The 71,692-nt window shown below is 42.4% G+C and overlaps 4 protein-coding genes across 10 annotated transcripts in view; 2 read left to right on the forward strand and 2 right to left on the reverse strand.

Annotated features, from left to right (window-relative positions):
* Positions 1–4,717, forward strand: part of LOC110534170 (FERM domain-containing protein 7) — a 15,329-nt gene extending 10,612 nt beyond the window's left edge. The window contains exon 13 of the mRNA XM_021618877.2: positions 1,853–4,717. Within this exon, the coding sequence (XP_021474552.2) occupies positions 1,853–2,947 (1,095 nt within the window). The 3' untranslated portion in view covers positions 2,948–4,717. The remainder of the gene's footprint in view (positions 1–1,852) is intronic.
* On the reverse strand, positions 3,637–26,662 carry LOC110534171 (serine/threonine-protein kinase 26). 3 transcript variants are annotated; one of them, XM_021618879.2, is made up of 11 exons: positions 26,131–26,642; positions 9,606–9,836; positions 7,101–7,157; positions 6,893–7,001; positions 6,598–6,755; positions 6,317–6,502; positions 6,035–6,183; positions 5,812–5,908; positions 5,611–5,673; positions 5,387–5,514; positions 3,637–5,224 (listed from the first exon to the last, which is right to left on the reverse strand). In XM_021618879.2, the coding sequence occupies exons 1-11, from the start codon at positions 26,179–26,181 to the stop codon at positions 5,209–5,211; spliced, it is 1,245 nt and encodes a 414-aa protein (XP_021474554.2). In that variant the 5' UTR covers positions 26,182–26,642; the 3' UTR covers positions 3,637–5,208. The 3 variants fall into 3 exon arrangements, with proteins under 3 accessions (XP_021474554.2, XP_021474556.2, XP_021474555.2); XM_021618881.2 differs by lacking the exon at positions 26,131–26,642 and adding an exon at positions 25,326–25,552; XM_021618880.2 differs by lacking the exon at positions 3,637–5,224 and having other exon boundaries at positions 5,383–5,514; positions 26,131–26,662.
* A 3,571-nt stretch (positions 26,663–30,233) lies between these two features.
* On the reverse strand, positions 30,234–56,758 carry LOC110534172 (mitogen-activated protein kinase kinase kinase kinase 2). 5 transcript variants are annotated; one of them, XR_002475088.2, is made up of 32 exons: positions 55,875–56,758; positions 46,268–46,325; positions 46,075–46,165; positions 45,930–45,994; positions 45,720–45,775; positions 45,499–45,546; positions 45,248–45,290; positions 44,518–44,590; positions 44,297–44,428; positions 44,039–44,101; positions 43,245–43,326; positions 41,771–41,881; positions 41,567–41,645; positions 39,670–39,728; positions 39,507–39,553; positions 39,370–39,414; positions 39,185–39,218; positions 38,819–39,092; positions 38,550–38,689; positions 38,411–38,452; positions 38,242–38,326; positions 38,069–38,148; positions 37,893–37,953; positions 37,670–37,793; positions 37,461–37,519; positions 37,262–37,365; positions 37,082–37,156; positions 32,648–32,716; positions 32,410–32,496; positions 32,258–32,328; positions 32,094–32,149; positions 30,234–31,983 (listed from the first exon to the last, which is right to left on the reverse strand). XR_002475088.2 is itself a non-coding variant. In XM_021618883.2 (32 exons), the coding sequence occupies exons 1-32, from the start codon at positions 55,965–55,967 to the stop codon at positions 31,896–31,898; spliced, it is 2,691 nt and encodes an 896-aa protein (XP_021474558.2). In that variant the 5' UTR covers positions 55,968–56,749; the 3' UTR covers positions 30,236–31,895. The 5 variants fall into 5 exon arrangements, 4 of the variants coding, with proteins under 4 accessions (XP_021474558.2, XP_021474557.2, XP_021474559.2 ...); XM_021618883.2 differs by having other exon boundaries at positions 30,236–31,983; positions 36,982–37,156; positions 37,461–37,516; positions 55,875–56,749; XM_021618882.2 differs by having other exon boundaries at positions 30,236–31,983; positions 36,982–37,156; positions 55,875–56,748.
* Positions 56,759–60,170: 3,412 nt separating this feature from the next.
* The window catches only part of rtn3 (reticulon 3), a 15,880-nt gene continuing 4,358 nt past the window's right edge, over positions 60,171–71,692 (forward strand). The window contains 4 exon segments of the mRNA NM_001160516.1: positions 60,171–60,371; positions 65,973–66,180; positions 66,357–66,495; positions 70,230–70,299. Coding sequence (NP_001153988.1) covers positions 60,293–60,371; positions 65,973–66,180; positions 66,357–66,495; positions 70,230–70,299 — 496 coding nt within the window. The 5' untranslated portion in view covers positions 60,171–60,292.

Below are 71,692 nucleotides of genomic sequence, written 5' to 3' on the forward strand. Positions count from 1 at the left end.
TCTCCCCTGACGTGGGCATGTTTTCAATACAGACTCCTTTTGTTGTACAGTATTCCGTATAAGGCATCCAGACCTTATGAAAGTTGCACAGTGTACCCTTAATCATGTAATAAATCAAATCTAGCGATACATAACTTGGCATTTCTTCCATCCATTGTGGGAGGATAACCAACCTTCCAATTAATGGCATTTCTTAGCCTCTATAAATTCTAGATTACACAGTTTCTTCTGATACCAGCCCCCAGTATCCACATTTATAAGGAAACCAAAACAGTGAGAATCTGTAGACATGCTGAGATTAAAGAATTTACTCTTTGCCAGAATTCAGTCAGCCTTCACAAGACTGCAAATATGTCCCCTTTTGTGTTTTATACCTCCAGCAGAATAATGACATGCATGATATTCAGATTCCCTGGATGGTCAAAAAACTGCAGTAATTTATGTCTGAGATTATACATGATTGGGCATTCTAACATCTGTATCCGTTCATCATCATCAATAGCGTCTCCCAGGTCTTCCTCACATTTTTCTTTGACATGTTTTGTGTCATCGGGAAAAGCCTCTATCAACCCTTGATACAGTTTGGATATCAACTTTAAAGGTCTGTCAGACGGCCTTAAAATAGTTTCAATCTTTGAAGCTTCTGGCTCGTCCAGTGTTTACTGCACTGAGAGAATAAAGTGTTGTATCTGCAAAGTTCACCTCTGCGCTATCACAGACTGGTCTTCCCTAGCTGCTTGACCCTGATGAAACCCCTGTCACCATCTGATCCTGCACAAATAATTACCTTGGTGTACATTTATACATTATATTATCCAAGAATAGAATCAACGGTTCAATAATTGAAATTACCATTATTCACAGATCCCAGACTGTAGCCGGAATACCCATCAACTCAAGATGGAACTATTCATCCATTCACTATACCTCCAAATTCACATAAGCTGCAGGGACACCTGTCACCATCTGATTCTGCTAAGACATGATGAGCATAGTGTTGTGTACTGACTGTGCACTATGACAATGTTGCCTGCAGAGCTGTTTATACCGTGTCAGTGTAAAAAGTAGGGAATTAGCTAGGACAACTGACAGATCAATAATGTTACATTGCTATAGTGACTAATAAAAACTCACATTGCTCTGAAACAACATCAGAATATTAGTCTTCAATCGGTTGGCTGCTGGTTTCATTGATTCAGGGGTAGTGTGATTGAGGCCAAAATAGTAGCTAAAGTTAGTTCACTTTTGGCTAGCTCTAGCTAATGGTACAACATCAAACTGACTTCTGTTGAAACGGGACAAAACAAAGGCTACAAAACATTTCCATACACACAACAGCTGTTAAATACTGCCACCTGACAGATAGCTAGAGGCTAGCTAAAGCTGAACTGACTGTGGTAGCTACTAGCTACTAGAAAGCTAACTAGCTGCTAGTAGTTCATTCACTTCAGTCGAGAGGGTATTAAACATTAGCTAACATAACATGTCAGTTACACCACTCGCTCAGCACTGTGAGCAAATAATTGTTTTCAAACAGCAGTTACCTTGCCAGCTAGATCAATCAACTAAGGAGTAGACAGTTTCTGCTCTGCTTTCTTATGGAACTCAGAGAAAAAGCTCAAAAGAAAGCAGCTGCCTCTGTTCATCTCGCTGTGCTGGAAAACAGCCTTCCCAACGCTATAAGGCTTCTGCATGGTCCTAAAGCACACTGGTGCCGTGTTTTGTATCACACTGTGATAAATACAATTTGGGGGGACAAAAAAAATATTTATGAATGTGGTGGGGGTCATGTACAATGGTGAAAGTTACACATCCGCTGTCAGTGATATCAGGGTGTGTGTGTGTGTTCCAGGTGTATGAGCAGACCTGTGGGTTCCCCCATGCCGACTGTGCCCCGGGTGGGAAGCGCAGTCAGTCTGCTGTGGAGGTGCTGTTCACCACTATGGATCTGGAGGGCCCCCCGTCCCACTCTGCACACACTTCTGCCTTCGGCCAGTCCCGCTCCTCTTCCTTCTCTGGGGCTGAGCCAGGGCCCACAGCGCTACAGGGGCTGCGGTGCCACAGTGAGAGGGCCACGCAGAGCTTCAACCGCAGCAGCAATGTGGCTGAGGGGCCTCAGAGGGGCCGACTGCTGGCCAATACACAGCAGCTGGTCCTGCTCTACCCCAGCCCTCACTCCCACCTTTACCCCTACCCCTGCCTGGAGCTGCACCCCATCCTGCCCCTCTCTGCTCAGGCCTACATGTCTGGCTGCTCCTCTTTCTCCTTGGACCACGCTCCAGCCCCACTGCCTCTGTCCCACTACGGCCCAAGGCCTGCTCCCCAGGCCGCCCTCCTGGACGAGTTCATCCGCTCCTCCAGTTTCTCCAACCCCTCCTCCTTGTCTCCCGGTCTGCGGCGCCAGCGCCATCGCTACAACGTGCCTCCAAGCATGGCTATCGCTCCGGGGCTGTATGCTGCCACTCTGGCTGGTTGTGGTGCTGGTCGGAGAGAATTTGGCAGAGAGGAGACGGCAGGCCACTTCAGTGATGACTCCAGCTACCAGGCAGGCCTGCCCAAGCGCTCCTGGAGCCAGTCTGATGTGAAGGTCCTCCGGCCCTCTGCCCCAGCAGCAGAGTTCCGCCCTCTAGGTCACTACCCTCACCTATCACGCCGACACTCGCCTGCACGCCCAACACACCTCCCTCTTAACCTGTCCCCCATGCCTGAACGGCCCGCCTCTGTGTGCGTGCTAGGTGCCGGGAGCAGGACAGGGAGTGGAGAGATCAGCCTCAGTGACTCAGACGTCATGTTCCCATACTACTGCCCAGGGCTAGGGAAACTGGTGCGCTCTGGCCCCCTGGCTCGGATGCGCATTTCATCTGGTAGTCTGCAGCTGGACGAGGGGGAGGAAGACTCCTTTAACTTAAGTGACCCTGAAGGCAGTGCAGCAACAAAGCGGTCATGAGCCAATCAGAGCGTTAGTATTTGTACTGGCGCTATCCCTAGCCACTCACAGCTTATTCTCTTTGGTGGGCCTGTGGTTACAATGGGAGGTCCTCCTGACCCGATAAATCTCTAAAAAGGGTTTTTGTGACCATTCCCACAGGCCCCGATGGTTCCGGTCACTGGTCATATTTGAAGATGAAGGCATGAGAGACGCACCAAACTGATGGACCTGACTTCATAAGCATGCCTCGAAGAAACCGTCAAACAATTCACATTTTTTGGGGAATAGACTTTACATGAACAAATGTAATTACTTGCACCACCTAAGATAAGTACTTGGATGAAAGACAAAACAGCCCCTCTTCAGAGTCTTACCATTTCAGTGCTGGATTTTGATGGACCTTATAGGCTACTGTACTGGTCTCACCTCACTGTCAACAGTCTAAGGAACTCCAACTGTTATTGGAATATTCCTAATGAAACAAGCCTTTTGAAAATGGTTTCAAAGACCGCAAGGACTGTGGAAAGAATAAGGACTTTCTATGCACTACTTAGCTGCACATAACAGGAAGTGGACCGGCTTCAGAAACAAAATGGGAATACTGTAGACTTGTCCACCATTCTGCCGTTGAAAGATACTGATGCAATTCAATGTATTTTCATGGAATACTGACTGACACATTCAATAAAAAAAAAAAAACAGAAATTCATAATTTAAATATTTATTTTCAAAACCAAACCAAAATGAATTTTGCAACGATTGAAGCAAAGACTATCCAATATATACATTTGACAGCTTCCTGTAAAGCTAAGTCAACAGTTTCTTTTATAAAGTTCAGATACAGAAATATAAAAAAAAATCTTGTTTTCCATCTGCATGTAATTGATGAGGAAATACAAAAATATGCAATGATCAAATGCATTATTGCCTTCACAAACTTATTATTACTATTTAATGCATTCGATGATACATGACCACAATTAAATAGAGAATATCACTACGATTTAAGTATTAGGCACCATTGGATGTTAAGTTGGCATACTTCCTCCCTTCCAAAAGGGGCTCTGTCACCACCACACCAAAGATGGCACCCTTTTGTATGTATGTGTCTGAGCTTGGCTGATAACATTCTCAAGAAAATCTTTATTTGGGATTTGTTCAAAAGGACACGACTCCCAGTAGAGTGCTCAAGGACTCAGACCAAAATGTTTCAAACATTACAATACCCACATTGCCATTTCACTTGAGCACTTGTCAAGTATTTTTGGTAGAGGGAGAGCATAGTGTCTTTAAGACAGAAAAGTCCCCCGTCTCCCTTGAGATCTAGTCTAAGTAGGGAAATAAACTAGCAAGCGTATTTAGAAAAAGCTGCATCCCCATCAAAGTGTGTGCAGTGCATATTTCCTTCAAAAGTAGATCTCCAAAGCCTCCAATAGGATTGCCCTTCTCGAGCTAAGATCCCCTAAGATAGATATGATTTGTATCTTTTGGAATGAGAGGGAGCGTGATACATCTTTTGCACAGCAAAGTCTTCCCATTTCCGATACGGTCTTTCCTAATGCCCAAAACAAGTGACCCCCTTTCCAATTGTCACCGAACAGAAGTTTCCGTTTACAGACATCCACTGGTCTGAGCCTTTCCCCCCACCCACGGACTGCTCTCAGCAGAGGTATTGAACTCCTGTGGTTTGACTAGATATGCAGTTCTCCAAACAGCAGGTTTCTAAATGCTACAAGTGACATGAAGATGGTAAGCTAGACATCAGAAACAAGTGCAGTACACTGAACATCTACAATATAGCTACTTAAACATTTTTAGTAGCAGTAAAAAAATGAACTCAAAATTGAAAACTAAACTATCCTTAATATCTGACTTAAGTAGACGTCTTATGCTCAGCAGAAGATTGATGTTACGTCCTTATAATAACATTTAAAAAAAAGACTTAAAATATTACAAAACTAAAATACTATTGACTAATATAACAGTAACACGCTTGAGCCTACTTTTAAAAGGGGTTAAATAAAATAGCATAAACATATTTCAACAAATATACAGACAAATAAAAAATAACATTTTTGGTTATAAGATCAGTGAGTGTGCACAGCAGGAGTCCTCCCTCTTTCCCTGCATCCAATGGTCCTGGTGGGGGCTGATCAGAGGAGAGGCATGGAGGATGGTGGGAAAAGGAATGGGGGATGATGGGAAAAGGCATAGAGCCTGATGATGCACTCTGGAGGCGTGGTCCTCATCAAGCGTCTAAACCTGCCCTCCACAAGCCACTAACTCACAGAAAATCTGATGGAAAAGTCCACAGAAAGAAAACACAGTTGAATGCCACCTGCTCCAAATTGTAACATGTAATCTCCAGAAGAACCATCCAGCCAATAGTCTAGTCTACGTCACTACCTATAGCCAGCCCCCCCCTCCCCTCCCCTCCCCTGCTGTCCCCTAACTCACCTCTGGAACTTGTCGATGATCCGGTTGACCATCTTGTCTGTGACTCCAGGGCAGATGTCCTCAGCCATGTGGAGGTTTTTCTCCAGCTCCTCTATCCCTCCCTTCATCTGTCCATCCCTGCGCTGCAGCTAGGAGCGGTGGAGAGACAGACAGGCAAAACAATATAGATGACTCATCTCATCTTTACAACTGTTAGAAAAGAGCGCTGGTGTAGCAGTCTCTACCTCAGTGAATACCGGGGCGATCAGTGTGGTCAAGCTGGCAGACTTCTTCAGGAGGCCTTGGTCCTGTCGTCAAATGGAAAGCAGAGGAGAACATTTTTGACTCATGATACTCTCCTGAATTGTTTGCATTAGCCCACTAATCACACAACTAACATTGTAATTACATTCACTTCCTTGTCCTCCCACCTCAGGCCAACTCACCGTTCCATTGGACACATTATTTGGATCTTTCTTCTTGCGAACAGTAGTAAAGGACCAGCCTGGCTGGGAGGAGTCATTCTCCTTGTTGCTGGACTCCCTGGGAGAGACACAACATATAGGATTATCCACAGGTTAAATGTTACTGTAGTTCAGACAGGGTCTCCGATCAAATCTTTACCAACTCTTAGTCAAGGGTACAATGTTAAGAGCCTTCACTACTCACGAGTCAGAGTCTTCAGAGCTGGAGTCTCCGTCACTGTGTCCCTCAGCTTTCCAGCGTTTCAACCGGTCTATCAGCTCAGTGAGGTAGGACGTCTTCTTGGCATTCTTCACTATGAACTTGTGCTTCAGAAGCTCCTTAGCTGTTGGCCTCTATAAAGGGGAATATTGGCCCACAATTAAAGGCAGGCTAACCATTGACAACTATATGGACTACCACTAAATAATGCAAGATTGTCTTTTATTTCTCATATCACTTGAATAAGTGCTCAGGCATTGTACTTACAAATGAAGGGTCTTTGTTGAGGCAGGAGTCTATAAACTCTTTGAAGGTCTTGGAGAAGTCTCCACTGAGGGTGGGTGGGGTGTTCTTTGGTATGAGGAAGAGGACCCGCATGGGGTGCATGTCTGAGTTGGGAGGTTCACCCTTGGCCAGCTCGATGGCAGTGATGCCCAGAGACCAAATATCAGCCTGGTGGAGGGCGAGTGTGTTAGAGAGGGGCCTGGAATTCAGTGAAATTAAGTTTGCCCTCCACTAAAGACAGAAGAGAACAGAAAGCTGGTAACCTTGGAGTCATAGGCAGACTGTTGGATGACCTCAGGGGCCATCCAGAATGGCGTGCCCACGAACGTCTCCCGTTTGATCTGGGTGTCTGTCAGCTGGCCCGCCACGCCAAAGTCTGCCAGCTTCACTTCGCCACACTCGGACAGGAGCACGTTGGCCGCTGCCAAACCACACACACAACCATGATAATGCCAACAGCAATGAGTGAAATCAATACATGGCACAAGAGCAAGACTACCGGATATATTAACCCTAATACTGCAGCTCGTCTCTACGGAAGATATTACACACACACACCTTTGATGTCCCTGTGAATCTTCCTCTCGGAGTGGAGGTAGTCCAGACCCTTCAAGATCTCCTTCAGCATGGTCGCAATCTGAAACTCGTCAAATGCCCCTGCTCGCAGCTAGACACAAGACATACAGTGAGCACACATACCACATACGCAAACCCATCAACAGACATTGGGGGGGGGGGGGACACACTGACATATTGTAACCCTTACCAGGTCCAGAGCTGAGCCACCACCAAGGTACTCCATAATGATCCATAGTTTACTGCCCTGTACAGAGAGAGGTAGAAAAGAGGGAACCATTAGACATGATTTTAGGCCGAGGCGCCGTAGGTAAACCCCCCCCAGTTCCACCCTTGTCCCACTCCCCCGGGAAAGATTTGTATCATGTTCTGCACCCGTTTCTTTACCTCTAGCCTACTTTACCTCCAGGCTACTGTTGTCACCCTCCCTTCACATTTCTCACCGGTTTAACCGGTGAAAACGTCCATGCAGCATTTGCATTGCGGACCATCTGATCTCAAATCGGTTTCATGGGAATATGCCATATTTTGCCTAGTGGCGTGCGCTGTTCAGAAAAATGCCACTATTCGCACAATCCTAAAATCTCATGGTACACGAGGCGGTGTTTTGTCTCTCAGTAACGAGAACCAAATATAATAGTATAACATGTCCAATACGATCTTTATACATGATCGTGCAGACATTTTTTTTATCTTTGATTTAACTTGATTAAAACGAGCGCCATTCACCAGAGTAGCCTGTTCTCTACGAGTAAAGCAGAGACTCTGTATAGAAGTAGAATACCGCACACGCGCAGGAAGCGTCGGGACCTTTCACTTCCCGGGAAAAGTGGTCCAGAAAAGGCAGATAGATCCCCAGCCACTCCGATGATTTTCATTTCAAAGTCATGCTGGAGCTACACATGGCCGTGAACGCGGGTTTTCCATGCAGAACGTCTCTTATGTGCAAATAGAAATAGCCTACTGTATGTGGCAACCTCACCGATCCCCTCAACCGAAAGTGCCGACATGCACGAGGCATGGGATTTGTCCACTCCGGCAAACATATATTGGGAGATCATCCAATAAAGACTCCCTAACTGACGCATATAAAAAATATATATTTTTTTTTACAAAAAAAAAAAAAAAAAAAATCACACGATGCTCCAGATTGAGGCACGAGGGAGAAGATGGGCTGCAGAACAAGAGCATACTCAGAATGAAAAGGTGGGCAAAGCTGGCATTCACCACGCCACACCGCTCTCAGCAAACATTTCAAGGCCCTGGCAAAAAAAACCAAGGGTGGGTCACGTCACCCTCTTCTAGAAATACAGGTCTTGTAACATAGCAGCACTCAAATTGGCCATTGAAGTTTTGGGGTTCACATTTTATTTTATTTATTTATTTAGTTATTTATTTCACCTTTATTTAACCACTTAGGCAAGTTGAGAACAAGTTCTCATTTACAATTGCGACCTGGCCAAGATAAAGCAAAGCAGTTCGACACAAACAACAACAACAGTTACACATGGAGTAAAACAAACATACAGTCAATAATACAGTATAAACAAGTCTATATACGATGTGAGCAAATGAGGTGAGAGAAGGGAGGTAAAGGCAAAAAAAGGCCATGGTGGCAAAGTAAATACAATATAGCAAGTAAAACACTGGAATGGTAGATTTGCAGTGGAAGAATGTGCAAGGTAGAGAGAAATAATGGGGTGCAAAGGAGCAAAATAAATAAATACAGTAGGGGGAGAGGTAGTTGTTTGGGCTAAATTATAGATGTCCTTCAGTAGTGGTTTCTTTGGAGCAATTTGACCGTGAAGGCCTGATTCACGTAGTCTCCTCTGAACAGTTGATGTTGAGGTGTGTTACTTTTTAAAATATTTATTTTAACTAGGAAAGTCAGTTAAGAACAAATTCTTATTTACTCTAATGAACTTATCCTCTGCAGCAGACAATAACGGACTGGCCATCTGGCGCACCGGGAGTTTCCCCGGTGGGCCGCTTGACAATTGGGGCCTGAGCAAAGCAAAATATAAATAACCCCAGCCCCCGCTTAAATAAAAATAACCAAGTGCTGTATGTCTGACTGGCCCAGGCGAGTGTGCTGCCAGCCCTCTGCCACTGTGGTTGGGTATTACATCTGTCAGCCTCTCTCCCCCAGCCCATTACTTTTGGTCCAGTCCATTCTAACTTTACCTGGGCCCCGCCCCTTTCCCATGTCTGTTAAGTGGTGACATTTGGATAAATAGTGGAGCAAGATGGACAAACAAAAAGAGAAATAACGTCAAGGCGGTGCTGAAAAGCAGAGAGAGAAGAGGTTGAAGTCCCATGAGGCTGATGCAGCCAAATGTTTTAAAATAAATTACAATTTGGCGCCGTTACCAGTCAATCTCAGCCTAATGAGCCCGTAGGCGCTGGCAGCAGAGAGGAGAGAGAGGGCTTTTGATCATTTTATTGGATTCCTCCTGTCTTACTCATTGGTAGGAAAAATTATTATCTAAATCGAATGTAAGATACTATATTTGTTGACGATTATATGAAAAAAAAAAAAGTGGCACCTTCATTTCTCAGATATCAAATTATATTTCAACCAAATCTTTCAGGAATATTCATTTGATGTTTCAAACTAACGATTTCAGAACAATCTGAGATGGTGGGTGTCAAATCCTCTTTCTGGTGCTTTTTGAGGTGTGTGCGTGTGTGTTACCTTGAGGTAGGAGCCGTAGTACTTGGTGACGTAGGGGCTGTCACACTGGCTGAGCACGGTGATCTCCTGCTGGATGTCCTCCATCTCATCCTCAGCCTCCTCCAGGTCTATGGTCTTGATGGCCACCACATTCTGGGTACGGTTGTCGATGCCCTTGAACACCTCGCCGAAGGAGCCCTTCCCAATACGCTCCAGCTTGGTGAACAGCTCCTCAGGGTCCGTCCGGCTGTTCTGAAGGTTCAGAGACAGAGACATAGCAGTTATGTGGCTAAAAAAATAAAATAAACATTCCTTACCCCAGGACACCTCAACAGGTGATAATCCAGGAAAATACATTTTTTTAAAAGAGGACTGTTTCAGCATAGACCTGATCATTTATTCACGGGACTTGCGTTTCAACGTAATCTCCTTCAGAGCCTTATGTTATGTGTTTATACTGCTGAATGAGTCGAAAACAGGAAGTTGCCATTTATTTAACTGACGTTGAACGGTGTGGCTACATAGTTTATTGATAGGCCGGGCTATAGAAAACTGACGATCAACTGTTTTATAAAAGAATAGCCTACCCAATGTGAAAAATCCACATGGCCTAATCTGCACTGTAACCTATCCCTAGATGACCACAAGCATGTTTCCAAATAAATGATAAACTGTCTCCTGTTAAGCTTATTATTGCCAAACCTTGTTCTAAAATGTGGGACATTTCAAATACAGCAAAGGTGAAAAGGGTGTGTGGCATTGAGATCACTTGGAAGCAGATGTGTTTTGACCGGAAAATGGGTTTCCACAGACAGATTTTTGCCCACGTGTATTTCTCAGTGTTTCCGATATTTTAATTTAGCAGCGGTGGTCCGCCGCTGCCAAGTCATGTCCTCCACTCCAAAAAAAACTAAATACGTAGAAAAGATAATGCCGTTATATATTTTTTGAAATAAAGATCAACTTTGAGAACTAACAACCACCTAAATAAAAACTAGACAGTCAGGGAGAATCTAAAATGTTAAAAAAAAAACGTCAATGGGGCCCCCATTGATATGGTTATAATGTTTGAGTCACTCAGATGGCATAAGAATACAGCATATATCGTGGATAAATGTGTAGAATTACAGGATATTTGCTTTAAAAACAGCAAACTGGTAGCCACCGCTGCTGAACAAAATACTAGGGGAAACACCAATGTATTAATCAGTACAGAGAATGGTGGAAGTCAGTGGCACCAGCCTTGATCTCTCCTTGCCCTGTCTGGCAGGTTGGCACAGAGGCAGGAATAGATTACTTTCTTGTCTACTTTCACACCTTTGGGTGTGTTGGGCTTCAGTGTGAAAGGACTGCCTAGAATGGCAGCAGCGTCAGTGTCTGGGCAGAGACTGGCTCATGGCGTCACAGAGGGCCAGAGCAGCTATAAGAGGCTGTATCCTGCACCAAGTCTCACGCATCTAGACCGTTCTGCCTCAGATAAAGCTGTGAGCACTAGGCTAATCTGGAGACTGCCCAGGCCAGGACCTTAATCAGTTTGTTACCGCCACATGGCAGAACATGTTTGGCTGGAAATAACTTCCGTCAACAGAATTTCTTGGGAGGAAGCTAGCTGTCTAAATCCAACAGGCCTATTCTGATTCAAAACTAAAAGCTGAAGAGAAAAGGCCCCTGCGCATATTGTGGAAAGAACATGCAGGCAGCATGCCCAACATTTAACATACACACGTCCTGTGCATAGGCCTGTTTCCAATGCACTGTTGACAACTAACCTAGCGCAGACTCGGGTGTTACCCACAGCAAACAAGAGTAAGGAATACTCCCTCTCAGGCCACACCCTCTTCAAGCTGACAGAACACTTCAAATGTGGCCAATGCTACTGGTCATTGTTGGCAGTATCATACCAGTCTCACAAAACAGTAAGGCTTGCCGGGCCTGATTTAGCATCAGACTTTGGACTGCAGGTAGGCCTAATGCCCATACCAGAAAACAGAGGAAATCACAAGGGAGTTGCTGATCTCCCTGGAGAGAGAGAGAGAGCGAGAGAGACAGGTGGATATCCTGCATTTAGGAATTCATTTGCCAGAGCAATGAAGCATGGTGAACAAACGTCATTACTAAAGCCCCAGGGAAATTACTAATATCAACCACCTCTCATCAATGCAGCCTTCCTGCTGTTGCACGAGGCAGCTTGAGTACTGGAGTGCTGCAAAGTAGCCTTAATGCCCATGTTTTGCAATGACCATACTAGAACTTGGCAGGGAGAGAATAATCTGCAGATGAGAGAATGTTCATATTTGTCACAATTGACTTTGCTTGCCTTATAATATGTTACATTTCAGACGTGTTAGATAACTGTGGCTAAACTGAAATAGAAAACACCTAAAGCCTAATCCCCCAATTTAATAAATTGGTACACAAACTATAACTGAAAAAGCATAGAATCTTTCAACGTCTCACTTTGGTAAAGTAATGTCATAGTTCCACCCACAAGTGTTCTCATGGAGCAATCTTCCCGCTAACGTTCAAATCATCAACGACAGAGATGAGACCTAACGCTGTAACGTTATTGCACTGAAATGTTCTCATCCATATCAGATTACAGGCTGTAAATGCAGAACAGCAGTTGTAGCTAGTAGCTTAGGCCTATTTCAAGTCCCAAATCTAGTGAACGGTGACCATATGGCAGCCCAAACAATATATCATTTGCCAAGGCAAAGGATACACAAAAGATGCTTTCAGTAGACCAGAGGCAAACACCTGTGCCTTTCTATATACAGTTGATGTCGGACGTTTACATAGTCGCTTTAAATGACTCCAACCTAGGTGTATCAACCACTCCACAAATTTCTTGTTAACAAACTATCGTTTTGGCAAGTCGGTAAGGACATCTACTTTATGCATGACACAAGTCATTTTTCCAACAATTTTTTACAGACAGATTATTTCCTTTATAATTCACTGTATCACAATTCCAGTGGGTCAGAAGTTTACATACGCTAAGTTGACTGTGCCTTTAAACAGCTTGGAAAATTCCCGAAAATGTTGTCAGGGCTTTAGAAGCTTCCTGATAGGCTAATTGACATCATTTGAGTCAATTGGAGGTGTACCTGTGGATGTATTTCAAGGCCTACCTTCAAACACAGTGCCTCTTTGCTTGACATCATGGGAAAATCAAAAGAAATCAGCCAAGATCACAGAAAAAAAATTGTAGACCTCCAAGTCTGGTTCATCCTTGGGAGCAATTTACAAAACGCCTGAAGGTACCACGTTCATCTGTACAAACAATAGTATGCAAGTATAAACACCATGGTACTTTGAGATAATGCTAAATGTCTCAAACATGAAGTGATACCGCTCAAGCCGTCATACCGCTCAGGAAGGAGACGCGTTCTGTCTCCTAGAGATGAACGTACTTTGGTGCGAAAAGTGCATATCAATCCCAGAACAACAGCAAAGGACCTTGTGAAGATGCTGGAGGAAACAGGTACAAAGTGTCTATATCCACAGTAAAACGAGTCCTATATCGACATAACCTAAAAGGCCGCTCAGCAAGGAAGAAGCCACTGCTCCAAAACCGCTATAAAAAAGCCAGACTACGGTTTGCAACTGCACATGGGACAATGATCGTCCACTGGTCTGATGAAACAAAAATAGAACTGTTTGGCCATTATGACCATCGATATGTTTGGAGGAAAAAGGGGGAGGCTTGCAAGCTGAGGAACACCATCCCAATCGTGAAGCACGGGGGTGGCAGCATCATGGTGTGGGGGTGCTTTGCTGCAGGAGGGACTGGTGCACTTCACAAAATAGATTTAAAAAAAAATCTTTGTAATAATGACAATTACAACAATACTGAATGAACACTTATTTTAACACATCAATAAAAATCAATTTAGCCTCAAATAAATAATGAAACATGTTCAATTTGGTTTAAATAATGCAAAAACAAAGTGTTGGAGAAGGAGAAGTGCAATATGTGCCATGTAAAAAAGCTAACGTTTAAGTTCCTTGCTCAGAACATGAGAACATATGAAAGCTGGTGGTTCCTTTTAACAGGAGTCTTCAATATTCCAAGGTAAGAGGTTTTAGGTTGTAGTTAATATAGTATTTATAGGACTATACCATTTGTATTTCATATACCTTTGACTATTGGATGTTCTTATAGGCACTATAGTATTGCCAGTGTAACAGTATAGCTTCCGTCTCTCTCCTCACCCCTACCTGGGCTCAAACCAGGAACACATCGACAACAGCCACACTCGAAGCAGCGTTACCCATCGCTCCACAAAAGCCGCAGTCCTTGCAGAGCAAGGGGAATAACTACTCCAAGTCTCAGAGCGAGTGACGTTTGAAACGCTATTAGCGCGCACCCCGCTAACCATTTCACATTGGTTACACCAGCCATTAGGCTGATAGGCTTGAAGTCATAAACAGCGCTGTGCTTGCGAAGAGCTGCTGGCAAAACGCACTAAAGTGCCGTTAGAATGAATGCTTACGATCCTGCTGCTGCTCTATCAAATCAGACTTAATTATAACATAATAACACACAGAAATACGAGCCTTTGGTCATTAATATGGTCGAATCCGGAAACTATCATTTTGAAAAACAAAACGTTTATTATTTCAGTAAAATACGGAACCGTTCGGTATTTTATCTAACGGGTGGCATCCCTAAGTCTAAATATTCTTGTTACATTGCACAACCTTCAATGTTACGTCATAATTACGTAAAATTCTGGCGAATTAGTTCGCAATGAGCCAGGCTGCCCAAACTGTTGCATGTACCCTGACTGCGTGCAATGAACGCAAGATAAATTACTATTTCACCTGGTCAATATTGCCTGCTAACCTTTCTTTTAGCTAAATATGCAGGTTTAAAAATATATACTTCTGTGTATTGATTTTAAGAAAGGCATTGGCGTTTATGGTTGGGGACAGTCGTCCAACGATTGTGCTTTTTTCACAAATACGCTTTTGTTAAATCATCCCCCAGCGTTGCATCGATTATATGCAACGCAGGACACTAGATAAACTAGTAATATCATCAACCATGTGTCGTTAACTAGTGATTATTATTGATTGTTTTTATAAGATAAGTTTAATGCTAGCTAGCAATTTACCTTGGTTTACTGCATTCGCGTAACAGGCAGTCTCCTCGTGGAGTGCAATGTAATGCAGGTGGTTAGAACATTGGACTAGTTAACCGTAAGGTTGCAAGATTGGATCCCCAAGCTGACAAGGTGAAAATCTGTCGTTCTGCCCCTGAACAAGGCAGTTAACCCACCGTTCCTAGGCCACCATTGAAAATAAGAATGTGTTCTTAACTGACTTGCCTAGTTAAATAAATGGTATACCTTTTTATATATATATATATATATATAGCCCAAAAATACCGATTTCCGATTGTTATGAAACCTTGAAATCGGCCCTAATTAAATCGGCCATTCCGATTAATCGGTCGACCTCTAATATATACACACACACATATATATATATATACACACACATACACTGCATTCAGAAAGTATTCAGACCTCGTCTTTTCCACATTTCGTTACATTACAGCCTTTTTCTAAAATGAATTACAATGATTTTTACCCCATCAATCTGCACACAATACCCCATAATGACAAAGCGAAAACAGGTTTAGACATTTTGGGAAATGTATTAAAAATAAAAACAGTAATACCTTGTTTGAAAAATAGTTTTTCTGGAAGCTGTGCCATTTCCCCCACGTGGGCCAGCCCCCTAGCAATTCAAGTACTAGCCAATGAGCTTCCGGCCCTCGCCATTTGAGTGACAGCTAGCAAGATACACACAGCAGAGCAAGAGCAATGACATGGTGCACATATCTGCACATATGTGACGTAGTATGCAACTTTCTGGGACCACTTTTGGCTCATGAGCGCTACTTTCAGAACTATTGGCTAAAAAGTATACAGAAAGTACAGATGCTCTTTAACAGGCTGAGCCAGAAGAGCTTCAATGCACTTTGGCATAGATTCTACAAGTGTCAAACTCTATTGCTGGAAGGCGACGCCATTCTTTCACGATAAATTCCATCATTTGGTGTTTAGTTGATGGTGGTGGAAAACGCCGTCTCAGGCACTGCTCTAGAATCTTCCATAATTGTTCAATTGGGTTAAGATCTGGGGACTGAGACGGCCGTGGCATATGGTTTACATCATTTTCATGCTCATCAAACCATTCAGTGTCCACTCGTGCCCTGTGGATGGGGGCTTTTTCATCCTATGTGGGCAAAGCCAAGGAGGGGCTTTTCTGCAACTTCGCTATTACTATTACACTGTTATTATCAGTAGTATTTCATTATTATTATTCAAGTTATTACCTCTAAATATTAGTCTAGTATACAAATTAAGAAATGTCAATTTGGAGAGGATGCAGGAAAAACGCAGATTCCGATTTTGACGCACTAAACCATTCCCACCCAGTCAGATGCGTCTTTCCCTCCACTTTCCCGATCGATTCGCATAACGTCACCAACGCTACTGGGGTCATTCTCTATGGAATTATGTTGTTCAGAGGACGCAGTAAAGAGAGAAAAATAATACATTTCTGGAAAAATAATGCGCTACTGAAAATATTATGATAGAGGCTATGAATCCTGTAGGATGAATCATGAAGAGAGCTGGGCCACGTTTCATTCAGTTGCACCACATGTAATAAGAGAGGAAACGCAAAACTGGCACCTGTCGTCATTCCCTGCACATATGCTGACCCTGCAACAAGACATAGGTTGTTGTTTTCTATCTGATTAAAAGAGATGAAGTCCAGACAGGCTTGGCCTATTTTAGGAAATGGACATACGGAAAAAGTGAACTCATACATGCACACCACCCACCTAAAAGGACCCATCAATCAAGCTGCCTGCAGCGCATCTAATTCAGCCATAAACAAATCACATTTGTCCTTTCCCAAAAACATTAAAAACCTTGCCTTCAAATCCTCCAAAATTAATGTTAAATCAATGTAGCCCATCATATAAATTGACGAGGATCAGTGGTGGAAAAAGTACTCAACTGTCATACTTCAGTAAAAGTATACAGTACATTCGGAAAGTATTTAGACCCCTTGACTTTTTCCACATTTTGTTACGGTGCAGCCTTACTCTAAAATTGATTCAATCGTGTTGTCCCTCAATCTACACACACACACACTGTAATAAATTTGCATAAAAAAATATCACATTTATATAAGTATTCAGTACTGTTACTCAGTACTTTGTTGAAGCACCTTTGGCAGCAATTACAGCCTCAAGTCCTCTTGGGTATGACACTACAAGCTTGGTACACCTGTATTTGGGGAGTTTCTACCGTTCTTCTCTGCAGATCGTCTCAAGCTCTGTCAGGTTGGATGGGGAGCGTCGCTGCACAGTTATTTTCAGGTCTCTCCAGAGATGTTCAATCGGGTTCAAGTCCGAGCTCTGGCTGGGCCACTCAAGAACATTCAGAGACTTGTCCCGAAGCCACTCCTGCGTTGTCTTGGCTGCGTGATAAGGGTCATTGTCCTGTTGGAAGATGAACCTTCGCCCAAGTCTGAGGTCCTGAGCGCTCTGGAACAGGTTTTCATCAAGGATCTCTCTGTACTTTGCTCCGTTCATCTTTCCCTCGATCCTACCTAATCTCCCAGTCCCTGCCGCTGAAAAACATCCTGACAGCATGATGCTGCCCCCACCATGCTTCACTGTAGGGATGGTGCCAGGTTTCCTCCAGACGTGACACTTGGCATTCAGGCCAAAGAGTTCAATCTTGGTCTCATCAGACCAGAGAATCTTGTTTCTCATTGTCTGAGAGTCCTTTAGGTGCCTTTTGGCTAACTCCAAGCGGGCTGTCATGTGCCTTTTACTGAGGAGTAGCTTCTGTCTGGCCACTCTACCATACAGGCCTGATTGGTGGAGTGGTGCAGAGATGGTGGTCCTTCTGGGAGAACCTTCCAGAAGGACCACCATCTCCACAGAGGAACTCTGAAGCTCTGTCAGAGTGACCATCGGATTATTGGTCACCTTCCTGACCAAGGCCCTTTTCCCCCGATTGCTTAGTTTGGCCATGCAGCCAGCTCTAGGAAGAAATTTGGTTCCAAACTTCTCCCATTTAAGAATTATGGAGGCCACTGTGTTGTTGGGGACCTTCAAATGCTGCAGAAATGTTTTGGTACCCTTCCCAAATCTGTTCCTCGACACAATCCTGTCTCGGAGCTCTACGGACAAGTCCTTCGACCTCATGGCTTGGTTTTTACATTGTCAACTGTGGGACCTTATATAAAACAGGTGTGTGCCTTTCTAAATCATGTCCAATCAATTAAATTTACCAAAGGTGGACTCCAATTTATATAAAAAATCTCAAGGATGATCAATGGAAACATGATGCACCTGAGCTCAATTTCAAGTCTCATAAGCAAAGTGTCTGAATACTTATACACACTTATATACACACACATTTACAAACATTTCTAAAAGCCTGTTTTCACTTTGTCATTATGGGGTATTGTGTGTAGATTGAGGGCATGTAAAAAATAAATAAAAAATCCTATATTTTTTAATAAGGCTGTAACATAACAAAATGTGGGAAAAGTCATGGGGTTTGAATACTTTCCCAATGCACTGTAGATACCTTAATAGAAAGTTACTCAAATAAAAGTATTTGGTACTAAATACACTTAAGTATCAAAAGTAAAAATAATTTCAAATTCCTTAAATTAAGCAAAGCAGACATTTTCTTATTCTGGAAGCTGTGTCATTTCCCCCACGTGGGCCAGCCCCCTAGCAATTCAAGTACAGGCACACTCAGACAATTTACAAATGATGCATTTGATGCATCCCGTTACGGGGTCTGAGACGCCGAAGCTTCCCACGCTTAGCTCTGACAAATTGAAAACCCCAGTCATTGGCGACTCCATTACCCGCAGTATTGGACTTAAAACGAATCATCCAGCGATCATACACTGTTTACCAGGGGGCAGGGATACCGACGTTAAGGCTAATCTGAAGATGGTGCTGGCTAAAGCTAAAACTGGTGAGTGTAGAGAGTATAGAGATATTGTTATCCACGTCAGCACCAACGATGTTAGGATGAAACAGTCAGAGGTCACCAAGCGCAACATAGCTTCAGCATGTAAATCAGCTAGAAAGATGTGTCGTCATCGAGTAATTGTCTCTGGCCCCCTCCCAGTTAGGGGGAGTGATGAGCTCTACAGCAGTCTCACAACTCAATCGCTGGTTGAAAACATAGATTTTGTAGATAATTGGTCCTCTTTCTGGGACTCACCCACAAACAGGACCAAGCCTGATCTGCTGAGGAGTGACGGACTCCATCCTAGCTGGAGGGGTGCTCTCATCTTATCTACGAACATAGACAGGGCTCTAACTCCCCTAGCTCCACAATGAAATAGAGTGCAGGCCAGGCAGCAAGCGGTTAGCCAGCCTGCCAGCTTAGTGGAGTCTGCCACTAGCACAGTCAGTGTAGTCAGCTCAGCTATCCCCGTTGAGACCGTGTCTGTGCCTCGACCTGGGTTGGGCAAAACTAAACATGGCTGTGTTCGCCTTAGCAATCTCACTAGGATAAAGACCTCCTCCATTCCTGTCATTATTGAAAGAGATCATGATACCTCACATCTCAAAATAGGGCTACTTAATGTTAGATCCCTAACTTCAAAGGCAATTATAGTCAATGAACTAATCACTGATCATAATCTTGATGTGATTGGCCTGACTGAAACATGGCTTAAGCCTGATGAATTTACTGTGTTAAATGAGGCCTCACCACCTGGTTACACTAGTGACCATATCCCCTGTGCATCCCACAAAGGCGGAGGTGCTGCTAACATTTACGATGGCAAATTTCAATTTACAAAAAAAAATAGATGATTTCGTCTTTTGAGCTTCTAGTCATGAAATCTATGCAGCCTACTCAATCACTTTTTATAACTACTGTTTACAGGCCTTCTGGGCCATATACAGCGTTCCTCATTGAGTTCCCTGAATTCCTATCGGACCTTGTAGTCATAGCAGATAATATTCCAATTTTTAGTGACTTTAATATTCACATGGAAAAGTCCACAGACCCACTCCAAAAGGCTTTCGGAGCCATCATCGACTCAGTGGGTTTTGTCCAACATGTCTCTGGACCTACTCACTGTCACACTCTGGGCCTAGATTTGTACCATGGAATAAATGTTGTGGATCTTAATGTTTTTCCTCATAATCCTGGACTATCGGACCACCATTTTATTACGCTTGCAATTGCAACAAATAATCTGCTCAGACCCCAACCAAGGAGCATCAAAAGTCATGCTATAAATTCACAGACAACACAAAGATTCCTTGATGCCCTTCCAGATTCCCTCTGTCTACCCAAGGACGTCAAGAGGACAAAAATCAGTTAACCACCTAACTGAGGAACTCAATTTAACCTTGCGCAATACCCTATATGCAGTTGCACCCCTAAAAACATTTCTCATAAGAAACTAGCTCCCTGGTACACAGAAAATACCCGAGCTCTGAAGCAAGCTTCCAGAAAATTTGAACGGAAATGGCGCCACACCAAACTGGGAGTCTTCCGACTGGCTTTGAAAGACAGTACCGTGCAGTATCGAAGAGCCCTTGATGCTGCTCGATCATCCTATTTTTCCAACTTAATTGAGTAAAATAAGAACAATCTGAAATGTATTTTTGATACTGTCGCAAAGCTAACTAAAAAGCAGCATCCCCCAAGTGAGGATGGCTTTCACTTTAGCAGTAATAAATTCATGAACTTCTTTGAGGAAAAGATCATGAATATTAGAAAGCAAATTACAGACTCCTCTTTAAAACTGCATATTCCTTCAAAGCTCAGTTGTCCTGAGTCTGCACAACTCTTGCCAGGACCTAGGATCAAGAGAGACAAGTGTTTTAGTACTATATCTCTTGACACAATGATGAAAATAATCATGGCCTCTAAACCTTCAAGCTGCATACTGGACCCTATTCCAACTAAACTACTGAAAGAGCCGCTTCTTGTGCTTGGCCCTCCTATGTTGAACATAATAAACGGCTCTCTATCCACCGGATGTGTACCAAACTCACTAAAAGTGGCAGTAATAAAGCCTCTCTTGAAAAAGCCAAACCTTGACACAGAAAATATTTTTTTTAACTATCGGCCTATATCGAATCTTCCATTCCTCTCAAAAATGTTAGAAAAGGCTGTTGCGCAGCAACTCACTGCCTTCCTGAAGATAAACAATGTTTTCGAAATGCTTCAGTCTGATTTTAGACCCCATCATAGCACTGAGACTGCACTTGAGAAGGTGCTAAATTACCTTTTAATGGCATCAGACCGAGGCTCTAGATTTGTCCTCGTGCTCCTAGACCTTAGTGCTGCTTTTGATACCATCGATCACCACATTCTTTTGGAGAGATTGGAAACACAAATTGGTCTACACGGACAAGTTCTGGCTTGGTTTAGATCTTATCTGTCAGAAAGATATGTTTGTCCTCTGATAAATCAACTGTAAATTTCGGTATTCCTCAATGTTCCGTTTTAGGAACCGTTTGTTTTCACTATATATATTTTACCTCTTAGGGATGTCATTCAAAAACATAATGTTCACTTTCACGGCTATGCGGATGACACACAGCTGTACATTTCAATGAAACATGGTGAAGCCCCAAAATTGCCCTCGCTAGAAGCCTGTGTTTCAGACATAAGGAAGTGGATGGCTGCAAACATTCTACTTTTAAATTCAAACAAAACAGAGATGCTTGTTCTAGGTCCCAAGAAGCAAAGAGATCTTCTGTTGAATCTGACAATTAATCTTAATGGTTGTACAGTCGTCTAAAATAAAACTGAAGGACCTCAGCATTACTCTGGACCCTGATCTCTCTTTTGACGAACATATCAAGACTGTTTCAAGGACAGCTTCTTTCCATCTACGTAACATTGAAAAATCTGAAACTTTCTGTCCTAAAATGATGCAGAATAATCCATGCTTTTTTTACTTCTAGGTTAGACTACTGCAATGCTCTACTTTCTGACTATCCGGATAAAGCACTAAATAAACTTCAGTTAGTGCTAAATACGGCTGCTAGAATCCTGACTAGAACCAAAAAATATGATGATATTACGCCAGTGCTAGCCTCCCTACACTGGCTTCCTGTCAAGGCAAGGGCTAACCTACAAAGCATTACATGGGCTTGCTCCTACCCATCTCTCTGATTTGGTCCTGCCGTACAGATCTACACGTACGCTACGGTCACAAGACGCAGGCCTCCTAATTGTCCCTAGAATTTCTAAGCAAACAGCTGGAGGCAGAGCTTTCTCCTATAGAGCTCCATTTTTATGGAATGGTCTGCCTACCCATGTGAGAGACGCAAACTCGGTCTCAACCTTTAAGTCTTTACTGAAGACTCATCTCTTCAGTGGGTCATATGATTGAGTGTAGTCTGGCCCAGGAGTGTGAAGGTGAACGGAAAGGCTCTGGAGCAACGAACCGCCCTTGCTGTCTCTGCCTGGCCGGTTCCCCTCTTTCCACTGGGATTCTCTGCATCTAACCCTATTACAGGGGCTGAGTCACTGGCTTACTGGTGCTCTTTCATGCCGTCCCTAGGAGGGGTGCGTCACTTGAGTGGGTTGAGTCACTGATGTGATCTTCCTGTCTGGGTTGGCACCCCCACTTGGGTTGTGCCGTGGAGGAGATCTTTGTGGGCTATACTCGGCCTTGTCTCAGGATGGTAAGTTGGTGGTTGAAGATATCCCTCTAGTGGTGTTGGGGCTGTGCTTTGGCAAAGTGGGTGGGGTTATATCCTTCCTGTTTGGCCCTGTCCGCGGGTATCATCGGATGGAGCCACAGTGTCTCAGCCTCCAGTATTTATGCTGCAGTAGTTTGTGTCAGGAAGCTAGGGTCAGTTTGTTATACACTGCTCAAAAAAATAAAGGGAACACTAAAATAACACATCCTAGATCTGAATGAATGAAATATTCTTATTAAATACTTTTTTCTTTACATAGTTGAATGTGCTGACAACAAAAACAAACAAAAATTATCAATGGAAATCAAATTTATCAACCCATGGAGGTCTGGATTTGGAGTCACACTCAAAATTAAAGTGGAAAACCACACTACAGGCTGATCCAACTTTGATGTAATGTCCTTAAAACAAGTAAAATTGAGGCTCAGTAGTGTGTGTGGCCTCCACATGCCTGTATGACCTCCCTACAACGCCTGGGCATGCTCCTGATGAGGTGGCGGATGGTCTCCTGAGGGATCTCCTCCCAGACCTGGACTAAAGCATCCGCCAACTCCTGCACAGTCTGGATGGAGCGAGACATGATGTCCCAGATGTGCTCAATTGGATTCAGGTCTGGGGAACAGGCGGGCCAGTTTATAGCATCAATGCCTTCCTCTTGCAGGAACTGCTGACACACTCCAGTCATAGCATTGTCTTGCATTAGGAGGAACCCAAGGCCAACCGAACCAGCATATGGTCTCACAAGGGGTCTGAGGATCTCATCTCGGTACTTAATGGCAGTCAGGCTACCTCTGGCGAGCACATGGAGGGCTGTGTGGCCCCCCCAAAGAAATGCCACCCCACACCATGACTGACCCACCGCCAAACCGGTCATGCTGGAGGATGTTGCAGGCAGCAGAACGTTCTCCACGGCGTCTCCAGACTCTGTCATGTCGGTCACATGTGCTCAGTGTGAACCTGCTTTCATCTGTGAAGAGCACAGGGCGCCAGTGGCGAATTTGCCAATCTTGGTGTTCTCTGGCAAATGCCAAACGTCCTGCACGGTGTTGGGCTGTAAGCACAACCCCCACTTGTGGACGTCGGGCCCTCATACCACCCTCATGGAGTCTGTTTCTGACCGTTTGAGCAGACACATGCACATTTGTGACCTGCTGGAGGTCATTTTGCAGGGCTCTGGCAGTGCTCCTCCTTGCACAAAGGCGGAGGTAGCGGTCCTGCTGCTGGGTTGTTGCCCTCCTACGGCCTCCTCCACGTCTCCTGATGTACTGGCCTGTCTCCTGGTAGCGCCTCCATGCTCTGGACACTACGCTGACAGACACAGCAAACCTTCTTGCCACAGCTCGCATTGATGTACCATCCTGGATGAGCTGCACTACCTGAGCCACTTGTGTGGGTTGTAGACTCCGTCTCATGCTACCACTAGAGTGAAAGCACCGCCAGCATTCAAAAGTGACCAAAACATCAGCCAGGAAGCATAGGAACTGAGAAGTGGTCTGGTCACCACCTGCAAAACCACTCCTTTATTGGGGGTGTCTTGCTAATTGCCTATAATTTCAACCTGTTGTCTATTCCATTTGCACAACAGCATGTGAAATGTATTGTCAATCAGTGTTGCTTCCTAAGTGGACAGTTTGATTTCACAGAAGTGTGATTGACTTGGAGTTACATTGTGTTGTTTAAGTGTTCCCTTTATTTTTTTGAGCAGTGTATATGGAGTACTTCTCCTGTCTTATCCAGTGTCCTGTGTGAATTTAAGTATGCTCTCTCTAATTCTCTCTCTCGGAGGACCTGAGCCCTAGGACCATGCCTCAGGACTACCTGGCATGATGACTACTTGCTGTCCCCAGTCCACCTGGCCGTGCTGCTACTCCAGTTTCAACTGTTCTGCCTGCGGCTATGGTATCCTGACCTGTTCACCGGACGTGCAACCTGTCCCAGACCTATTATTTGACCATGCTGGTCATTTATGAACATTTGAACATCTTGGCCATGTTCTGTTATAATCCCCACCCGGCACAGCCAGAAGAGGACTGGCCACCCCTCATAGGAAGAAACCTAGAGAGGAACCAGGCTGAGTTTTTCCTAGCCAACGTGCTTCAACACCTGCATTGCTTGCTGTTCTGGGTTTTAGGCTGGGTTTCGGTACAGCACTTTGAGATATCAGCTGATGTACGAAGGGCTATATAAATAAATTGGATTTGATTTGTGTTTAGTGAGTCCACCATATCAGCGGCAGTAAGGATGACCACGTGTTCTCTTGACAAGTGTAGGGATGACCACGTGTTCTCTTGATAAGTGTGAATTGGACCATTTTCCTGTCCTGCAAAGCATTCAAAATGTAACAAGTAATTTTGGGCGTCAAGGAGAATGCAGAGAGTAAAAAGTACATTATTTTCTTTAGGAATGTAGTGAACTAAAAGTTTGCAAAAATATAAATAGTAAAGCAAAGTAAAGACACCACAAAAAAACGACTTCACACCACTGACGAGGATAGAGACAATTGACAACTTTTAGAAAATAGAAACATGCACGCAACCTGCCCATAGCCTAATGACCAGCCTGTCCATAGCCTAATGATCATCCTGTCCATAGCCTAATGATCAGCCTGTCCATAGCCTAATGATCAGCCATTGATCAATTTTAGTGAAGCAATGCGGGTGATGAATACACTTTCCCCCAACACACGTGTAAATATTGCACTATAAATTGGCAATGAACTGGAGGGGAAGTTTGAATGGCGAGAGTGACATGTAGCCTAGCTCTGGTGTGATATGATAACATTGGCTAAATTGATACCTTGCTGCACTGATGCATTGCAAATATATATAAAAAAAATAAAATAAAAACAGGCAGAGAAATGAATGAATAATTCACACAATTAACCCAGACCTGCCATTGGCAGTTTTGGCATGTCAGTGGCAGTGTCATCAGTTTCTCTTTCGCATTGTTCAATTTTTTACATCTATCTAATTTGGTTTGTTTGGTTAAGTATTTCTCACGTGACCAAATGTGAACGAAGAGTCATCCGTCATTGAACTTCAAACACTTCATTGAAGAATCCCTGCTGTCGAACAATCACCGACGAACGGGAAGTTGACTTCGGCTACCAAAACTTCGACAAGCCTCAAGAAAAAAAAAAGTTGAACCCTGCCGAACACCAAAAAAACGAACACAAACGTCGTCATAATATATGCGCGAACTGTTTCGACTGGGACGCATAGGTCACGAAGTATTGCGCTACCGGTGCTGGCACATGCGCAGATCAAATACACCGCTGGAACGCTGATTAAAGGGCCGAGTTTAGTTACATGTCCTAATAATTCACGTGTTTTAATCGGCTGTATGCTTACTTTGATTTTGACATTACGCCGATTACGATAAGCAGAGTTAAGTGTGTACATGACTATTGCCATACGTTACTCGGCAATGTACTGCCATAATCAGTTTAACATCCAATTATGATTGTACGTACGTTGACAGACGCTAAACGTACGTTGACAGACGTGTCCTTCCTTCCCGCGAACTGCCGATATATACCCGAGTGCTCAAAAAGCTGGTTAGCTAATTGATTTATGTCATGCCCTCAAAACGGTCTAGCAACAATACACCAACTGGATACAAAACTAGCTAAGTTAGCAAAGTAACTTAACTACAGCGGCTTACGTTCGTTAACTACCTAGTTATGAAGTTACACACTAGCAACGCCCTGCAATCTTGCTAACTGACGTTACTCAACTAAATGCAAGAAAGCTATTTAACGTGAAATGGTTGTTGTTGAAAAAAAGTTGGGAGGCCTCCACTTACCTGCATCCCAGGCACTTGCACCGCAACCGGTGACTGGGCCATCTTCCGCATCCAAAGGAATAACAGAAAACCAACCGATTAACGTTTTAGATAACTAGCCTAGCGAACTAACGTCAGGCAACCCAGTATGCGGTTTATATTCGCTAGTTAACGGTAGCAACCTCTTTTCCTTTGAAAAACGTAGCTAACTGCTAAAGTCGTCGTAGCTAGCTGACATTACACACCCAGCCTTAACGCTAGGCTAGCTACTTCAAAACAACAGACGACTGACTATTCCATGACATCGATCTTGATGTTTTAACATTCATTTATAGTTGTAAAACAATGTATTTGATGTTACGACAGGCTATTCATCTGTGGATTTAGCTAGTAAAAAATACATCCAAAAGTGCAAGCAGTCGACGACTTGTTGTCAGAACTACGTTGATGTGGCTGGCTGGCTTTATGCCATGTTCATATGCTAGAGGGAACTCGGAAATTTCCAACTTGCTAACTGGTTATCGTTATACACGTGCTGCGTTCAATCAGTCAGCAGGTCGAACATTTGAGTTCCCGAGTAGATCCGACTAGTAGTTGAACGTAGCAAACGTTATTAGCGCTCAGCAGTTGGATGGAGCCGAAAACTGTACAGAGACATTCGCGTCACTGCTTTCTCTCCAATTGTGTGATTGCGGCCCTCAATTTGGGGCGTTCCTGTATGTGGGAATTACTACGTCTGCTGTGTTCCGGAGTCCTAGTTTAAAATTGGTAAAAAAGTAAAGGGCTCCTGCAGATGCAGGAATACCCACATGCAGGAACGCCCCAAATTGCTGGCCGCAATTGCACCCTTCTGCTTTTGCCAACTTGCTCCAAAATCGTGTAATTTCAATTCCGGTTAGTTCTTGATGTGGGCCTTCACCAGGAAACGCCCACTGGTGCCTGCCATTGGTCAGTAGTGATGGGCATTCCGCCTCTTTTCAGTGAGCCGGCTCGTTCGGCTCAGTTCACCAAAAAGAGCCAGCACGTTTAGCTTCCAAACGGCTCTTTAAAAAAAATATGTTTTGTATTTTTTCAAGTCAAACCGGTTTGCGATAGTCAAACTATGATTTGTGTTAAAACAATTCTAATTAAATTATTAAATGAAATCATACCCTACCGTAACCACAATGTATTTAATAATGCATTGGTTTATGAAAAAGAATGCTAGTAAACATTTGCATTTAAAGTATAACTTAATATATAAAAACAAAGTGCATATAAATCTAACAAATTAAAACGAATACAATCTGAACATAAAATATTGCACTATAATCAAAGAAAAATAAATCATGTGCAAAACTGCAGCATCCCACTTACAACATTAAACGGGTCCCTCTTTTCTCTCTCTTCTTTATTGCCATGTTATAACCAGCAGCACACAGCAATGCTGACCATATTTAGCTTTTATGAGAGATTTGCATTCAGAAATGCAAGCTGCCTCACTTGAGGGGCTGATGCGGTTTCTTCTCTCAGTAATTATTTGTCCCGTTTTCGGAAAGACCCTCTCCGAGGGAATGGATGTGGCCACTATGCAGAGTCTCCCTCTTTGAATGAGATAATTATATTCATATAAATCTTTTGATTATTCATATCTTATTCTTTTAAATATTTTTATAAATAGTTTCGACTCTTCTGATTTGCGAGCCGGCTCCCAACGTTCACCAACAAGACCGGCTCTTAGAGCTGACTCGTTCGCGACCGACCCATCGCCATTGGTCAGTTCCTGCACAGTCCCATGCAGTTGATATCAAGGAGACTTCTCGATTTACAATGTTTTAAAATCAAATCAAATCAAATTTATTTATATAGCCCTTCGTACATCAGCTGATATCTCAAAGTGCTGTACAGAAACCCAGCCTAAAACCCCAAACAGCAAGCAATGCAGGTGTAGAAGCACGGTGGCTAGGAAAAACTCCCTAGAAAGGCCAAAACCTAGGAAGAAACCTAGAGAGGAACCAGGCTATGTGGGGTGGCCAGTCCTCTTCTGGCTGTGCCGGGTGGAGATTATAACAAAACATGGTCAAGATGTTCAAATGTTCATAAATGACCAGCATGGTCGAATAATAATAAGGCAGAATAGTTGAAACTGGAGCAGCAGCACAGTCAGGTGGACTGGGGACAGCAAGGAGTCATCATGTCAGGTATTCCTGGGGCATGGTCCTAGGGCTCAGGTCCTCCGAGAGAGAGAAAGAAAGAGAGAATTAGAGAGAGCATATGTGGGATGGCCAGTCCTCTTCTGGCTGTGCCGGGTGGAGATTATAACAGAACATGGCCAAGATGTTCAAATGTTCATAAATGACCAGCATGGTCGAATAATAATAAGGCAGAACAGTTGAAACTGGAGCAGCAGCACAGCCAGGTGGACTGGGGACAGCAAGGAGTCATCATGTCAGGTAGTCCTGGGGCATGGTCCTAGGGCTCAGGTCCTCCGAGAGAGAGAAAGAGAGAAGGAGAGAATTAGAGAACGCACACTTAGATTCACACAGGACACCGAATAGGACAGGAGAAGTACTCCAGATATAACAAACTGACCCTAGCCCCCCGACACAAACTACTGCAGCATAAATACTGGAGGCTGAGACAGGAGGGGTCAGGAGACACTGACACTGAGACACTTAAAAGCACTCGTTTTAAAGCAATAGTTTAGATATCATACTTTGCATGAATGTCTGTGGATGGGGGTTATTGATACTTTCAGAAGGCACTGTATGAGTGTAATATAATTGCTTAACTTACAGTGCATTCGGAAAGTATTCAGACCCCTTCACTTTCTCCACATTCTGTTATGTTCCAGCTACAGGACGTTGGAGGAACCTTAATTGGGGAGGATGGGTTCGTGGTAATGGCTGGACTGGAAATAATGGAATGGCATCAAATACATCAAAGAAATGGTTTCCATGTGTTTGAAGCCATTCCATTTGCTCCGTTCCAGGAACTATTATGAGCCGTTCTCCCCTCAGCAGCATCCACTGGTTGCAGCATTATTCTAAAATGGATTAAATAATTAGTTTTCCTCAAAGAAAAAACAGGTTTCTAGATATTTTTTGCAAAAAAAAATTAGAAATACCTTATTTACAGAAGTATTCAGACCCTTCGCTATGAGACTCAAAATTGAACTCGGGTGCATCCGGTTCCCATTGATCATCCTTGAGATGTTTCTACAACTTGATTGGAGTCCACCTGGGGTAAATGTAATTGATTGGACATGATTTGTAAAGGCAAAAACCAAGCCATGATGTAGAAGGAAGTGTGCGTAGAGCTCCGAGACAGGATTGTGTTGAGGCACAGATCTGGGGAAGGGTACCAAAACATTTCTACAGCATTGAAGATCCAAGAACACAGTGGCCTTCATCATTTTAAAGTACTTTTTTTTTACCCTTTTCTCCCCAATTTCGTGATATCCAGTTGGTAGTTACAGTCTTGTCCCATGCACCTATTCTATGAGAACATTTCCTAATGGTACTCTGAAGTAGCCTTGGTAAAAGTGACTCTGCAAAATATCTTAAGAGTGTATTCAGTACATAGACACACTGTAGCTATATAGACAACTGACCAAAACAATATGGTAATGAATGATTTACAATTTGTGATTCAAGGCCTGACACGGTACTAAATATCTCTCGTCAGCGTTGTTGAAAAAAACCCACTGAAAAAACAATTATAACATATCAACCCGTGGTGAACAGGCAGACACATTCTTCTCTGCTTGTAATTAAGTATTTTTCACCACATAGAACTTATTGTCAGTTAGCCTACACACAGAGCTGCATGATGCCATTGTTTTCCACCTCAATCCATGGAAACTGGGTCCTGTACTTTACTCGTCTTCAGTACTGACACAGCAGCCCTATGGGAAAGTTTTGTTCAGGCTGGTACTGGGTTACTGCAGACTTAGACAGTCTTGGGCTACAGTTCAAAGTTTTTACCCAGTCACAACCAGTCTGAAGAAGAAGAATTCACACAAGTGTTGTGTCTGGACTATCATTAAATGTGAAGACTGTATCTTATCAAATAAATTCTCTGTGTAATTTAATTGCGCAATTAAACTAATCATGCAGCTTCAATTACCTAGGAAGTCAGGGCACCACAGGAATATGTTGTTTTATAGAGTTTTAATTCCCGAATATAACTCAGATATTTTCTTATCGAGTACAGTCTTGTATTCATGTATTTTATTACCTCATCAGTTCTCATTACTGAACGTCGCAAACCCTTGGATATCTACATGAACCCTAGCCTCCATAATGAATCAGCGATATACAAATTGGCTTAATTATTTATTTACTAACTAAAATCACAGAAACACATAAACAAACAATATAGTTATTGGTTACTAACACAACGCATTGAAAAGTCCCTAGTGGGCTAAACCATTATGTGAGGCTTGGTAGACAATGGAAAGGGGTGGGGACAGAAAGAGCGGGAAAGACAAAATGGATTCACTACCCAGTTGATAATTATATTAATTGAAATGCTAATCCTTTGCACATGAACGGCCGCTCATTGGAAAATAATTGCAATGCATACATTTACGCCCGTATGTTGTTGTCTTCTCTGTTGGAATCGTCGGTCAGTCTGCTGGAGAGTCAGTTCATCAGAGAGTCTCTGGTAAACGTCCACAGAAGTCAATGTCGTTCGCGGTTGTAGCTTTCTCAGCGGCTCTGGATAGTGTCTGTTGTAATGGATATGTCAGGCGTACAGGTGGCCGTTGCATAGAATAGATGCTTCCGCGGTTGTCGTTATTCTCGTACTCGATTCACGCAATTTCCAGCTGCAGACTAGTAATTCTACGTCTAGGATTTGCTCTTATTCTGTAGTGATCGATAGTCTCAAGAGTTTAACCATTTCCAGCCGTGTGGCAATCACTACACGCTGTCTGGTCTCCTGGGCCTATAGAGTTGTAGTTCTTAACCATTTCAACATGTAGCGTCAGCTCCATGTTTTTTAGTCTAATGTAAATTTAGTCAGGAGTGGGTTTTATACGTCTGAGAAAAGGGCGCTCCATGACGCCGACAATGTCTATGCTCATGTGGGCGTGGCCACTGATTTGGTTAACTATATGAAAACCCATATTTTCTCATTTAGAAGGTTAACATCACATTACATCTTTTCACAAATTGTTTCATGTTTAATCACAAACATTTCACAATATTTAGATGTAAACTCCATAATTAAGAAGTGTACACAACCAAAGACACAGTAGAGGGTTTCCTGTCCTTCATGAGATCACCAAATGGAACACACTCGTCATGACTGTCCCTTAAGTGTTCACAGACCACTCCCACATTCCCAAAAATATAAATATTGTTTAAATTATGTCCAAGGGTCTTGGAATGCAGCGTATTTTATGACCGCCATAAAAACAGCCGACTTCCCGCTCTATGAGAGGGGGCACGCTGTAGAGCGGACCCACTGTAACCTGATCCTAACTCTCACAGGAGAGTTATGACAAGTGTGGTTTAAAAAACTGACTGCAATACCAAGATCTTCACGTAGCCTAGGCCACTGGTATTGTTTTGAACCACTGATTTTCACAGGTCCATTTGGTGGTTGGATGCGAAGAAGCCGTGAGGAAAGCCCACTCCAATCAAAGCTCAGACAGTCCCAGCTGTGTCTCTTTGGCCAACCACTCGCCATTGTAGGCATCCTTGCTCCATCCTTATTGACTTTGTGCTTGTTCTTTTAGGAGTAGTAGGAGACTGCTGTGTACTTCCTCGAGACAGAATGTCCTCCATTCTCAGATTTCCTCAGTAGCTACTCTCATGCCCCGTCAGGATGTACAAGTTGCTTAAGGCAGATGGATTGTCCGTGAGAGTACTCTGCAAAATAATGTCCCTGAAGAATAAAAGCATATGTTAATGTACATTTTTTAAATTTTGCTTCAGTAATTTGACAAATGTTCTGCTATCGAATTGCTATCAAACTCCCATAGTTAAGAGACATGCCTTGAGGTTCCCAAGACTCTGAATATTCGACTTTCATCCGTGATCTCTTGTGTAACCTATGAAAAATGTAAAAACGTCACAATGTTATTTTTTTGTCAATATGAGAGTTGACAATACAGTCTGACAATACAGAAAAGCTGGACTGGTGTTTTGGTCTGCATTACCTCATCACTATTCAAGCTTCTACCTTTAAGCCCATGCTTCCAGAAGGCCAGAACACTATCCTGCAAACATACTGCAAATAACAATTTATTCGCCTCCAATCCAAAGACACAAAGCTAAATGATTAGAAGGCAGCACTCATCCATTCCCTTACCAAGAGTCTCAATGGAAAAGTCAAAGGTCAACTTTGAGGTCCTCCCTTTGCTTGGATTTCCATTCAGATTCACAATTTTCACAGTGTCTGCAAAGGTCAAATGGGAAAATGGTCACAATTCAATCTTGTTTTTTTTCTTCTTCATTCAAGGGTTCTTACCATTCTATAGAACACTGGCACATCCAACGTTCCTGATCAAATTATACTGAAAGCAGAGTATTGAAAGAAAGGAACTCACTCTCCAGAGTGATCAGTACTGTGTCTCTGTCCAGTTGAGTTACCTGCATCACCTTCAGAGATTGACTACCTGTGAAAACGTTACAAAAACATCACAGCTTGCACACTGCTCATCTGTCTAGATCAGTGGTCAACCTGTCGATCGCAATTCCTAGTCGATTACCAAATATTTTTGTAGAAAAGCCAACGATAAAGACTTTCGCTGTCGTTGTTAAGTGCACTTGGTTCAGAAGCCCTGTGCACCGGGAAGGCAAAGTGTTCCTATTTTGAGCCATCTACAACATCCGAGCTTTCAAGACAACTGGGATCCGACTGGGACATAATTTTTTTTAAACAGTCGTCCAACTCAGAATTCCAATTCTGACCTTAAGATCACTGACGTCACGATTTGACCTCTTTTTCTCCTCCAGATATCCCAATTGTCTTGAAAGCACCATGACCATGAGATGCAGGTCCCATCAAGTCCAGTAAAATAAAAAAAAGTTAATTTGCAAATTATTTCAATTTATGCTCTGCTGTGCCTCGCAAGTGCTACACAAACTGATCTATTTTGTTATCAAAGCTCAGGTTTTTCTAAAATATAATATGGTCTGAGAAGAATATTGGCAGGCCAGGTATATAGCCAATATGCTGTGATAATGTATTAGGCCTACTGCACAAACCTCATTCCTACCAGTGGCATTATCCTTTTTAGATACAACTATACTAATTATATTCACATCACCAAATAATTGATTAAAACACTGTTTTATGGGGCCTTTATGGCGCAGTGGTTAAGGGCAGCGCCAGCTGCGCCAGCTGCGCCACCAGAGACTCTGGGTTCGCGACCAGGCTCTGTCGTAACCGGCCGCGACCGGGGTCCGTTGGGCGACGCACAGTGTTTCCTCTGACACATTGGTGCGGCTGGCTTCCGGGTTGGATGCGCGCTGTGTTAAGAAGCAGTGCGGCTTGGTTGGGTATCGGAGGACGTACGGGAGTTGTAGCGATGAGACAAGATTGTAGCTACTAACAATTGGATACCACGAAATTGGGGAGAAAAAGGGCGTGTGTAAAAAAAACAAAAAAAACTTTTATAATGAAGGTCTACAGTAGCCTCGGCAGAAGTCTGTAGGGTAGCACCATGGTGTAGCCGGAGGACTGCTAGCTTCTGTCCTCCTCTGGGTACATTGACATCAATAGAAAACCTAGGAGGTTCATGGTTCTCACCTCCTTCTATAGACTTACAGTTATTATTACAAGTTCCAGAGGACGTCCCCCAACCCATCAGAGCTCTTGCAGCATGAACTGACATGTTGTCCACCTAATAAAAATATTAGATAATTAATCTAGTACTGAAAGCAGAAGCTACAGCTAGCTAGCACTGCAGTGCATACAATGTGGTGAGTAGTTGACTCAGAAGTACAATAGTTGAATAGTTTTGAAAAAAGTAATTTCTTCCAAAATTAAGAAGAAGCGAGAGTGTTGTATTTTTAAAAACATTCACTTTGCTATAGAATACAGCTAACTAGTTTAGCCTACTCAAACACCCAGCTCAAAACAGACAGGGATGCTATGTTAGCTAGAAGTCCACAAGCGAAGGAAAAAGGTAAGGGGAGAAGGCATAGATAGTAGCGAGAAGGAATTACATATACAACGAGCAAAGTGATCACGCTGTTTTCATGTGGCTGCTATGAAAGTGAACGGTGTTTGCGTGTGATCAGGAGTGTATTCTGTCCTTTAGCTGTTCTTGTCTATTAATATTCTATATTATGTCATGTTTGATGTTGTGTAGACTCCAGGAAGAGTAGCTACTGCTTCAAGATTGTTGGTCACGCGGACTAGGATATGTTCCGTGTAGCCTCTGAGAATAACATCGCCGAATACGGTGACTGAGTTTATCACGAAGTGTATAGGAGATGTTGTACCCACTGTGACTATTAAAACCCATGGCAAGGTGACTGGGAATATTGCCTAATATAAAACAGTGTAGTTTTCCCTCTAAAGCAATCATACAGGCAAAACGTCCATATTGAGATAAAGTGGAGTCGCAAGTCAACGGCTCAGACACGAGACGTATGTGGCAGGGTCTACAGACAATCACGGACTACAAAGGGAAAACCACACAGACGGCATCCCCAGCCGCGTCCTCAGACCAGCTGGCTGGTGTGTTTACGGACATATTCAATCTCTCCCTAACCCAGTCTGCTGTCCCCGCTTGCTTCAAGATTGCTTTCTTGGGTACAGGAACAAAGGTAACTGAACTAAATGACTATCGCCCTGTAGCACTCACTGCTGTCATCATGAAGTGCTTTGACAGGCTAGTCAAGGATCATATCACCTCCACCTTACCGGCCAGCCTAGACCAACTTCAATTTGCTTACCGCTCCAATAGATCCACAGACGATGCCATCGCACTGCACTCTCCCATCTGGACAAGAGGAATACCTATGTAAGAATTCTGTGAATTGACTAGAAGCTCAGCATTCAACACCATAGTACCCTCCAAGCTCATCATTAAGCTCGGGGCCCTGGGTCTGAACCTCACTCTGTACAACTGGGCCCTGGAATTTTTGACGGGCCGCCCCCAGGTGGTGATGGTAGGAAACAACACCTCCACTTCGCTGATCCTCAACACTGGGGCCCCACAAGGGTGCGTGCTCAGCTCCCGCCGGTACTCCCTGTTCACCCATGACTGCATGGCCATGCACACCTCCAACTCATTCATTAACTTTGCAGACGACACAACAGTAGTAGGCCTGATTACCAATAATGACGAGACAGCCTACAAGGAGGAGGTGAGGGCTCTGGGAATGTGGTGCCAGGGAAAAAAATAAACTTCAACGTTTAACAAAATAAAAGGAGCTGATCGTGGACTTCAGGAAACAGCAGAGGGAGCCGCCCCTATCCACATTGACGGTACTGCAGTGGAGCAAGTGGAAAGCTTCAAGTTCCTCTGCGTACACATCACTGACAATTTGAAATGGTCCACCCTCACAGACAGTGTGGCGAACGCGGCGCAACAGCGCTTCTTCAACCTCAGGAGAAATTTGGCTTGGCACCTAAAACCCTCAAACTTTTACAGATGTACAATTGAGAGCATCCTGTTGGGCTGTATCACCGCCTGGTATGGCTCTCCAGAGGGTGGTGCGGTCTGCCCAACACCGGGGGCAAGCTACCTGCCCCCAGGACACCTACAGCACCAGATGTCAGAGGAAGGCCAAAAAGATCATCAAGGACAACAACCACTTGAGCCACTGCCTGTTCACCCCACTATCATCCAGAAGGTGAGATCAGTATAGGTGCATCAATGCTGGGACCAAGAGACTGAAAAACAGCTTCTATCTCAAGGCCATCAGACTGTTAAATAGCCATCAAAAGGCTGCTTCCGCCAGGTTACGTAACCCTGCACCTTAGATGCTTCTGCCCTATATACATAGGCTTAAAATCACTGGCCACTTTATTAAATGGTACACTAGGTCACTTTAATGATGTTTCCATATTTTTGCTTTACTCACTGTATTCTATTCTACTGTATTTTAGTCTATGCCACTCCCACATTGCTCATCCTAATATTTCTATATACACCTTAATTCCATTCTTTTACTTTTAGGTTTTTGTGCATTGTAAGATATATTACTACACTGATGGAGCTAGAAACACAAGCATTTTGGTACACCCGCAATAACATCTGCTAAACATGTGTATGTGACCAACAGCTTATAGGGATCCTAATAAAAGACCAATACTATTCATTCCGCCGATTCTGTTGAAAGAGCGTTTCTTAAAATGGAAGCAAACGGAACGGTGACAAAAATACCTGAATTTGTCCAATAGAAATTCACATTTGCAACTGTTGCACTCATGATTACCTCCTAGATCAGCTACATACATGCAGGCAAGAGTGTGCAAGGCGGTATTGAATGTGTCACTGTCTGTCACCTTGATCACTCACAATTCTCCACGTTGTAAACTTTCATTCATAGGCTAGGCAGTGGCAACTGAATGATGGGTACAGGGGAAATTAGACTATCATGTAGTAGCCTAAACCTATCGATGTTACATTGAGCTGGGTGAATGGAAAATGAGCGACAGTCATCCAATATGCTGTAATAGAAACAGTGCCATGTTCATAAGAAAATTATCATCCCCCTCATCTTAAACGGCACCAACCATCACCGATTCCTACATATTTTTTTATTTTATTTTTGACATTAACCTAAAAAACAAAACATTTAAGTCATGTTTAAAACAAATTCTGAGCGGTAGATCTCGGCTTGCTTTTTGACTGTGAAAGTGATCTTGAAGGTTGGTGACTGCTGATCTAGATTAAACTAGATAAAATATTTATGGAGGTACCTGTCTGGGCTCTGGGTGTGTCATTCAAGTGGATGATGTCAAAGTGGACCTGCTCACAGGTCTTGACAGGGGCCTGTAACTTGCGCACACCCACACACACCTGTGGCAACTCCTCTTTCTCCAGGACAAGCAGTTCAAAGATGGGGAGGCTTTCTGGGAGACTCACAGCGATATGCTGAGAGGGATAGGAGAAAGCGGAACGGAAGAATGCTTTGTGATGCTTTTCTATTTAAAAAAACACAATGCTGACATTGTATAGAGATGCATTGGGAATACACACCTTGAGTTGCATGAACTTCTGCAGGGGCTCGTACCACAGCAGTAGGACAAGGCCAGTTGGTACAACAGCACACAAAAATGTGCTGTCAGTGTACGGGTTACGAACTGAGAATAGATAAGGCAGAAGAGAGAGATGTCACCTTAGTCATAAAGACGGTACAGTACATCTCCATTTTTGACTAAAATAACATGTTCCTTACCAACGCTGCAGCGTCGACAGCCTTTCGTGTCTGGTATCTTTCCAGACACAGAAAACCTTCTACAAAGAGAACACATTAACAATACCTTTTTTTAAATGTACAATTTCCAGGATGATTTCCCTTCCTCTCAGGCTAATATCAGTGAAAAGCAACATTGCTTGGGTATTTTCACTGCGGCCTCTCTCTGCCCAGGGGTGGGGTGTCCCTACCTTGAGTTGATCCTCTCGGTGAGGCGGTGGGTGTTGATGGACAGGTGGCCCTGCCTCTTCGGCAGGTGTCTGCGATGATCAAACAGGGTGGTCAGCCTCTGGGAGCACAGCTGCGATGATTTCCCTGTGGAGCACAAAGACAGTAAACACACGTCTAGATGGAACACACTGTATTAGGGTGTGTTGTCATTGTTGCTGGTGTGAGGGACACGGAGGGCCCTACCTGAGATAGACATTAGCACATTGTTCATGACATACAGCCAGCTGCACCTCTGGGGTAATAACTGAAAAATACAGAAAATATTTTTTTAAACAGACTGGTAGAAAAACACATATACGTGTGTGTGTATACACACACACACACACACTTTGTACAATTGGGTGTTAACATGATGGTACCTTCTCCATTGTGTCCTCATGGAGCTCGTTGAGGTTCAGGGTATAGATGCCCTCCTCTGTCCCCAGGATGAGGTGTTGATCTGAGGGAGGATAGTCAGATATTCTCCCCGAGCTATGACTAGTTTGACAGAAGCTCTATTGACTGATTGTTATCCTTTATAGCCTGTGCTTACCTTTAGTCTTTGGCAGGACCCATGTGACAGCACAGTGGATATTTAATGGACAGCCATTAAACACCTTGGAAAAACAGGCCCCCATCTAGAAAAGATTGTGTGGTTCAATGCATCATTTCAATGCGGTATTTTCTTATTGGTAGCTATATATCCAGACATCTTGACTTACGTGGACTTTGGGTGTGGGTGGAAGTCCATGGCAATCACCTCTCTGAAGAAAAACAAATTCCACAGAATTATCAGTCATCATTTTTGCACAAGAGATGCATTTAAGAGGTGTGTCAGTAACTTGTCTGATGGGGACTCACCGAGTCCTCAGTTTTCCTCCCGAGTGTGCTCCATTCTGGAGACAGTGGGGGCTGCTGGGCCTTGGCGGCCGTCTTTTCCGGCCTCTGTCCAGACCCTTCAGCGCAGTATAGTGTCTCAGGATGATGGATTTGAGCCTTTTCTAAAATTGGTAATGCAGATTGACATAATTAGTAGTTGATGTCACTACCTTTACACAATGACTCCATAGATTGTTTTAGTTAGTGTTTGTGTGTGTACAGGATGTGTTGCGTGTGAGTCGATGCTGCACCTTCAGAGGGAGAGGAGCAGTTGGTGGTGTCAGCAAAGATGGTAGAGTTGAAGAGAGAGGGGTCAGCCAAGGTGGGGTCTGTGAATGGAGGTGTGACAGTGGAAGGGGTGGAGTCACAATTGCCAGTGCATTCTATGGGGCAAGTAGTGTCAGTGGACGGGGGGATGGTATGCCTTGGGGCAGGACTGAGGACCCCACTCCTCTTCACTGTGCCACATTTATCCATATCATCATCATCATCATCATCATCACCACCATCACCTTCAGGAGAGTGCTGCAACAGATGAACACAGACGCTGGTGCGGTTCCAAAGAAACAGTGTGGAGTGCCTGAGAGGATAAGATACAGTCTGTAGTTCCCTCTCACCTCAGCAGAGGGCGCTCTCTTGACAGTTAACCTCCTGCAATGATATCAAACAGACCGCGTTATGGGAATTAAACATGTGTAGTGATTTGGGATGTGCAGAATTGTTTGGGAATTATATTTGTGTGTTATTGGTAATGTAGGTAAGTGCTATGAAGAGATGTATCAAGACGGTTTTATAGCCTCACCTTTCAAGCAATGCTTCCTCAACACACTCCAGTAGACTCCTGCACCTCAAATGTAGAGTAGATTAAGTTATTACTGCCTTCATTTGTAATTTATTACGGCCGATTTGTCATAGGAAGTCAAATAAACGATAGCTTACGAGGAGTTATTTTCATCTCCTGAAATGCTCCATTCGTCATATGATCCCTGTTGGGCAAAAATATATTAATATACTGTCAAGTCGACAAATAAATGTATTGTTTTTCTATGTTGAACATGACGTTCATATAACAGAGGTTAGACACAGATGATAGGCTACTCACCAGGTCAGGAGAGGGGTCAGTCTCCTTCCTCATGGGAGGGCCAAATTTTAGCAGATCAACTGGGGGGAGGGGGAAAGTGTCACAATCCCCACACATACAGTACCAGTCAAAAGTTTGGACACACCTACTCATTCAAGGGTTTCTCTTTATTTTTTAAAACTATTTTCTACATTGTAGAATAATAGTGAAGACATCAACACTATGTTAAACAAATCAAAATATATTTTATAGTTTGAGATTCTTCAAAGTAGCCCTCCTTGATGACCGTTTTGCACACTCTTAGAATTCTCTCAACCAGCTTCATGGGGTAGTCACCTGGAATTTATTTCAATTAACAGGTGTGCCTTGTTACAAGTTAATTTGCGGAATTTCTTTCCTTCTTAATGCGTTTAGCCAATCAGTTGTGTTGTGTCAAGGTAGGGGTGGTATACAGAAGATATACCCATTTGGTAAAAACCAAGTCCGCATTATGGCAAGAACAGCTCAAATAAGCAAAAAAAAATGACGGTCCATCATTACTTAGGTTAGTCAATGTGGAACATTTCAAGAACTTTGAAAGTTTCTTCAAGTGCAGTGGCAAAAACCATCAAGCGCAATGATGAAACTGGCTCTCATGAAGACCGCCGCAGGAAAGGAAGACCCAGAGTTACCTCTGCTGCAGAGGATAAGTTCACTTCAGTTACCAGCCTCAGATTGCAGCCCAAATAAATACTTCAGAGGTCAAGTAACAGACATATCAACATCAACTGTTCAGAGGAGACTGCATGAATCAGGCTTTCATGGTAAAACTGCTGCAAAGAAACCACTACTAAAGGACACCAATAAGAGACTTGCTTGGGCCAAGAAACACGAGCAATGGACATTAGGCCAGTGGAAATCTGTCCTTTGGTCTGAGGAGTCCAAATTTGAGATTTTTGGTTCCAACCAGTGTCTTTGTGAGACGCAGAGTGGGTGAACGGATGATCTCTGCATGTGTGGTTCCCACCATGAAGCATGGAGAAGGAGGTGTGATGGTACTTAATTAGAATTCAAGGCACACACACAACCAGCATGGCTACCACAGCATTCTGCAGCGATATGCCATCCCATCTGGTTTGGGCTTAGTGGGACTATCATTTGTTTTTCAACAGGACAATGACCCAACACACACCTCCAGGCTGTGTAAGGGCTATTTGACCAAGAAGGAAAGTGATGGAGTGCTGCATCAGATGACCTGGCCTCCACAATCACCCGAACTCAACCCAATTGAGATGGTTTGGGTTGAGTCGGACTACAGAGTGAAGGTAAAGCAGCCAACAAGTACTCGGCATAAGTGGGAACTCATTCAAGACTGTTGCAAAAGCATTTCAAGTGAAGCTGGTTGAGAGAATACCAAGAGTGCAAAGCGGTCATCAAGACAAAGGGTGGATACCTTGAATAATCAAAAATATATTTTGATTTGTTTAACACTTTTTTGGTTACTACATGATTCCATGTGTTATTTCATAGTGTTGAAATCTTCATTATTTTTCTACAACGTTGAAAATAGTAAAAATAAAGAAAACCCCTTGAATGAGTAGGTGTCTAAACTTTTTACTGGTACTGTACATATAATACAGAATAACACCTTTAAAATATTGAATTACTGTAGACGAAAATCCTCCTCAATATCATCATCTTTTGTTATGAAAATGATACGAGATAGCAGTAAACAAAAAACACACACTTGTTCTAAAACTACTCTCATTTTATTTGAGTGGATGCTCAGTCTTGGTGCCAGTGACTATCCCCTTGTGTCCTCCTGACCTTGGCTGCTTGCCCCTGCATGCGGTAATGCTACGTCGGCCATAACAATGGCTCATCAGTAATTCCAGAGTCCTTGAGAAGCTGTGGATGCTAGGATCTGGGAGTTACTCACACTGCTCCTCAGACTGAGTCCTCTGGACCGACAGGGGTTTCCCTAAAGACTGGATCTTATCAGGGAATGCACTGCATGTCTGCAAACCCACACATACACAGTAGTAGACAGGTCATTAGTGACATATTTATCTTTGTAGTACTAATCCACATAGTACAGTGTTGTGCCCAAGCATACATTTAAGGACAGGAGAGGAGAGCTCACCTCAAGATCACACTCGTCCATAGTGTGTGAGGTTTGCAGAACAGGGTTGCTGGCCATGTCCAGCAGTTCAATGGCCAGGGTCCTGGTCAGCTGCTGACTCACAAAGGGGTGCTGAGAAGAAAGCAGGTCATGTGGGGTCATGTCGGTCACCTAAAGGACTGTTTAGATACTACGTATAGTTTCTGCACTAGGGACATACAGTACCTTTGGAAAGTAAATCAGACACCTTTACTTTTCCCACATTCTGTTACAGCCTTATTCTAAAATGTATTTTAATTTGGCTATCTACACACAATACCCCATAATGACAAAGCAAAATGTTTTGCAAATGTACTAAAAATGCAAAATTTACATCAGTATTCAGACCCTTCGCTATGAGACATTAAATTGAGCTCAGATGCATCCGGTTTCCATTGATCATCCTTGAGATGTTTCTACAACTTGATTCCTAGACTCTTCCTAGAGCTGGCCGCCCGGCCAAACTGAACAATCGGGGGAGAAGGGTCTTGGTCAGGGAGGTGACTAAAAACCCGATGGTCACTCTGACAGAGCTCCTCTGCGGAGATGGGAGAACCTTCCATAAGGACAACCATCTCTGCAGCACTCCACCAATCAGGCCTTTATGGTAGTGACCAGACAGAAGCCACTCCTCAGTCAAAGGCACATGACAGCCCACTTGGAGTTTGCCAAAAGGCAACTAAAGACTCAAGATTCTCTGGTCTGATGAAAGCAAGATTGAACTCTTTGGCCTGAATGCCAAGCATGGTGGTGGCAGCATCATGATGAGGGGATATTTTTCAGCGGCAGGGTCTGGGAGACTAGTCAGGATCGAGGCAAAGATGAACGGAGCAAAGTACAGAGAGATCCTTGATGAAAACCTGCTCCCGAGCGTTCAGGACCTCAGACTGGCTTGATGGTTCACCTTCGAACAGGACAACGACCCTAAGCACACAGCCAAGACAACGCAGAAGTGGCTTCAGGACAAGTCTTGAGTGGACCAGCCAGAGCCGGACTTGAACACGTTCTAACATCTCTGGAGAGACCTGAAAATAGCTGTGCAGCGACGCTCCCCATCCAACCTGACAGAGGTTGAGAGGATCTGCAGAGAAGAATGGAAGAAACTCCCCAAATACAGGTGTACCAAGCTTGTAGCGTCATACCTAAAAAGACAACAAAGTACTGACTAAAAGGTCTGAATACTTATGTAAAATGTGACATTTCCATTTTATATTTTTTTCATAAATGATGTTGTTTTAACTGTTTTTGCATCGTCATCTTGGGGTATTTTGTGTAGATTGATGAGGGGAAAAAAACAATTTAAACAATTTTAGATTACGGCTGTAACCAAACAAAAATGTGGAAAAGGTCTAGGAGTCTGAATACTTTCCGAAGGCACTGTAAATTCAACAGGTTTTCATTAACTTTGATGCCATCTTCTTGTTCTCGTCAAAAGGATGGAACTCTGAGGTAGTACCTGTAACAACTTCTCTGCAGTGGGCCTTTTGCGAGGGTTCTTGGTGAGGGAGACTTTCACAAAGCTGTGGAAGTCAACAGACCTAAAACAGGAGAGAGACCACTGGTTATTACCACAGGGGCTAATTGGCTCCGAGACACTCAGTGACATTTATATTATTATTTGTTTATTTATCATCATTGTATTGGTCCTTCCCTTCAGAGGACAACATATGCTTTGTTTTAGTATTTTGTTACATATACATTTTCCTACATTTGACATACATGGTACCCTTATACACGTCAGAAATACATTTTTATACACATTAAAATGGTACTCGGACATATCCAGTATACATGATAGTGTTTTCGTTCCTAACTATTACAGATCTTGAGCTTTTAAATCGTACCCCTCAGCTATTCGTTTTTACATTTTTTATCAATCAGTAGATTTGAGTTTAACTATAATATTTGTTGTAATATTTGTTCTGGCTTTCAGGAGGATGATATTTAAATTGTAACCAGCTTTCTATGGCTCGTTTAAAAAAAAAAAAAAGGCGATACTTTGAACAAGGTTTCATTTTCAATTAACCGACAAAGAGAGCTTGTAATCTGGATACAGGCAAAAAGGGCATTTTTGAACAAAGGATGAGCCAGCTAAACTACTGGAGAAGCAGTTTGGGTTTAACTTTTGCAGACAGACGGTTTAATGCTTTAATGTGTTACCATTTTAGCCTCTCATACTCATATTCATTACATAAATACATTATTAGTTATGTTGCTCACATGACTTTTTAATTGTAAACTAACTTCTACCATTTGGACTTGTCCTTCAGTTTGGGAGGCTGGAAGCTGCCCTTTGACATCACCATCAAGGCCCTGGGGGGGGGGGGGAAGGGAAATCGAAATCTCATAACAATAACTTGATGTGCAACATGTTGCAGTGATCCTTATCCAAATGTGATCTGTTAATATGACTGGATACAAGAACTAGATTTAACTTACAACATTGTTATTACAGAATCTGTATAATTATAATAATGAGAGGTGGCATCCCAGCAACTGTGCCCTCACCTCATTGGGTGCAGGTCAAACATTGGAGGCTGAAGCTCTGCCAGCTCGATAGCGGTGATGCCCACTGCCCAGATGTCACATAGCTGGTTGTACCCGCCTTTCTTCTCCACTGCTGCCACCTCGGGTGCCATCCTAGAAGAGCAACGCTGCCCGTGGATAACTGTGGTAAACCATGATAATGGGCCTTGTTTTGGTGCCATGGATGGACATAGATCACTCACCAGTAAGGTGTGCCTATGAAGGACTTCCTCTTGGCAACAGAGGCATTGATCTCAGCTGCAACGCCAAAATCCGCTGGAAGGAAACGATGGCGTGAGAGGTGGAGACAGCTATTTGAGTAAATCAAATTTAAAAATATATAAATCAGGGACTGGGTGTGTCCAAGGGCAGTGGTACTTGTTAAGTAGTTTTTGGGGGTATTGGTACTTTACTAGTTCTATTTTTGACAACTTTTACTTCACTACATTCCTAAAGAAAATGCACTTTCTACTCCATACATTTTCCCTGACACCCAAAAGTACTAGTTACATTTTGAAAATGGTCTAATTCAAACACTTATCAAGAGAACATCCCTGGCATCTCTATTGCCTCTGATCTGACAGACTCACTAAACACAATTGCTTCATTTGTAAATTATGTCTGAGTGTAAAAGAGTGTGCCTGCCCATGGCTATCCGTAAATAAATAAACAAGAAAATGGGGCCGTCTTGTTTGCTTAATATTAGGAGTTTTAGCAATTACATTTACTTTTGATAATTAAGTATATTTAAAACCAAATACTTTTACTCAAGTAGTATTTTTCTGGATGATTTTTACTTGAGTCATTTTCTATTAAGGTATCTTTACTTTTACTCAAGTATGACACTTGTTACTTTTTCCACAACTGTCCACGGGAGAGGCAGAGAGGATATGCGAAAGTGAGTGACAGCGTGAGGGTGGATGAGTCACTGACCCAGTTTGACGTCTCCTCGCTCTGTTAGAAGAACGTTGGCTCCCTGTAAAGAACCCACATTGACACAATGAGCGCACCGTTTCACACTCTCCCACCAGGACAGTCCCAAGCTCCGAATACACAGAGAGACATACACTTACAAAATTACATTTCTGTAAGTAGTTCCAAAGCGCCAGACCAAATGATTCAATTCAGATGAGTGGTAGAGCAAATTGTTCACATGTTTTTATATCCAACAGGATATACATTACTTTTATGTCTCTGTGCATTTTTCCAGTCTCATGTAAGTGACGCAGTCCCTGCAAGCACAGAAAATCCAATGACAGTGGCATCTCAGCGCAACGGTCAAGCGTGATGTTTATGAATTTACCATGTAAATAACATTACATCCAAATGGAAAGTTTCACAAGAGAAAAAAAAATTGTTAAACGCTTTATCCAATGAATAACGCTGCATATCATTTCATTCTTACCTGGAGTGTTTCCCTGCACACATATGCAATCTGCCTCTCGTTCAGGGGGCCAGTAGCTATGGAAACATAACAATTAAGTGAGTAATTCAAAAAGAGAATATATGAGGGACACAGTAACTAGTTGAATCTTTACTTGAAACACTGGGACGATGCCATTCATATACATTATCTATCAGGGTGGGTGTTAGGGGGAACGTTCTCCAACTGTACCATGATAAATGTCCTGCAGGGAACCTCCTCCGCAGTACTCCATGCAGATCCACAGCTTGTTATTTCTACCAAAGGAAAAAGCGCACCGTTAAAGCAATAGCTCAGAGTTTCATATCAAGTTTTAACGTTTGATTGCAGACCAAACCTGAAGTAGCTGCCGAAATAGGCCACAATGTTCTTGTGAGTGCATTCTCTAATCATGGTGATCTCCTGTTGGATAGATGAGATATCGTCACCTGAAAAGAGACGAGCAGACTGATTTATATTCAGGAATACTGTGACACAATGTGAGGTAAAGATGTTTTTTTTATAATCATACTTTGGGATAAATAGCCTACCAGGATCTAGTTTTACAACTTTGATTGCAGATACCACAGACGTCTTGATGTCTCGGGCCTGTAGAGAAGAGAGAGTACAAAAATGTTTGATGTTTTCCTGATAATTTGACATTGTGATTTCATTTTTTTTGCTGTGAATGTTATGGTTACTGGCATGACCGTTAAAGTCGTGAGTGCCACAGACTCAGTTATACATTGGGAAAACGAATAATAGCCGACCACACATCAAGTTGAAAGTAGTTCTAGGTATATTAGATTTAAAACCAGGGTTTTATTCACTTTGAACCAAACGGAAGAAAACTGAACAAAACTGCGAGGGAACTAGCCGAATTTGTCAGATCGAAACTCTCGTTTTCGTTGCATAACACAACTGTTTGGGATAATGATTACACCTCAGCCGATTAAGTATCCTATTTGAGGGCCTTGTGCTCACACTTTGTTTTCCACTGATAAAACATGGGTGATAAGGGGAAGTACACCCTTAACTGTATGTCTACAGATCATACAGACACAATGATTATGTTACCAAGCAAAGCAGTGAAAGGACATGTGGGAACTATGAGGCCCTTGTCAGCTACCCTTGAAAAAAAAGACATCTGATATGGAGCGGTACTTACTTCCTGTTTTGTTTCTGTAGTAAAAAATACTTCCTGTGATGAAAGTAATGTATATTATGCAGCAGAACTTTTACATCCTCGACTAAATGAGACTATTATTGCTAATCTCAGCTCAAGATCACTCTCAAAACATGACTTAGCAACTAATCCATCTATTATTTTATGATGATTTCTTTTTTTTTTTTTTTACAGAAATCTTTCCCATACTTTACAAGGGTTTCTTGGGTATGCTACAGTGAAAATGATAGACTATATTTGCTGGCCATGCCAAATATCCGAATTTAGGTCAGGGTTCTGGCCTGGGTGTATACAGAGAGTTTCTCACGGTTTTGACACAACTTCCTTTCTGAACACATTTTTGGTTTCCTGTTACTAACTGCTACAACCAAGGCGCCATCTCACATAACCACAAACTCAATGAGTATTTTTTTCTGTTCTATACTGCATTAACTTTATTTGGTGTGCTGGATCTTTTTTTTTTTTTTTTTTAAACACATGACCATATACAGTGCATTTGGAAAATATTCAGACCCTCCTTACACATAATATCCCTATAATAAAAGAAAAACAGATTTCTGGAATATATATATATATATGCACAACTCTTTAGAGTATCTGGAGAATCCGCCTTTCTGGGTTTGATTACAGGCTCAAAATGACCCGCCATACACCAGTCTCAACGTCAACAGTGAAGAGGCGATTTAACAGATTAAGGCGGGCAAAAGAACAGACACTGGACAGAGGAACTCTGCCTAGCATTCTGGAGTCTCTTCACTGTTGACGTTGAGACTGGTGTTTTGCAGGTACTATTTAATGAAGCTGCCAGTTGAGGACCAGTCTCAAGTCTGTTTCTCAAACTAGACATTATAATGTACTTGTCCTCTTGTTCAGTTGTGCACCGGGGCCTCCCACTCCTCTTTATATTCTGGTTAGAGCCAGTTTCTGTGAAGGGAGTAGTACACAGCGTTGAACGAGAGCTTCAGTTTCTTGCCAATTTCTTGCATGGAATAGCCTTCATTTCTCAGAAGAAGAATAGACTGATGAGTTTCAGAAGAAAGTTTTGTTTCTGGACATTTTGAGCCTGTAATCAAACCCACAAATGCTGATGCTCCAGATACTCAATTAGTCTAAAGGCCAGTTTTATTGCTTCTTTAAATCATAAGTTTTCAGCTGTGCTAACATAATTGCAAAAGGGTTTTATAATGATCAACGTACCATTGGAAAAAAGGAGTGATGGTTGCTGATAATGGGCCTCCGTACGCCTATGTAGATATTCCATTAAAAAAAATGGCAGTTTCCAGCTACAATAGTCATTTACAACATTAACAATGTCTACACTGTACTTCTGATCCAATTGATGTTATTTTAAAATGGACCAAAAAAATAAATACAGCTTTTCTTTCAAAAACATTTAAGTGACCCCAAACTTTTGAACGGTAGTGTATGTACACACGTCAAAAGTTGACACACCTACTCATTCAAGGGATTATGTTTATTTTTTACATTGTGAATAGTGTGTGAAGTGAATAGTGAAGACATCAAAACTATGAAATAACAAATATGGAATCATGAAGTAACCAAAAATATATATTTTAGATTCTAGATTATTTTAGATTAAAGTAGCCACCCTTTGCCTTGATGACAGCTTTGCACACGCTTGGCATTCAACCAGCTTCATGAGTTACCTGGAATGCATTTCAATTAACAGGTGTGCCTTGTTAAAAGGTAATTTGAGTCAGTTGTGACAAGGTAGGGGTGGTATACAGAAGATAGGGCTATTTGGTAAAAGACTAACTCCATATTATGGCAAGAACAGCTCAAATAAGCAAAGAGAAACAACAGTCCATCATGACTTGAAGACATGAAGGTCAGTCAATCTGGAAAATTTCAAGAACTTTGAAATGTTCTTCCTGTGGCAGTCATCAGGACCGCCACAGGAAAGGAAGAACCAGAATTACCTCTGCTGCAGAGGATAAGTTCATTCGAGTTGACTGCACCGCAGATTGCAGCCCAAATAAATGCGTCACAGAGTTCAAGTAACAGAGACACATCAACTGTTCAGAAGAGACTACGTGAATCAGGCCTTCGTGGTTGAATTGCTGCAAAGAAACCACTACTAAAAGGACACCAATAAGAAGAACAGACTTGCTTGGGCCAAGCAACACGAGCAATGGACATTAAACCAGTGGAAATCTGTCCTTTGGTCTGATGAGTCCAAATTTGAGATTTTTGGTTCCAACCACAGTGTCTTTATGAGACGCAGAGTAGTTGAACGGATGATCTTAGCATGTGTGATTCCCACCGTGAAGCATGGAGGAGAAGGTGTTATAGTGTGGGGGTGCTTTACTGGTGACACTGTTGGTGAATTATTTCGAATTCAAGGCATACTTAACCAGCATGGCTACCACAGCATTCTGCAGCGACACGCCATCCCATCTGGTTTGCACTTAGTGGGACTATCTATTTGTTTTTCAACACACCTCCAGGCTGCGTAAGGGCTATTTGACCAAGAAGGAGAATGATGGAGTGCTGCATCAGATGGGATGGCCTCCACAATCACCCAACCTCAACCCAATTGAGATGGTTTGGGATTAATTGGACCGCAGAGTGAAGGAAAAGCAGCCAACAATTGCTCAGAATATGTGGGAACTCCTTTAAGACGGTTGGATAAGCATTCCAGGTGAAGCCGGTTGAGAGAATGCCAAGAGTGTGCAAAGCTGTCATCGAGGCAAAGGGTGGCTACTTTGAATAATTGCTTGATTAGTTTAACAGTTTTTGGTTACTACATGATTCCGTATGTGTTATTTCATAGTTCTGATGTCTTCCCTATTATTTTACAATGTAGAAAACAGTAAAAAAATAAAGAAAAACCCTTGAAGGAGTAGGTGTGTCCAAACTTTTGACTGGTACTGTATACAGTTGAAGTCGGAAGTTTACATACACTTAGGTTGGAGTCATTAAAACTTGTTTTTCAACCACTCCACAAATTTCTTGTTAACAAACTATAGTTTTGGCAAGTCAGTTAGGACATCTACTTTGTGCATGACACATACACACGAAGTCAGAAGTTTACATAAAACTTTGCCAAATACATTTAAAAAAATACCACCACCCTACTCCACTATTTATATCCATGTAGTCCTACCTCAGGCCAAAATCCTGAAACGATGGGACACCACCATTTAACACACCCTGTAACTCTTCTGACATCAAGTCTCACACACCCAAATACCTCACTGCAGCTGCCACCACAACCTCAATTGTCTGCGTCTTACGTTCCATCCCTGTAGTAGCTGATAACTATTACTATAAACTAGAGGTCGGCCGATTATGATTTTTCAACGCCGATACCGATTATTGGAGGACCAAAAAAAGCCGATACCGATTTTTAAAACTGTATTTGTAATAATGACAATTACAACAATACTGAATGAACACTTATTTTAACTTAATATAATACATCAATAAAATCAATTTAGCCTCAAATAAATAATGAAACATGTTCAATTTGGTTTAAATAATGCAAAAACAAAGTGTTGGAGAAGAAAGTAAAAGTGCAATATGTGCCAAGTAAGATAGCTAACGTTTAAGTTCCTTGCTCAGAACATGAGAACATATGAAAGCTGTTGGTTCCTTTTAACATGAGTCTTCAATATTCCCAGGTAAGAGGTTTTAGGTTGTAGTTATTATAGAACTATTTCTCTCTATACCATTTCTATTTCATTAACCTTTGACTATTGGATGTTCTTATAGGCACTTTAGTATTGCCAGTATAGCTTCAATCCCTCTCCTCACCCCTACCTGGGCTCGAACCAGGAACACATCGACAACAGCCACCCTCAAAGCAGCGTTACCCATGCAGAGCAAGGGGAACAACCACTCCAAGTCTCAGAGGGATTGACGTTTGAAACGCTATTAGCGCGCACCTCGCTAATTAGCTAGCCATTTCACATCGGTTACACCAGCCTAATCTAGGGAGTTGATAGGCTTGAAGTCATAAACAGCTGCTGGCAAACGCACGAAAGTGCTGTTTGAATGAATGCTTACGAGCCTGCTGCTGCCTACCGCCGCTCAGTCAGACTGCTCTATCAAATCATAGACTCAGTTATAACATGATAACACACAGAAATACGAGCCTTAGGGTCATTAATATGGCCGAATCCGGAAACTACCATCTCGAAAACAAGACATTTATTCTTTCAGTGAAATAAGGAACCGTTCCGTATTTTATGTAACGGGTGGCATCCATATGTCTAAATATTCCGGTTACATTGCACAACCTTCAATGTTATGTCATAATTGCGTAAAATTCTGGCAAATTAGGCGGCCCAAACTGTTGCATATACACTGACTCTGCGTGCAATGAACGCAAGAGAAGTGACAATTTCACCTGGTTAATATTGCCTGCTAACCTGGATTTCCTTTAGCTAAATATGCAGGTTTAAAAATATATACCTCTGTGTATTGATTTTAAGAAAGGCATTGGTGTTTATGGTTAGGTACACATTGGAGCAACGACACACACCGCATCGATTATATGCAACGCAGGACACGCTAGATAAACTAGTAATATCATCAACCATGTGTAGTTAAATAGTAATTATGATTGATTGATTGTTTTTTATTAGATAAGTTTAATGCTAGCTAGCAACTTACCTTGGCTTACTGCATTCACGTAACAGGCAGTCTCCTCGTGGAGTGCAATGTAATCAGGTGGTTAGAGCGTTGGACTAGTTAACTAAGGTTGCAAGATTGAATCATCCGAGCTGACAAGGTAAAAATCTGTCGTTCTGCCCCTGAATAAGGCAGTTAACCCACCGTTCCTAGGCCGTCATTGAAAATAAGAACGTGTTCTTAACCGACTTGCATAGTTAAATAAAAATTAAATAAAGTGTCAAAATTAACAAAAAAATGTTAAACAAATTTTTTAATTTGTTTTAAAATGTATTTCCAAAAATACCGATTTTAGATTGTTATGAAAACTTGAAAGCGGCCCTAATTAAATCGGCCATTCCGATTAAACGGTCAACCTCTACTTTAAATGCAAAAAATCCAATCTTACTGAAACATATCACTTGTTGATTTATCCCTCTGTACTGGTAAAGATCTACTACTCACACCACTCCTCTTAAGATCCCTCCCCATTGACCCATCTTCCTCTACTTGCTTCACTGCCTCAGCATGACAACTTCTGCACTACTCTAACCCTGGAAACCTCAACCTGCCTCTCTTGCACAGGACATTTCTGATCCCCAGCCCCAGTGGCACCCTTACAATTAACACATACCACTATTTTCCCCAATACTACACATTCCTTTGTCTCATGCCCTTCTGCACACTTCTCACAACTAGGAACCTTCCTCCGACCCACTGCTGCCACATTCCCATAAGCTTGACACCTGAAACAGCGTAATATGTATTCAGCACAAAACCTCATACAGGATTACATACATAACCTCACTTTGTTGGGCAAAATCTTAACACCAAAACTCAAAAGAACAGACAACTTCTGTTTCACCACTCAAGCCACCTTGTCTGCGTCGCACCAAACAAGCGTCACAAACACCGGGAATCTTCCTCTTCAGTTGGTTAACTTTTACATTTATGGCTACCCCAGTAATCCCTCCTTTCAGTGGCACCCTTTTCTTCCAGTGGGTCAGAAGTTTACATGCACTCAATTAGTATTTGGTAGCATTGCCTTTAAATTGTTTAACTTGGGTCAAATGTTTTGGGTAGCCTTCCACAAGCTTCCCTCAATAAGTTGGGTGAATTTTGGCCCATTCCTCCTGACAGAGCTGGTGTAACTGAGTCAGGTTTGTAGGCCTCCTTGCTCGCACACGGCGTTTCAGTTCTGCCCACACATTCTCTATAGGATTGAGGTCAGGGCTTTGTGATGGCCACTCCAATACCTTGACTTTGTTGTCCTTAAGCCATTATACCACAACTTTGGAAGTATGCTTGGGGTCAATGTCCATTTGGAAGACCCATTTGCGACCAAGCTGTAACTTCCTGACTGATGTCTTCAGATGTTGCTTCAATATATCCACATAATTTCCTCCTCATGATGCCACCTATTTTGTGAAGTGCACAAGTCCCTCTTGCAGCAAAGCAACCCCACAACATAATGCTGCCACCCCCGTGCTTCATGGTTGGGATGGTGTTCTTCCGCTTGCAGGCCTCCCCCTTTTTCCTCCAAACATAACGATGGTCATTATGGCCAAACAGTTCTATTTTTTTGTTTTTCAGACCAGAGGACATTACTCCAAAAAGTACAATCTTTGTCCCTATGTGCAGTTGCAAACCGTAGTCTGGCTTTATGGTGGTTTTGGAGCAGTGGCTTCTTCCTTGCTGAGCGGCCTTTCAGCTTATGTCGATTTAGGACTCTGACTGTGGATATAAATACTTTTGTACCTGTTTCCGCCAGCATCTTCACAAGGTCCTTTACTGTTGTTCTGGGATTGATTTGCACCTTTCGCACCAAAGTACATTCATCTCTAGGAGACGGAACGCATCTCCTTCCTGAGCGGTATGACGGCTACGTGGTCCCATGGAGTTTATACTTGCGTACTATTGTTTGTACAGATGAACGTGGTACCTTCAGGCGTTTGGAAATTGCTCCCAAGGATGAACCAGACTTCCAGAGGTTTACAATTTTTTTTCCTGAGGTCTTGGCTGATTTCTTTTGATTTTCCCATGATGTCAAGCAAAGAGGCACAGAGTTTGAAGGTAGGCCTTGAAATACATCCACAGGTAGACTTCCAATTGACTCAAATGATGTCAATTAGCCTATCGGAATCTTCTAAAGCCATGACATCATTTTCTGGAATTTTCCAAGCTATTTGAAGGCACAGTTAACTTAGTGTATGTAAACTTCTGACCCACTGGGAATGTGATGAAAGAAAGGTTGAAATATGTAGTTCTCTCTACTTTTATTCTCACATTTCACATTCTTAAAATAAAGTGGTGATCCTAACTGACCTAAGACAAGGACATTTTACTAGGATTAAACGTCAGGAAATGTGAAAAACAGTTGGCTACGGTGTATGTAATCTTCCGACTTCAACTGTATATGAAATATCACATTACATAAGGATGCAGACCCTTTACTCAGTACTTTGTTGAAGCATCTTTGGCAGCGAGTACAGCCTCAAATCGTCTTTGGTATGACGCTACAAGCTTGGCACACGTGTATTTGGGAAATTTCGCCCATTCTTCCTTGCAGATCCTCTCAATCTCTGTCAGGTTGGATGGGGAGCGTCGCTTTACAGCTATTTTCAGGTCTCTCCAGATATGTTAGATCAGGTTCAAGTCCGGGTGCTGGCTGGGCCGCTCAAGGAAATTCAGAGACTTGTCCCGAAGTCACTCCTGCGCTGTCTTGACTGTGTGCTTAGGGTCGTTGTCCTGTTGGAAGGGGAACCTTCTCCCCAGTCTGAAGTCCTGAGCGCACTGGAGCAGGTTGTCATCAAGTATCGCTCTATACTTTGCTCGTTCATCTTTCCCTCGACCCCAGTCCCTGCTGCTGAAAAACATCCCCTCAGCATGATGCTGCCACCACCATGCTTCACCGTTGGGATGGTGCCAGGTTTCCTCCAGACATGATGCCTGACATTCAAGCCAAAGAGTTCAATCTTGGTTTTATCTTACCAGAGCATCTTGTTTCTCATGGTCAGAGTCCTTTAGGTGCCTTTTGGCAAACTCCAAGTGGACTGTCATGTGCCTTTTACTGAGGAGTGGCTTCCGTCTTGCCACTCTACCATAAAGGCCTGATTGGTGGAGTGCTGCAGAGATGGTTGTCTTTCTGGAAGGTTCTCCCATCTCCAGAGGAACGCTGGAGCTCTGTCAGAGTGACCATCAGGTTCTTGGTCACCTCCCTGACCAAGGCCCTTCTCCCCCTGAATGCTCAGTTTGCCAGCTCTAGAAAGAGTCTTGGTGATTCCAAAAACTTCTTCCATTTAAGAATGGAGGCCACTGTGTTCTTGGGGACTTTCAACGCTACAGAAGTCTTTTTGTACCCTTCCCCAGATCTGTGCCTCGACACAATCCTGTCTCGGTGCTCTATGGACAATTCCTTTGACATCATGGCTTGGTTTTTGCCCTGACATGCTCTGTCAACTGTGGGACCTTACATAGACATGTGTGTGCCTTTCCAAATCATGTCCAATCAATTGAATTTACCACAAGTGGACTGCAATCCAGTTGTAGAAACATCTCAAGGGTTATCAATGGAAACAGGATGCACCTGAGATCTATTTAGAGTCTCGTAGCAAAGGGTTTGAATAATTATGTTAAGGTATTTGCTAAAATTTCTAAAAGCCTATTTTGCTTTGTCATTATGGGGTTTGTGTGTAGATTGAGGATTTTTTTTTAAATACATACATTTTAGAATAAGGCTGTAATGTAACAAAATGTGGAAAACGTCAAGGGGTCTGAATGAATACTTTCCAAATGCACTGTATACTTAGAGTAAAAGCGTAATCAGCATTTCCCTGAGCCTTGTTAGTCTCGTAAACCCGACCCTAGGCATAATACAGTAGGAGGCAACAAGTCTGCCTAGTCATAGGGAGACTAGAGCCATTCTGATGTTTAGCCCTGTGTTCATGACAACCAAAACATCTAATACAGTTATGGAGAGAGACCATGCAGCATGCCTCCATGCACACATTGACGATACTAAGGATGGTGTAATATCACTTTTCCAGCAACATTATATCAGGGCGAAAAAAACATTTAATCACAAAACAATTTCTAGCATTTTTTTGTTGTTGTTGTATTAAGAAAACCATCATATTCTGTTTTTAACGTTGACGGAGTCAACATACAACTAATGCTATAAATGACCAGCTATTCCAACAGGTATGTGTCGGCTCAGGTAATACAGTCATATGCAAAACAATCACAATTCGGGGGGATTGATGCATATCCAATAGCCTACGAAGGAGACTAAGTGTCACTAAAGTACGAAATAATAGAGCGTGGCAAATTTAAAATACCTTAAATACATCTCCGTATGTACCACTGCCGATTCGGTGAATCAACTCGTAGTCCTCCAACGGGTTCGAGTAGGAGACACCAATTGCCTCCATCGCAGCAACGTCAGCCTCGACTCGCGCTGTCTAGCGACTAATGTTGATTCCTGTCCAGATGCCTGCACTTCCTCAGCAACAAACCATCAGAGGCAAAAGCCGAAATAAAAATGGCAGCTATAACCTACAGCCTTGTTATGCTCAGTGAACGGCAGCCTACCAGTGCCATGGCATTTATGTAAATAATAAGGCATTGTTCTTGCTCCTGAATGAAGAAAATAATCCGCATTTGGGGTTTTTCAGTGAAACAAAGCCCTGTCAAATAGTAGTAATTGTCCACCGGTTCTTGTTTTGTTTAAAGTTTTTTTTCTTTCAATTTCATAAAAAACATCTCGCACGCACGGACGCTTGCAGGCACATGTCCAACGGGGTAGTAAACCCTCGCACGCACATGCCCAACGGGGTAGTAAACCCTGGGAAGAACCCTTGAGGTTCTTGTGGTGATTGATACGTTAATTGATTGATTTGTTGATTGACTGGGTGATTATTAAGGTTATTAAATAGATGTAGCAAACCTACGTCCATGGAAAATATATATTATGATTTATAAACGAGAATCCACTGTGTATAATATGTGGTATAAAGCAATGATAATAGCTTAATTTGAAAACTATGACCTTATGGCTGGCAGGCAGCCTGGCGGTTAAACCGTTGGACCAGTAACTGAACGGTTGCTGGTTCAAATCGCCGAGCCGACAGGGTGAAAAAATCGGTCGATGTGCCATCTGTCGATGATAACCTTAATTGCTCTGGATAAGAGCGTCTGCTTAATGACTAAAATGTAAATTGAGAGACTTGAAGATACGCGATGAAGATACGCCCCTCCTTGTGCTCTGAAATACATCATCGTTCTCCTAGCAGCAGGACATTATTGCAGCAAGTTCTAGGATTTTATTTTTCAAAATCAGAGTCGGTTTCCAAAGAAATGCTAAACGGGGAATATCGGGGGGAAAATGCACTCTAGGGCAATACAACTGTTTTTCACAGCATTGCAACCACCTTTGATAATTTTATGTATTTATTTGTAATATTGTATTATTTATTCCAGCATTTCTTTTGAAAGTTTACATAAATGCTTGTACGTTGAAAGTCATGGTGTAAGCTATATTTAAAGAAATACACATTTAATAAAATACAACTATATGTTATTTATTGGTTTACTCAATCTGCAAAATTTGAAATGGTCGCTTGTGCTGAGCAACAGGTTTAATACAGAGTGCTGGTTACTCCTTAATCCACCCACTCATTCACTGCAATGCAATACATTGTATATGGTATACTTATTGGGTTGTAGAGAAAAAAAAACACTAATACCTGTCCTATATAAACTGGGGTGGGAAATACTCTGTAGGCTCTCTACTAACCACATATGTGTAGTTTTGGAGGGGGACCATGTCATGCATATCCTGCAACACTCCATAGCCCCCAATACAATAATACACTGCAACTTTTGTTTGCCAATATGTATCCATGCACAGTCTATTACAGTGTATTGCATTTGGGAGCTATGGAGGGGGTGGATAATGAAGTGCTGCTGGATATGTACGACTGAGTAATTCCCATACCACTTTAGCTGAGACAGGTAGAAAAGTTCTCTCTTTACAAGCCAATATGTATCCATGTACAGTCTTTTCCAGTGCATTGCATTGGGGTATAGGGGAGGCGGAGTGAAAAGCTAGCATGCGGCCGTGCAACATAGTCCTCCTCCAAAACGAACCCTATTTGGTTAGTAAAGATGCTACTGAGTATTTCCCACTCCACTTTAGCTGAGACAGGTAGAAAAGCAGGGGAGCAATTTCCAATGGTGACATGAACCCCGCCACACATTCTGAAATTGCATTTTTGTCCCCCACCAGTTTTATAATTGCACTGTGATACACAAAGTCTGTCCTCGGGTTGCAACACTCACTACCGAGTTCCAAACTGCCTCCGGAAGCAACGTCAACACAAGAGCTGTTCGTCGAGAGCCTCATGAAATGGGTTTCCATGGCCCGAGCAGCCATACACAAGGCTAAGATCACCATGCGCAATGCTTATGCTTCGGCCGGAGTGGTGTAAAGCTTGCTGCCATTGGACTCTGGAGCAGTGGAAACGTGTTCTCTGGAGCGATGAATCACGCTTCACCATCTGGCAGTCCGACGGAGGAATCTGGGTTTGGCGGATGCTAGAAGAACGCTACCTACCTGAATGCATAGTGCCAACTGTAAAGTTTGGTGGAGGAGGAATAATGATCTGGGGCTGTTTTTCATTGTTAGTTCCAGTGAAGGGGAATCTTAACACTACAGCATACATTCTAGACGATTCTGTGCTTCCAACTTTGTGGCAAAAGTTTGGGGAAGGCCCTTTCCTGTTAATTCATGACAATGCCCCCGTGCACAAAGCGAGGACGATACAGAAATGGTTTGTCGAGATCGGTGTGAGAGAACTTGACTGGCCTGTACAGAGCCCTGACTTCAACCCCATCGAACACCTTTGGGATGAATTGGAACTCCCACTGCAAGCCAGGCCTAATCGACCAACATCTGTGCCCAACCTCACTAATGCTTTTGCGGCTGAATGGAAGTCCCTGCAGCAATGTTCCAACATCTAGTGGAGAGCCTTCCCATAAGATTGGAGACTGTTATAGCAGCAAAGGGGACCAACTCCATATTAATGCCCCAGATTTTGGAATGAGATGTTCGATGAGCAGGTGTCCGCATACCTTTGGTCAAGTAGTGTATGTTAGAATGCCTAGTCATGTTCATATAATGTCAGACGTAAATTACTGCAGTTTAAGACCATCACTGGAACATACTATATACCAGTTAAACCGAATATCATGCACTCAGAAATGTAATTCCTCTGCTGAAGATGTAAAACACAAATGTTATGGTCTTGTGAATGCTGGCTGAATTCTGGCATAGATTATGTCCTTTTATCTCAGCATGTCTACAGATTCTCCCTGTTTTTGTTTGCTTTGAAATGTTGATAATGGAGACAGAAGAAACTGTGTAATCTAGCATTTATTGTGGCTAAGAAATGCATTGCCATTAATTGGAAGGTTTATCCTCCCACAATGTCACAATGGATGGCAGAAATGTCAAGTTATGTATCACTAGATTTGATTTAGTACAAGATTAAGGGTATACTATGCAACTTTCATAAGGTCTGGATTCCTCATATAGAATACTGTACGACAAAAGGAGTCTGTATTGAAAACATGTCCACGTCAGGGGAGATACCTATTGCTAGCTGCTGGGCTGCTCAATCCTGGCCCTGGGGGTCTGCCATACTCTTCGTTGTCACTCTGGCCTTGGCCTAACACACCTGAAACCAATAATGAGTGTTTCACTAAGCCATGGACCGCTAGGGGCAGGATGTGGTGACCCATCTATATTGTGTGCAAGTAAAAATAGCTCTACAGTACTATTAGGCCTTTGATATGAACTATATGGAGGATATACTGTTTCTGTGTGTTAATGTGTAGGAGGTGTATGTATGTGTGTTTTTACCCAACTTTTGATTTCCAAACCTTTCCCTCGAAACATAAAAAAGAAAAAAGATGGGAAGGAAGTTGTGTTGGGGAGAGAGTTGAGTCATTGGCTAGATTGGTGGGGGCCGGGCGTACAAGTGGCTCTGGCTGGCTGGGCGGTCTGGATGAAATTTGATATAGATAATGTCTTAACAAAGACAATGAAAAGTTAAGTAATGGTCTCTTACCTAGTTTGATGACAGTGGGCATTTTGGTAACTTTTTGTTGTTCTAAATATAAATGGCTAGAAGGGCTATGGGTCATATTAGATTGTGTAGAAATTCAGGAAATTAGCTTTAGATGCCCCTAAAATGGGAGGACCCTCAGACTCCCTGCAAAAAGTTATGTTTATGTCCCCCTCACTTCTAAAACCAAAGTTGCACCCCTGTAGAAAAGTGTTCTCTTTACAGCCCAATGTTGTCAACATACCAGTGTCAAAATTTTATTTTTCCATTATCGGTAAAAAATAAATAATATTAAACCATATTTTTTAAAATTTGTTTAAAAAAAGTACTTATTGCATTTTCTTTTTGTCACAATAACATTGGCCATTGCTTAAATTACATTTTTCAATCCACATTGCAGTTTTGAAATGCGGGTTTTTATTTTGAAAGTTTCGTCATTACCATACGAACATGACGTCATCATTTGTGCTTGTGCCAGAATACTAGATAGAAAAAACATTTTCAAAACGACCAACGGGCGTGGGGAGTCAACTCAGCTTCCATCTGTCATCCATTAAAAAAAAGAGAATTTGGAGGATTTTGACCAGAACATATATAGCTACACAAATCTAATTTATTACGTTTAAAAAATGGCAGATCCGACGACACAGTCTGCCCAGATTTCGTGCGCTATGAACGCTTCATCGACCAAAGAATCCACATATTACGGTAGGACGTTATTTTCTAAAGCGTTTTTGTGTTGAATGCAAACATTTTGACTTAGTTCGAGATCAGTTCAACCACCCTTGTGTATATATCGATGCAAGTTCGAACAATTGACGTGCGGGAAGATTTACTCGTTTGACCTGACAGCAAGCTGGCTGACCTAGCAGCTAGCTAACGTTAGCAATGTCACAACAGGACACACATGTTGGCTAACTAAGTAGAATACAATAAATACATCAATAAATAACTAGCTATAGATAACGCCCTCTATTTATTTTAGCAGTGTTGCGAAATGCCAAATACCATAAATAATGGGACCGTTTGAGACCAAAGAAAGCCTTTGTATGTTCGAGTAGCTGACGACAATAGGTCGTTTGTTCACTCAGCTGATCTCTGATCTCTTAACTATGTAAGGTAACAATTGTATTTTCAACGTGTTGCAAGCTAACTAATACGCTACCTACTTACTGAGGCTAAAGCTGCAAGCTTATTCAAATAAAATATTACTTTAACATTTAGCTAAAAGACTACGAAGACTCTTAACGTTATACTGCCACATTCAGGAGACTCCTATGGATACATGAGAGATGCCTAACTAGATTGGGAAGAGCACACGCCCCTATTCGAATGTTTCTAATAATCAACCTGTCTAAAATTGGATGAGCTGGTATGGCTACCAGCCTTTTGCTTTCAATAATCAAAACCAACCTTGTCAGGTCAGTTATTTCCTGTGTAGAAATAAAGATGCATTCCCTGTTCTGGTTGTTAGGCCACCTTTGTTATACCAGTCACCTTTAGTTGTGTACAAGATCATCACTTATTACATGTAGGTGAAATATGTAATGGATGTAGCCTAGTCCTTTCTGAACTGGCATCATATTCACAGGGGGAGGGGCCTTTTAATTGTTTCTATTTATTTCACCTTTATTTAACCAGGTAGGCCAGTTGAGAACTTGTTCTCATTTACAACTGCGACCTGACCAAGATAAAGCAAAGCAGTGTGACAAAAACAACAGAGCTACAAATGGGATAAACAAGCGTACAGTCATTAACACAATAGAAAAATATATGTACAGTGTGTGCAAATGTAGTAAGATTAGGGAGGTAAGGCAAATAGTCCGTAGTGGTGAAATAATTACAATTTAGCATTAACACTGGAGTGATAGATGTGCAGATGATGTGCAAGTAGAGATACTGGGGTGCAAGAGAGCAAAATAAATAACAATATGGGGATGCGGTAGTTGGCTGGGCTATTTACAGATGGGCTGTGTACAGGTGCAGTGATCGGTAAGCTGCTCTGACAGCTGATGCTTAAAGTTAGCGAGGGAGATACAAGTCTCCAGCTTCAGTGATTTTTCAATGTTTAATTAAAAAAAAATTAAAAATTGCAATTTGTTCAAGTTATTGGCAGCAGAGAACTGGAAAGAAAGGTGGCGAAAGGAGGAGTTGGCTTTGGGGATGACCTGTGAAATATACCCGCTGGAGCGCGTGCTACGGGTGGGTGCTGCGGGTGGGTGACCAGTGAGCTGTGATAAGGCAGGGCCGAAGTCAAATATCTGTAGGATAGTCAGTTTTACAAGGGTTTGTTTGCCAGTGTGAGTGAAGGATGCTTTGTTGTGAAATAGGAAGCCGATTCTAGATTTAATTTTGGATTGGAGATGCTTAATGTGAGTCTGGAAGGAGATTTTACAGTCTAACCAGACACCTAGGTATTTGTAGTTGTCCACATATTCTAAGTCAGAACCATCCAGAGTAGTGATGCTGGATGGGCGGGCAGGTGTGGGCAGTGATTGGTTGAAGAGCATGCATTTAGTTTTACTTGCATTTAAGAGCAGTTGGAGGCCACGGAAGGAGAGTTGTATGGAATTTAAACTCATCTGGAGGTTAGTTAACACAGTGTCCAAAGAAGGGCCAGAAATATACAGAATGGTGTCTGCGTAGAGGTGGATCAGAGAATCACCAGCAGCAAGAACGACATCATTGATGTATACAGAGAAGAGTTGGCCGGAGAATTGAACCCTGTGGCACCCCCATAGACTGCCAGAGGTCCGGATAACAGGCCCTCCAATTTGACACACTGAACTCTGTCTGAGAAGTAGTTGGTGAACCAGGCGAGGCAGTCATTTGAGAAACCAAGGCTGTTGAGTCTGCCGATAAGAATGTGGTGATTGACAGTCGAAAGCCTTGGCCAGGTCATTGAATACATCTGCACAGTATTGTCTCTCATCGATGGCGGTTATGATATCGTTTAGGACCTTGAGCGTGGCTGAGATGCACCCATGACCAGCTCGGAAACCAGATTGCGGTGGGTACGGTGGGATTCGAAATGGCCGGTGATCTGTTTGTTAACTTGGCTTTCGAAGATTTTAGAAAGGCAGGGTAGGATATAGGTCTGTATCAGTTTGGGTCTAGAGTGTCTCCTCCTTTGAAGAGGGGGATGACCGCGGCAGCTTTCCAATCTTTGGGGATCTCAGACGATAGGTTGAACAGGCTAGTAATAGGGGTTGCAACAATTTTGGCAGATAATTTTAGTGAGGGTTCAGATTTTCTATCCCAGCTGATTTGTAGGGGTCCAGATTTTGCAGCTCTTTCAGAACATCACCTATCTGGATTTGGGTGAAGGATAAATGGGGAGGCTTGGGCAAGTTGCTGTGGGGGGTGCAGGGCTGTTGACTGCGGTAGGGGTAGCCAGGTGAAAAGCATGGCCAGCTGTAGAAAAATGCTTATTGAAATTATCAATTATCGTGGATTTATCAGTGGTGACAGTGTTTCCTAGCCTCAGTGCAGTGGGCAGCTGGGAGGAGGTGCTCCTATTCTCCATGGGCTTTAGTGTCCCAGAACGTTTTGGAGTTGGTGCTACAGGATGCACATTTTGTTCCTAACGTCCCTGAAAAGTTGTATATGGCGGGGGCTATTCGATGCTAATGCAGTACACAACATTATGTTTTTGGGCTGGTCAAGGGCAGTCAGGTCTGAAGTGAACCAAGGGCTATATCTGTTCCTGGTTCAATTTGAATGGGGCATGCTTATTTAAAATGGTGAGGAAAGCACTTAAAGAATAACCAGGCATCCTTTACTGATGGAGTGAGGTCAGGATACCCAGGCCAGGTCGATTAGAAAGGCCTGCTCGCTGAAGTGTTTTCGGGAGCGTTTGACAGTGATAAGTGGTGGTCGTTTGACCGCAGGCAGTGAGGTTGAGATACTGGTTGAAGACAGCAGAGGTGTATTTAGAGGGCAGGTTGGTTAGGATGATATCTATGATGAGGGTGCCCGTGTTTACGGATTTGGGGTTGTACCTGATAAGTTCATTGATCACTTGTGTGAGATTGATGGCATCAAGCTTAGTTTGTAGGATGGCGGGGATGTTAAGAATGTCCCAGTTTAGGTCACCTAACAGCACGAGCTCTGAAGATAGATGGGGGGGGGGGGCAATCAATTCACATATGGTGTCCAGGGCACAGCTGGGGGCAGAAGGTAGTCTATAGCAAGTGGCAATGGTGAGAGACTTGTTTCTGGAAAGGTGGATTTAGAAGTAGAAGCTCGAATTGTTTGGGCACAGACCTCTGCAGGCTCTCGCTGCAGTAGATTGCAACTCCGCCCCCTTTGACTGTTCTATCTTATCAGAAAATGTTATAGTTAGGGATGGAAATTTCAGGGTTTTTGGTGGTCTTCCTAAACCAGGATTCAGACACGGCTAGGACATCCGGGTTGGCAGTGTGCGCTAAAACATTGAACAAACAAACTTGGGGAGGAGGCTTCAAATGTTAACATGCATGAAACCAAGGCTTTTACGGTTACAGAAGTCAACAAATGAGAGCGCCTGGGGAATGGGAGTGGAGCTAGGCACTGCAGGGCCTGGATTAACCTCTACATCAACAGAGGAGGAGTGGGATAAGGGTACGGCTAAAGGCTATAAGAACTGGTCGTCTAGTACTTTCGAAACGGAGTAAAAGCAGCATAGATTCAAAGCATAATGTACAGACAAAGGTATGATGTGAATACAGTGGAGGTTAACCTATGCATTGAGTGACGATGAGAGATATTGTCTCTAGAAACATAATTTAAACCAGGTGAGGTCACTGCATGTGTGGGAGGTGGAACTAAAGGAGGAGAGGAGAAGGAGGAGGAGGAGATGCACTGCAGTACTTAATGCAGCTGGTGGCCACACCAGATACGGACTTACTTTTGATTTTGACCCCCCCCCTTTGTTTAGGGACACATTATACAATTTATGTTAGTCACATGTCTGTGGAACTTGTTCAGTTTGTCTGCTGTTTAATCTTGTTATGCTCATACAAATATTTACACATGTTAAGTTTTCTGAAAATAAACACAGTTGACAGTGAGGATTTTATTTTGCAGAGTTTTTTTTAATATATATATATATATATATATATATAAAATTCTTTGCTTTCAATTTGACATGATCCTATGAACTTCACATGTTGGTGCTCAGGGTCCTTTTTAACTTCTAGGGTACGTGGGACGGTAGCATCCCACCTGGCCAACATCCAGTGAAATTGCAGAGCGCGAAATTCCAAAATGCTACGTTCAAATATTTAACATTCTTGAAAATATGTTACACATCAAAATAAAGCTAAACTTCTTGTTAATCCAGCCGCCGTGTCAGATTTAAAAAAGGCTTTACGGCGAAAGCAAACCATGCGATTATCTGAGGACAGCACCCCGCATACAAACACATGAAAATCATATTTCAACCAGGCAGGTGCGACACAAATGTCAGAAATAGTGATATAAAAAATGCCTTACCTTTGATCTTCTTCTGTTGGCACTCAAAGGTCCCAGTTACATCACAAATGGTCGTTTTGTTCAATAATGTCCTTCTTTATATCCATAAAAACTCAGTTTAGCTGGTGCGCTTAAGTCAATAATCCACTGTTTCCCTCCATCAAAATGCATACAAAATGAATCCCAAACATAACTAATAAACTTTTCCAAACAAGCAAGTCAAACAGCGTTTATAATCAAAACTTGGGTATCCTAATACGCAAATAAACAATCAAATTTAAGACGGAGAATAGTATGTTCATTACCGGAGAAAAATGAGAACACGCTTTCCTCCACACGCTTGGAAACATTACAGCCAAAATGGGAGCCACCTAGAAAAACGACACTTTCTGGGTCATTTAAAAAATAAAAAACAGCCTGAGACTCTTTCTAAAGACTGACATCTAGTGGAAGCCCTAGGAACTGCAGTTTGGGAGCACTTGGGCTTATAATTAGTACTAGCCATTGAAAATAATGAATGGGCTGAATGGGTTTTTTGGGGGATGGTTTGTCCTCTGGGTTTCGCCTGCCATAGCAGTTATGTTATACTCACATACATCATTTTAACAGTTTTAGAAACGTTTGTGTTTTCTATCTAAATCTACCAATTATATGCATATCCTAGCTTCTGGGCCTGAGTAGTAGGCAGTTTGCTTTGGGCACGCTTTTCATCCGGATGTCAAAATACTGCCCCCTACCCCAGACAGGTTAATGAAAATGCCCATTATATAAATGAGATCTGTGATCGTCCAACCGTCAGGATTGGCTTGATAATTAATCCTGCTCCCTCCTGTTTGTCCCTCGTCCTTCTTCAAGTGATGGAGCTGGTGTACTGGCGGGACCCAAAGAAATCTGCGGTGGCCTTTGGCATGTCCCTGCTGGTCCTTCTGTCCCTGGCTACCTTCAGCGTCATCAGTGTGGTCTCCTACATGCTGCTGGCACTGCTCTGTGTCACAATCACCTTCCGCGTCTACAAGTCTGTCATTCAGGCAGTGCAGAAGTCTGAAGAGGGCCACCCCTTCAAGTACGACAGCTCAGTTTGGGATATGATGGGAGAACAAGGATATATTGTTAGTGTACTTAGTAGTACACAAGGCACATTGAACTTTACCCCTTGGAGTCATTGTCTGATTTGAGTCGTTGTAGTTTAAGCTTAGTTTTGTTTTTTTGGTGATGATGGTAAATCTTTGTCTCCCTCAGGGCTCTGATGGAGAAGGACCTGACCGTTCAGCCTGAGATTTTGCGAAAATATGTGGATGTGTGTCTGACCTATGTGAATCTTGCCATCACACAGGCCAGGCACCTGCTGCTGGTGGAGGACCTGGTGGACTCGCTGAAGGTACTTGCTTAAGATCTCACTCTTGAATAACTATCTGGCATTAATGGCCACATGTACTCTTAAGTCTACCCGATACAACCAGAAGAGGACTAGGCACTAGAGGTCGACTGATTATGATTTTTCAACGCCGATACTGATTTATTGGAGGATTTTAAAAAAAATCGGACAATTTAAAAAAAAAAATGTTTTTTAATTTTTTTATATATATTTATATTTACAGTTGAAGTTGGAAGTTTACTTACATTTAAACTCAGTTTTTCACAATTCCTGACATTTAATCCTGGTAAAAATCCCAGTCTTAGGTCAGTTAGGATCACCACTTTATTTTAAGAATGTGAAATGTCAGAATTATTTATTTCAGTTATTTCTTTCATCACATTCCCAGTGGGTCAGAAGTGTACATACCCTCAATTAGTATTTGGTAGCATGGCCTTTACATTGTTTAACTTGGGTCAAATGTTTCGGTTAGCCTTCCACAGGTTTCCCACAATAAGTTGTGTGAATTTTGGCCCATTCCTCCTGACAAAACTATAGTTTGTTAACAAGAAATTTGTGGAGTTGTTGAAAAACAAGTTTTTTTTTTTTTAATGACTCCAACCTAAGTGTATGTAAACTTCCTACTTCAACTGTATATATTTGTAATAATGACAATTACAACAATACTGAATGAGCAATGAACACTTATTTTAACTTAATATAATACAGAACTAAAAATCTATTTGGTCTCAAATAAATAATGACATGTTCAATTTGGTTTAAATAATGCAAAAACACAGTGTTGGAGAAGAAAGTAAAAGTGCAATATGTGCCATGTAAAAAAGCTAACGTTTAAGTTCCTTGCTCAGAACATAAGAACATATGAAAGCTGGTGGTTCAATATTCCCAGTTAAGAAGTTGTAGTTATTATAGGAATTGTGATGCATCGACTATTTCGCTCTATACCATTTTGTATTTCATATACCTTTGACCTTTGGGTGTTCTTATAGGCACTTTAGTATTGCCAGCCTAATCTCGGGAGTCGATAGGCTTGAAGTCATAAACAGCTCTGTGCTTCAAGCATTGCTAAGAGCTGCTGGCAAGCGCAGTAAAGTGCTGTTTGAATGAATGCTTACAAGCCTGCTGCAGCCTTTCACCGCTCAGTCAGACTGCTCTATCAAATTATAGACCTAATTATAATATAATAATCACAGAAATATGAGCCATTGGTCATTAATATGGTCAAATCTGGAAACTATCATTTCGAAAACAAAACGTTTATTCTTTCAGTGAAATACGGAACCGTTCCTTATTTTATAGAACAGGTGGCAGCCCTAAGTCTAAATATTGCTGTTACATTGCAGAACCTTCAATGTTATGTCATAATTATGTAAAATTCTGGCAAATTTGTTCACAGTTCGCAACGAGCCAGGTGTCCCAAACTGTTGCATATACCCTGACACTGCTTGCACTGAACCCAAAAGTGACTGGAATTTATTTTAACTAAATATGCAGGCTTAAAAAAAATATACTTCTGTATATTGATTTTAAGAAAGGCATTGATGCTTATGGTTAGGTACAATTGTGCAAAGATTGTGCTTTTTTTCGTTTGGTGAAGTTGTCTGTGATTCGATAACTTAACAGGCACCGCATTGATTATATCCAACACAGGACAAGCTAGTTAACCTGGTAATATCAACTATGTGTAGTTAACTAGTGATTATGTGAAGATTTATAGTTTTTTTATAAGATACGTTTAATGCTCGCTAGCAACTTAACTTGGCTCCTTGCAGCCACAAGGTCCTTTTGACGCTGCACTCGCGTAACAGGTTGTCAGCCTGCCACGCCGTTTCCTCATGGATTGCAATGTAATCGCCGTCCAAAAAGGCCAATTACCGATTTGTTATGAACTTGAAATCGGCCCTAATTAATCGACCACGTCGACCTCTGCTAGGCAACCCTTGGAGCCTGATTCCTCTCTAGGTTTCTTCCTAGGTTTCTGTCTTTTTCTAGCCATACTTCTGCCTCTGCATTGCTTGCTCTTTTGAGTTTTTAGGCTGGGTGTCTGTAAAGCAGACTGCTGACGTAAAAAGGGCTTTAAAGGGGGGGGTTCTAAGATTACATATGGAATTGTTTTAAGATTGTCATACTATGGCTTATTTAGCTATTTGATTTTAAATTGTAGGACCCCTTTAGGTATCACTTGTGGGAGTCGTAGAGTAAAACCGAAACCACCGTCATGTTCGTGAGAGTCTCCCCTTTCCATAGTGGTCATAATAAATCAACCTGTTTTGGTGAGAAGATCGATTTTCGGGATGTCTCATGGTCTGACAAACACCGCTCTAGCTCTGCCACCTTTCACCACAGATGCGGAAGTGTGACATCGACGGATGTGGTGGATTGAGACGCGTCCAATGCCAAAAACATATCTAGTTTAAACTGATGGATTTTGATGGGGATTTTTTAAATGTTGCAATCTGTGACTCTAGGGGGTTAAAATACATTTGATTGATTTTGAGTGTGTGTTCATCGGCTATAGGCTACTGCGGTCTAGGATATTTCCAATGCTATGGCCTTTAAAGATGCACTATGCAGAAATTGCTCAGCCATTTCCTAGTTGCTGAAATTGTAATATTTCAGTTTGTGACAAAACAAGCAGTCATTGTGTAGAGAATCTTTGTACCATCTAATCTGCTGTGAAATGTATTTTCCGTAACCAAAAAGATTGTATTTTCAGCTGTTTGAAGCTGGTGTACAAAACCGAAAGCAAAAGACGCAAAAAGGAAACTTAAGCATAGAAATAGCGTAGATGGAACAGATCTACCACTTCTTACACTTGTTTTCAATGAGAATGAAATATCTATAACCCACATTTCTATGTGAATTTGGTTAGGTCGCCTAAAAAGTTACATACTGTAGCTTTAATTGGATTTAAACGATTATTTCTAGCAGTGCTTGATAGACTATTCTGTCATGCATGTATAGCAAGGGGAGTAGTTTTGGAACTTGTGAGTCTGTCAGTCTAGCTTTGTCTAGACTGAATGGCAATATACTTTCTTTATGGATTTATTTTGACTGTAGGAAAAAAATGGTTGTAAATAGGGCTCATAATTGTTCAAAAAAATGTTGCATGCCTTAAGAGTCTTTGTCCATATACACTGTGGTCACCTTCTGTGCCGTTGGTGACATGTTTTCACAACACTGAAGTCCACACTATTGTGCATTGAAACGGCTGGCTAATAAAGCCTGAAAAGCCGTCATGTGATGAGGACTGGCAGAGAGAGAAATACCTGGCTGATGTTCAAATTAGGGATTAAGAGTTTATCAGATGAAGAAAGGAGTGGATTACACAGCTGAAGGCAGCCAGTGTGTGGTATCCTAACAAGTTTTAAAAGGCTACATATTATGGGATGCTTGTTATATTTTCCTTTTTTTCCCAAACAGATAAAAAAACATGAGCTGGCGCACACCCAGAATAATAGTTTGTGTGGAGGTGCTGACTAACGGCGAATAAACTCCCAGCAATTTAATGGGTATTTACCAATGTTTCGGCATCACTGTGTTTATACATGGAGTGAACGACTTCCTTTATTTTCATAGTTTAACCTTCTTTTTTTTTCCAAACACACACAGTTAGAATTTCGATGATAATTACATTGATCGATTGTGGCCAAGGAAAATGCAGCCCTTATGCTTGTCAGGGCATTCAGCGGTATAGTGTGGTGGTGGTCTAAAATGTGCTGGTCCCTCTGTTGCAGCTGGCTGGTTTCATGTGGCTGCTGACTTATGTGGGCGCTGTCTTCAATGGCATCACTATCCTGATACTGAGTAAGACACTCCAGTCTTTGATTTTATGTCTAATGTCCCAAAACAGTGTGGTGCACCCAGTCACTTAGACACGTTATGATAGTCTGTTTTTTAGTATTCTCTAGGAACCTAGACTTATCATGTTTTTTTTCATTCAACTATTGGGATTGTTGTTTTTATGTATCTGCAGTCCTGCCTAAAATGTTGTCCCTTATGGGATAAAGTATTTTTAATTGAAACAATCAGACCTGTGTTTACATTGGGGGGGGGTCTGAATGGTGTATAGTAGACAAGGTTTAAGTTGCCTCGTGAGATCCTGTGCAGTACTGCTGTAATAAATTGCTCTTTTAATCGGGTTGATAGTTTAACACAACGCTATTCATTGAATACTATCATGTTAGAGGTGTGTCCAACGCTACACTACATGGCCAAAAGTATGTACAATTGTGGATACCATTTTCAAATTAGTGGATTTGGCTATTTCAGCCACACCCGTTGCTGACAAGTGTATAAAATCAAGCACACAGCCATGCTATCTCCATAGATACACATTGGCAGCCTGTTCTGATGGGCTCAGTGACTTTCAATGTGGCATCGTCATCGGATGCCACCTTTCTAGCAAGCCAGATCCTCAAATTTCTGCCCTGATAGAGCTGCCCCGGTCAACTGTAAGTGCTGTTATTGTGAAATGGAATCATCTAGTAGCAACAACGACTCAGCCGTGAAATGTTAGGCCACACAAGCTGTACAGTCGTGGCCAAAAGTTGAGAATGACACAAATATTAATTTTCAGTCTGCTGCCTCAGTTTGTATGATGGCAATTTGCATATACTCCAGAATATTATGAAGAGTGAAGAGATGAATTGCAGTTAATTGCAAAGTCCCTCTTTGCCATGCAAATGAACTAAATCCCCCAAAAACATTTCAGTGATTCTCGTTAACCTCTCTGGGATATTCGGGACGGTAGCGTCCCACCTCAACAACAGCCAGTGAAAGTGCAGGGCGCCAAATTCATAACAAATCTCATAATTAAAATTCCTCAGGCATACAAGTATTTTACACAATTTAAGATAAAATTCTCGTTAATCCAGCCACAGTGTCTGCTTTCAAAAAGGCTTTACGGCGAAAGCACACCAAATGATTGTTAGGTAAGCGCCTAGTCACAGAAAAACACAGCCATTTTTCCAGCCAAAGAGAGGAGTCACAAAAAGCAGAAATATAAATAAAATTAATCACTAACCTTTGATGATCATCAGATGACACTCATAGGACTTCATGTTACACAATACATGTGTGTTTTGTTCGATAAAGTTCATATTTATATCCAAAAATCTTGAGTTTACATTGGCGCGTTATGGACAGTAGCTCCAAAACATCCGGTGATTTTGCAGAGAGCCACATCAATTTACAGAAA

Source organism: Oncorhynchus mykiss, chromosome 10 (genome assembly GCF_013265735.2).
Source record: "Oncorhynchus mykiss isolate Arlee chromosome 10, USDA_OmykA_1.1, whole genome shotgun sequence".
NCBI classification, from domain to species: domain Eukaryota; kingdom Metazoa; phylum Chordata; class Actinopteri; order Salmoniformes; family Salmonidae; genus Oncorhynchus; species Oncorhynchus mykiss.

What these genes read in the sequence shown, in the direction of transcription:
- LOC110534171 (XM_021618879.2), bottom strand. Translation starts at nt 26,181, where the DNA reads ATGCGGAAGATGGCCCAGTCACCGGTTGCGGTGCAAGTGCCTGGGATG. An exon ending in TGCAAGTGCCTGGGATGCAG is followed by an intron (nt 9,837 to 26,130) that starts GTAAGTGGAGGC and finishes CTGAACCTTCAG; the next exon opens with AACAGCCGGACGGACCCTGA. An exon ending in ATAATGTGTCCAATGGAACG is followed by an intron (nt 5,674 to 5,811) that starts GTGAGTTGGCCT and finishes ATTTGACGACAG; the next exon opens with GACCAAGGCCTCCTGAAGAA.
- LOC110534172 (XM_021618882.2), bottom strand. Translation starts at nt 55,967, where the DNA reads ATGGAGGCAATTGGTGTCTCCTACTCGAACCCGTTGGAGGACTACGAG. An exon ending in TATTTCGGCAGCTACTTCAG is followed by an intron (nt 45,995 to 46,074) that starts GTTTGGTCTGCA and finishes TTCCTTTGGTAG; the next exon opens with AAATAACAAGCTGTGGATCT. An exon ending in CTGAAGGACAAGTCCAAATG is followed by an intron (nt 43,327 to 44,038) that starts GTAGAAGTTAGT and finishes CTCCTGTTTTAG; the next exon opens with GTCTGTTGACTTCCACAGCT.